The 70,736-nt window shown below is 45.9% G+C and overlaps 4 protein-coding genes across 4 annotated transcripts; 2 read left to right on the top strand and 2 right to left on the bottom strand.

Annotated features, from left to right (window-relative positions):
• Positions 1–26,388: 26,388 nt before the first annotated feature.
• Positions 26,389–27,354, bottom strand: LOC130477651 (olfactory receptor 10Q1-like). Its single transcript, XM_056849677.1, has one exon. It carries the CDS (start codon positions 27,352–27,354, stop codon positions 26,389–26,391), a length of 966 nt encoding a protein of 321 aa, XP_056705655.1.
• A 10,029-nt stretch (positions 27,355–37,383) lies between these two features.
• Positions 37,384–39,260, bottom strand: LOC130477641 (1-phosphatidylinositol phosphodiesterase-like). Its single transcript, XM_056849665.1, has 2 exons — positions 39,241–39,260; positions 37,384–38,247 (listed from the first exon to the last, which is right to left on the bottom strand). The coding sequence occupies exon 2, from the start codon at positions 38,230–38,232 to the stop codon at positions 37,384–37,386; it is 849 nt and encodes a 282-aa protein (XP_056705643.1). The 5' UTR covers positions 38,233–38,247; positions 39,241–39,260.
• Positions 39,261–44,581: 5,321 nt separating this feature from the next.
• LOC130483904 (oxidoreductase HTATIP2-like) lies at positions 44,582–50,921 on the top strand. Its single transcript, XM_056856816.1, has 5 exons — positions 44,582–44,782; positions 45,608–45,715; positions 47,643–47,780; positions 49,111–49,172; positions 50,705–50,921. Exons 1-5 carry the CDS (start codon positions 44,582–44,584, stop codon positions 50,919–50,921), a joined length of 726 nt encoding a protein of 241 aa, XP_056712794.1.
• Positions 50,922–62,934: 12,013 nt separating this feature from the next.
• LOC130483915 (oxidoreductase HTATIP2-like) lies at positions 62,935–69,149 on the top strand. Its single transcript, XM_056856828.1, has 5 exons — positions 62,935–63,144; positions 63,892–63,999; positions 67,052–67,189; positions 67,943–68,004; positions 68,913–69,149. Exons 1-5 carry the CDS (start codon positions 62,944–62,946, stop codon positions 69,127–69,129), a joined length of 726 nt encoding a protein of 241 aa, XP_056712806.1. The 5' UTR covers positions 62,935–62,943; the 3' UTR covers positions 69,130–69,149.
• The last annotated feature ends 1,587 nt before the right edge of the window (positions 69,150–70,736 follow it).

The raw sequence follows: 70,736 nt of genomic DNA, 5'->3' as shown, positions 1-70,736 counted from the left end.
ACTCTCCACAATCGTTCTGCGATTCCTGCGCCAGGAAAGTCCATGATCACCACACCCCACCGCCCTGCTTTCCCAGCCTGGGCACTCAGATGTTCATAACAGCGTTGGTTGATGTCTTTGGCCAGTTCCTCAGGGTTGGTGAAGAGCCCGTTGCCAGAGCAAAAGGTAAGGTGCAGTGCAGCATGGCTAGCAGTGTTTGCCATGTCCCAAGTGCTCCAAAAATTGATCCCACTTATACTATGAAGAAAGAACATGCCAGGAGTCGCCAACATTCAGTGCCTCGTAGGGCACCCCCAAGACCTCATTCTCCAGCTCCTACAAGATGACAATCTTCCCCCGCGTCTCACCCACTGGGCCCCAGTGTCTGCAGGGGGATAGGTCCTGGAGGCACCCCAATTGGGAGCAGCTGGCACAAGAACCGGACTTTGGACCAGGACCCTGCACCCATTGCCTTGTAGAGCACAGTCCCCTGAGTGTGGGGGTGTATGATATGTGGTGGTCCAGACTTTTTTGGGGGGTGCAGAAGGCAGAGAACTGTTCCAGTTCCTTATTCAAAACTTCTTCGCAATACAGGTTTCTGGGTGGGGGGACCAAAAAGGAGGCAGTGGTGCCAGAACCGGTGTTTGGACCAGGCACCACTGTATATCTTCTTGTAGGGGACAGGAATGTGGGGATGTGTAATCTGGGGTGGTCCTAAGATTGTTTTGGGGTGCAGCTGGGCTCCATTGGCTGTATGTGCATAAGTCCTAGAGGCACCCCACTTGGGAGCAGCTGGCACAAGAACCGGACTTTGGACAGGACCCAGCATGCGCCATCTCGAAGACCATAGTCCATTGAGTGTGGGGGTGTATGATACGTGGTGGTTCAATCCATATTTTGGGCTGCAGAGAACCAGTTCCTTATTCAAAACGTCTTTGCAATACTGGTTCCGGGGGGGTGGACCCAAAAAGAAGCCAGTGGTGCCAGAACCAGTATTTGGATCGGGCACCGCTGTATGTCTTCTTAGACGGGACAGTCTCTGAAGTGTGGGGATGTGTAATTTGGGGTGGTCCAAAGATTATTTTGGGGTGCAGTGTCTGTCTGTGTATTGTTTGTGGGGAACCCCACTTGGGAGCAGATGGCACAAGAACCGGACTTTGGGCCTGGACCCAGCATGCGCCATCTCGAAGGGCACAGTCCCCTAAATGTGGGGGAGTATGATATGTGGTGGTCCAATCCATATTTTGGGGTGCAGAGCTTTTGAATTGTCCTCAAAAACATTCAGGAACTAGGGATTGTGAATAAGGAACTGGGAATAGGTAACCAACTTCAGCCTCCTCCCGGTTCACCAGATTAGCCTCCACTGCTCGTATGAAGTAGTGGGGAATCAAACCCGGTTATCCAGATCAGACTCCACCACTCCAAACCACCGCTTTTAATCATTCGCCCATGCTGGTGTAGTTGATTGGGGGGGGGAATGTTTTCCTTTCAACCCAAATTAATCCTACTGCCAGAACTCGTTGGGCTTCGAAGTCGCGACCACAAAGAAGTGTGTAGCAGGCTGGACTGGGGAGGAATTAGGGATGCCTCCATAGAACTCCTTGTCAGGTAAAAATGTTTGTAAATTGGGGTTGCCAGCTGTCCTCACTAGGATTTGTCCAGCAGCGGGGAGGCGATAGATATCTGCTATCTTCATCCTGTCTATTGCGTCACAGGATTTGGAAAACAGAAATGGTTTTGCCGGTTTTGCAGGTATCAGAAAGCATTCAGTTGGCAGATAACTAAAGTATCGAGTGTCACAAAGGAGGGCAACCACTAAAAGGGCCCTTATTTGAGTTACCATTCAAAGAAGGTCAGATCTCTGCCTCAAATTCTTGCCACACATTGAACATTTCTGAGGTTCCTCCCCTGCGTGGATTCCTCAATGCAGAAGGAGAGAGGAGCTGGTCTTGAATCTCCTTCCACCCACAGAACCCATCCTTGCTCTCTTCCCTGTGGGATCTATTGGAGGTTTCGATCATGGCTAAATCTGTTTCCACCGTCCCAGCATTCTTACCTTTTCTTCCCACGTAGGGTAAGGCAGGGGAGTCAAACAGGCGGCCCACGTAGGGTAAGGCAGGGGAGTCAAACAGGTGGCCCACGTAGGGTAAGGCAGGGGAGTCAAACAGGCGGCCCACGGGCTGGTTCCACCCCCCAGAGGCCTTTTCTCCGGCCCCCACTCCTCCTCCCTTTATAAGTTTGTAAATTAAAATGTGAAAAATGTGATATTATGAATTATGAATTAATTATGACTTATGAAGACTAGGCGAGCGTGAGCCGAACCTAATGGATGAGCGTCATTTTTTATATTTATATATGGACTGTAACTATGTTTTTAATTTAGCATTAGTTTTTAATGCTTCCCATATGAACTTGTGAGTATGTTTGACAAATATTTATTGATCTATATAGCTATTATTCTTTTATTATGTAAAAGTTTTTATTGTTGGTCTTGGACCATATTAAAAAAAATCTGAATCCCACTTGCTCACCCCTCCTCATCTTTCCAGCCCACTCACCAACCTCACCCTGTTTTTCCTGGGTGTAGCACCTCGCAGCGCCCACTCGCTAACCCCTCCTCATCTTTCCTGGGTGCCTTGGCTGGAGGGAGCCACCTTGTCAGCTCAGATCTGGACGAGGATGGTAGGCTGGTGAGCCCGCTACCAGCTCGTCAGCCAAGGCGGCCACCACCACCCCATCCAGATCTGGGCTGGCAAGTCAACTGTGGGCTCACCAGCCAAGGAAGCCCCCCCCCCCCGCACAGGTTAAAATGTAAAAAAAATAATGCAAGGGACTACAGATCCTAACTTTATAGAAGACACAGATATTTGATAGTATTTATTTATTTATTTGGTACACATACTCAGCCAGACCAAGTAACATTTATGTTATATCCGGCCCTCCTAACACATGTGTTCAAGGTTTCTGTGTAGATGCAAGCTCTTAACAAGAATTTACGTTACTTCAGCCCCTTCTATCTGACGTTGTTTTTGAGATTTGAAATACATACTGACTTAATCTCTATCCACACACTGAGCATTCTCCCCTGTGTGGGATCTTAGATGATTTTGAAGAGCACCACTCCGGCTGAATCTCTTTCCACACTCTGAGCATACAAATGGCTTCTTTCCTATGTGGGTTCTTAGATGTTTGTGAAGATTGCCATTGCAACAGAATCTCTTTCCACACTCCGAGCATTCAAAAGTCTTCTCCCCTGTATGGGTTTTTAGATGCAGTTGAAGATGGCCACTGAGACTGAATCTCTTTCCACACTCTGAGCACTCAAAAGGCTTCTCCCCTGTGTGGGTTCCTAGATGCCGTTGAAGATCGCCACTCTGACTGAATCTCTATCCACACTCTGAGCACTCAAAAGGCTTCTCCCCTGTATGGGTTCCTAGATGATGTTGAACAGAGCCACTCTGACTGAATCTCTTTCCACACTCTGAGCACTCAAAAGGCTTCTCCCCTGTGAGGGTTCCTAGATGCTGTTGAACAGAGCCACTCTGACTGAATCTCTTTCCACACTCTGAGCATACAAATGGCTTCTTTCCTGTGTGGGTTCTTAGATGTTTGTGAAGATTGCCATTGCAACAGAATCTCTTTCCACACTCTGAGCACTCAAAAGGCTTCTCCCCTGTGAGGGTTCCTAGATGCTGTTGAACAGAGCCACTCTGACTGAATCTCTTTCCACACTCTGAGCACTCAAAAGGCTTCTCCCCTGTGTGGGTTCCTAGATGCCGTTGAAGATCGCCACTCTGACTGAATCTCTATCCACACTCTGAGCACTCAAAAGGCTTCTCCCCTGTGTGGGTTCTTAGATGCCGTTGAAGATGGCCACTCTGACTGAATCTCTTTCCACACTCTGAGCATTCAAAAGGCTTCTCCCCTGTATGGCATCTTAGATGCCGTTGAAGATGGCCACTGCAACTGAATCTCTTTCCACACTCTGAGCATTCAAAAGGCTTCTCCCCTATGTGGGTTCTTAGATGCTGTTGAAGAGAGCCACTGCAACTGAATCTCTTTCCACACTCTGAGCACTCAAAAGGCTTCTCCCCTGTGTGGGTTCTTAGATGCCGTTGAAGATCGCCACTCTGACTGAATCTCTTTCCACACTCTGAGCACTCAAAAGGCTTCTCCCCTGTGTGGGTTCTTAGATGCCGTTGAAGATCGCCACTCTGACTGAATCTCTTTCCACACTCTGAGCATTCAAAAGGATTCTCCCCTGTGTGGGTTCTTAGATGCTGTTGAAGAGAGCCTCTCTGACAGAATCTCTTTCCACACTCTGAGCATTCAAAAGGCTTCTCCTCTGTGTGGGTTCTTAGATGCCGTTGAAGATGGGAACTGCAACTGAATCTCTTTCCACACTCTGAACACTCAAATGGCTTCTCCCCAGTGTGGGTTCTTAGATGCTCTTGAAGAGAGCCACTGCGACTGAATCTCTTTCCACACTCTGAGCATTCAAAAGGCTTCTCCCCAGTGTGGGTTCTTAGATGCTGTTGAAGATCGCCACTCTGACTGAATCTCTTTCCACACTCTGAGCATTCAAAAGGCTTCTCCCCTGTGTGGGATCTTAGATGCCGTTGAAGATTGCCACTCTGATTGAATCTCTTTCCACACTCTGAGCACTCAAAAGGCTTTTCCCCTGTATGAGTTCTTAGATGCCATTGAAGACTGATATTTAGTCTAAATCTCTTTCCACACTCTGAGCACTCAAAAGGCTTCTCCCCTGTGTGGGTTCCTAGATGCCGTTGAAGATCGCCACTCTGACTGAATCTCTTTTCACACTCTGAGCACTCAAAAGGCTTCTCCCCTGTGTGGGTTCTTAGATGATCTTGAAGAGAGCCACTCTGACTGAATCTCTTTCCACACTCTGAGCACTCAAAAGGCTTCACCCCTGTGTGGGTTCTTAGATGCCGTTGAAGATGGCCACTGCAACTGAATCTCTTTCCACACTCTGAGCACTCAAAAGGCTTCTCCCCTGTATGGGTTCCTAGATGCTGTTGAAGAGAGCCACTCTGACTGAATCTCTTTCCACACTCTGAGCATTCATAAGGCTTCTCCCCTGTGTGGGTTCTTAGATGATCTTGAAGAGAGCCACTGCGACTGAATCTCTTTCCACACTCTGAGCATTCAAAAGGCTTCTCCCCTGTGTGGGTTCTTAGATGCTGTTGAAGATTGCCACTCTGACTGAATCTCTTTCCACACTCCGAGCACTCAAAAGGCTTCTCCCCTGTGTGGGTTCTTAGATGCCGTTGAAGATGGCCACTGCAACTGAATCTCTTTCCACACTCTGAGCATTCAAAAGGCTTCTCCCCTGTGTGGGTTCTTAGATGCTCTTGAAGATTGCCACTGCGACTGAATCTCTTTCCACACTCTGAGCACTCAAAAGGCTTCTCCCCTGTGTGGGTTCTTAGATGCAGTTGAAGATGGCCACTGCGACTGAATCTCTTTCCACACTCTGAGCACTCAAATGCATTCTCCCCTGTGTGGGTTCTTAGATGCCGTTGAAGATCGCCACTCTGACTGAATCTCTTTCCACACTCTGAACATTGAAAAGGTCTCTGCCTTGTGTGTATTTTTTGGTGCACAAGGAGCTGTGATCTGTATTTGAAGTACTTTCCACACTGTAAGCATTTACATGCCCTTAATATACTATGCTTTGGGAAGACTGCCTTACTTTTCCTTCCATGAGAGAACATCCTTCCATTCTCTGAGCAGAGAAATAGCTGCTCACCTGAATGAATCCTTTGATGTTGAAAAAGGTCTGACTTCTGCAAGAAGCTCTTGCCTTCGGAGCAGCTAGGAGGTTTCTCTCCTGCATGTATTCTTTGATGTCTAAGGAGCTCCACTTTGCAAAGAAAGCCCTTTCCACATCCATGGGTCTCCTTTCCTCTGTGCATATGCAAATGGATATCATATTGGGTTTGATCTGAAAAGTTCATGCCACACTCCAAACACTTACATGCTTCATCCACCATGGGTATTAGTTCACAGAACTCCCTCCCTTGGGCAGGAATGGATTTATCCCTCTTCTCGACCATGGGACTTCCTTTCTGCTTCTTACGTCTGCCTTGATTCTTGACATTTCCTTGCAAAGTTTCATTTTTGACTTGATCTGGCAATAACTGATGCGGTTCTTCATCGCCCTCATTCCACTGATCATCCCCTGTGGAATAAAAAGAGAGGCCATTAGCAGATACTTCCGGTGGTGCTGCTGGGGTGAGTGCCACGTTTCCCCAGGTGCTCCTGGGGGAAATCCAAGTTTGCGTTAATTTTGGGGTGTTTCATTGCACCCCAACCCAACCCTTGCAAGTGGGTTGGATAGCAGGAACTCCCTGCAGCCCTTTATGCAGTTTGACCTCCTAAATACTCCGAGGGAGCTTTTTTAAGTCCCCCGGAGTTTTGGATGCCGGTCCTGCGGGCACCGAGGTAATAAAATCGCCAGAACGCAACTTCGACATAAGACTGTACCCTCCACCACCTTATAATCAACATAAGGACTACTTTAAGATAAGAACCTCACCTCTAGATGTCCAAGTGAGTACATAAGAATCCCTCGTTTCTTACTGGTGTTACCGAATAACCGGGGGGTAGATGAAGATATTCCCAGTACCCTTGCTCCTCCCTTAATCGAATCGGACAAATTTGACTTATAAAATCCATCAGGAAAAGCGGCAGGAGCCTTATCAAGTCGATCAGCTTAAACCAAAACAATGAGTTAGAAGGACGGCTATGTGACGGACTAAAACTTTTACCAATGAGAAGTACTTTCAAAGGAAGGGGAGGGAGAATTACCTTCTGATATTCCGGTGGAAAAAGGACTGCCTGCCACGTTGCATACCAAGGGCAGACTCTCTATACCACCCTATCCCTCTCTATCATTCGACCTACAACAACAGGAAGCAAGTCGTAGGACCGGATACACATCGCACTCGAGTAACAAAGAAATAGTTCCTGAAGGAAACAACCATCGAGAAGAGGCGGTAGAAGGTCCGCGGCGAAATTGACTTCCGGAATACTTCCTGGTTGTGCCGACCTAGAGCGTCCGGAAAACTCGTTGGTACTCCAAAACTTTAAGAAGCTATTTTAAAGCAAAAACTGGACCTTTTTAACCCGAAATAACTGTTAAGCTGATCGTTGGAGTATACTTTACTAACCACAAGCTAGAGGGCCCTGTCTGAGGACATGTATTTTACCAGCCTAATGTCAATGTAAATGTCTGGAACTCGCCCTCGATCTGGCTCATTGCATAGCCCTGCCTACACAAAATTAAAAGAAACTGCACAAACCTTAACCATGGATAAGAAACTACAAGAAATGTTAGCCAAACAAACAGAGGCAACAAACAAGCAGTTTGAACAGATGTCAACACAGATGGCTCAGCTGACTTTTATGATGACAAATCTTGGCCAAGCATCTCAAGCTATTAACCAGAAACTGGATGTGGTAGCAGAAGACCTTAAAAATGTAAAGACTCAAATGAATACTATGAAGACCGACATGCAAGCAATGGACTCATCAATCAAGAAAGTAATGGAAGAACATAAGGATACAAAGAAAAAACTAAAAAGCCAAGAAAAACAGATTGAAACAATACAAACTAATCAGATTGCAGCCAAAGATCAAATAGCCATGATGGAGATGAAAGTCAGAGAAACCAACCTTCGTCTGCGCAATTTACCAGATATGATGGGAGATAACAAAGAGACTTTAATTCCAAATTTGGCCTATTTATTTCAAATAGAAGAACAAGTGTTAGACCAAGCTATTAACAGAGTCTACAGAATACCATTACCTGCAAGAATGAAAAGATCAAAGCCAAGAGATCTCATGATTGTCTTTTATGATACAAGGATTAAGGACAGGATCATGAAGATCCATTACGACAACCCGGTTTCAGCAGGAGATATCCCTTTGATACTTTTAAAGGACATACCAAGGCATTTACTCTCGCAGAGGAGTAATTACAAAGACTTTGTATCTGTTCTGAAAGCTAATGGTATCAAATATCGTTGGATAATGCTACAAGGCTTGGCCTTCACCTACAAAGAAATCAAAATGACAATTACATCTTCAGCGGATGTGGGGAAATTTCTGAGGAAATACAGGAAAGAACTTAAAGGACTAACTTTGGAACAAAAAGAAGAGGAAGAAGAAGAAGAAGAGGAATCACAGGGAGCAGAGGGAGGTGCTGAATTATAGACTTAATATTTTGCTTCAATAATTACTACAACATGGCAAAAGTAATTTCTTGGAATGTGAATGGCCTGAATGAAAAAAATAAACGGGCTAGAATTTTTAAATATCTACAGAAATATAAATACTCCCTAATCTGTTTGCAAGAAACTCACATAGCAATAAAACATAAAAAATAATTGGATAGGCAAGTGCTTGGACAAGCATTTGTCTCTTCGGCCAAAACAAAAACAAAAGGAATAGTGATATATGCTCATTCCAGCCTTAATCCTGAATTACTGTACAAAGATGACGAAGGAAGAATTGTAATTATTAAAACAAAAATATTGGGGCAAAAGACAATCGTGGTAGGAATATATGCACCCAATGAAGGGAAAGCAAAGTTTTATGGACAATTACATGAACTGATTTCCCAATATGCAAATAACCAGATCCTCCTGATGGGAGATTTCAATGGTGTTACCCTCCCAACTTTGGACAAAAAATCAAAAGCAAAAGACGAAAATGAAGGATGTTTGCCTAAAACCTTCTTCACCATGGCTTCGGAATTGGAAGTACAAGACATCTGGAGAACAATGAATACAACAGCTAAAGAATATACCTTTTATTCAGCAAGACTTGACTCACACTCCAGGATAGACATGATATGGACTAGTAAATCTATTTTTATGCAACTACGCAAAATTTAAATTGTACCAAGAACTTTTTCTGATCACAACCCAGTTACATTTGACTGGAACAACAAACAAGCATACAGATGGCGATTAAATGATAAACTTTTAGAGGATAATAAGATCCAAAAAGAATTACAGGATTTAATTAAAGATTTCTTTGAAATTAATCTTAACGGGGAAACTTCGTTAAATACAGTTTGGTAATCATATAATCAGGTCCTCCTTAATTTGTATTTGGATGAGATATAAACACATCCTTGAACCAGTAACACCGATGTGGATATCACCCCAGGAAATGTTGACATTACGCCCACTTAGACCGGATAAATTTGTCACCTATCAGGAGTTAACTAGCTGGGAAGGGGAAAAAATGCTCACTAAAAAAAAAGACTTTCAGTTACTTAAAGAAGATTTACAATGGCTTCAATATTACCAAATCAAATCAGTCTTTGCACAAGATATGAAAAATTGATTTTCTAAAGAAAAATCATCTTTTCACAGGATCTTATTAGACAATAATACTCAACTGATTTCTAAAATGTATAATCTTCTTTTAACAATATATTGTGAGCAGGAAACAATTAAACCAACAATGATCAATTGGGCTCAAACTGTGGGACATGATATCGCTTTAAATAAATGGGAAAGACTATGGTCGAAAGACCTGAAAGGAATAAATGCACAGTCAATCAGAGAAAATATCTATAAAATGATGTATAGATGGCATTTAACACCAAAGAAGATCGCAAGGATTTACAAAGTGACATCCCCTAAATGTTGGAAATGTAATAAAGAAACTGGTTCTTTTTACCATATGTGGTGGACTTGTGATAAAGCTAAGAATTTTTGGGATATGATTTATAATGAATTAAGATTAATAGTACAAAAAAATATACCCAAAACACCAGAAATGATGCTATTAAGTATGATACCTGATGACTTGTTAATACAAAGGACTTTTCTGATTTATGCAACAACAGCTGCAAGACTGCTTTATGTAGCAAAATGGAAAGGGGCAGATACTCCTGGGAAAAAAGACTGGATTATGAAAATGTTTGAACTGGTGGAAATGGCAAAACTTACAGCTACTTTAAACCAAAAAGACAATGTACGATTCATATTGTGAATATGAATTAGGACTGGGGAAAATGGAAGAGTACCTTTCAATCTGATCTAGATGATAATATTAACATAACATTAAGAAGCATAATTAATTATATTAACAGAATATTGTAATTGAAATTTAATTGAGATATAAGAATAATTAAGATCAGATCATATAACGATGGGATAGAATATTAAGAGACGGACAGAGGTGATGGGGAAGTCCAAAAATTTTCCTTTATTTTTTTTTCTGTATTATATACTTAAGTAATTATAACAACATTAGCCACGACATAGATCTCCATACTATTTTTATTGTTGTTTGTTAAAATGGAAAATTTGTATTATAAAAACCAATAAAAAATTTTTTTTAAAAAAAGAGAGGCCATTAGCAGACACACAAGGAGGTCTGACATTCCGTTGAAGTTCCATCCATGCTCAAAACATTGCAGTGGCTTTTCCCCGCTGTACATTGAAGCGTACACTAATAGACACTTGAAAAGGACATGAAAGCCTGCTGCATCATAAAGGCTGGGTTTGCAGCCTAACAATTTATACAGCTCCTCACCTGAGTGAATTCTTTGATGTGAAGTAAGGGCTGCTTTCCAACTGAAGGTCTTTCCGTACTCTGTGCACGCATATTGTTTTTCTCCTGAGGGAATTTGCGTCTTGGAAACATCACTCGTGTTCTTACTGAAAGTCTTTCCAAAGGCCACATTTTCATTTTCCCTGGAGCGGATTCTCTGGTTAGCACGGAGACCTTCATTCCTTCTTGTTTTGGTTGACCTTTCTTTGTGGACTGGAATTTCATGGAAGCCCCCTCCTCTTTGGGACGGAATGGGGTTATCCCTCCTCTTGTCTGGGCAGCTTCCCTCCTGTCTCTGTGGCCCACCTCCAAAGTTTCTTTTGGAGTCTTCATTCTTGGCTTCTTCCAAGCGGAACCCCTGGAGTCCCCCAAGCACCTCCTCGACATGTGCTGTTGGAAGAAAGAAAAGAGGTCCCATCAGCACCTACGCAAAAAGCCAAGCCACCCATCAGACACTGCTCACTAAGGGGTCTGCATTTCCTGTATCAGACCTCCTTCCTCTCGCAACGGAGCCACTGGTCACACCTTCTGCCTAGGCCGGCCCCCTCCAGATCAGCAGTTATTATATTCTGCCTATCCCTCCCCTCCCCATATGTACTTTAAAGGGAAAAAGTGGAAAAGAATCGTTCCCCCACCAGTCACTTTTGACTTGTCATGCAACTCTTTTGATTCTCTGCTATTCGTGATTAAATAGAAGAGAAGAAGGTTTTTACACCCCACTTTTCTCTACCCTGAAGAGTCCCAAAGCGGCTTTCAAATCACATTCCCTCCCCCTCCCCACAATAGGCACCTTGTAAGGTTGATGGGGCTCAGAGAGTTCTGAGAGAAATGTGACTGGACCAAGGCCACCCAGCAGGCTTCAGGTGGAGGAGTGGGGAATTGAACCCAGTTCTCCAGATTAGAGTCCTCTGCTCTCAACAATGACACCACACTGGCTCTCCACAATAAGTGACCGTGATATCCAGTCCTGCAACTGCACAGAGGGTTTCTTTCTAGTTGTGCTGAAAGCCTTGAAGAGCTGGTTTTAAGCCTCTGCTTGCGGGCGGGGGGGGGGGGAGAACCTAGGACTTCACCTAGTGAACTCTCTTGAGAGCCTCTTGAGAAACTCTCCAGTCTTTGTTCACATCCAAGGCCAATCTCTGTCTCCTCTGTAGTCTCTCTTACAATCCTGGCTCCTTTGGAACACACAGAAAGAAAGTGATCGTTCTTACGTGAGGAAGGAAAGAAACCCAGAGAAAGGGATTTTTTTTCTGGAAGAATTGGTCAAGATTAAAGCCCACAATTCCAACCAGTGTAAGGGTGTGTGTGTGAATCCATTCCAGATCACAGTCAGAGGTGATGACTGTAACCCCATCTGGGGGACAAGTGTGTAGTAATGGTTGGCAACTGAGCAATTGGGCGGTGACCCCTTCCAGCATTTTCCTGAGGGCCTCTCAGTCCAGCCTTGACCTCAGGACAGGACACCCTCTCTGGCTTGAGTGATGGCCACAACATTGGCCTCTGTTGCCTTTGGCCAGCTATGTGGCTTGGGTCAATCTACCCACCCATGCTGAATATCACTTTCACTGCCATGCCACCACTCGAGGCTCCCAGCAGGAAACAAGTGGCTGGGCTGGCCTCAAAACGATACATTGCTGTTCAAGAATTCAGTTCATGCATCATCCCAATGGCAGCCATTTGCACGTGCAGCACCTACGAAAAGAGCCTTACCCAGAGAGGCCACGCTCCCATAGTTCTCCAGCATGACTTCCTTGCAAAGAGCTCTTTGGCCCGGATCCAGCAGGGCCCACTCTGCCTCGGTGAAATGCACAGCCACCTCCTCAAAGGAAAACGGAGACTGAAAGAAAAAGCAGATTCCCTCCTCAAAGATCAAGCCAGGCAGAGACGGCACCCTGGAAGGGGGCATTCTGGGAGGGTGCAGGATGGAGAGCTTGGCATGGGTAAAGGGATTGGCATTCAGGGCATCTTTCACTTGGAAACCAGAGCAGCAACTGCAGGAGCAACCCCACCCCACTCCCGACAAAGGAAAGAAGACACAGGTGTCCCCCGGTCAGGTCCCCTACCTGGACCAGAGGTGAAGCAGCCGCTTCCACACCTCCGCAAAGACGATGGCTCAGTAGCATCTCTCCCCTGCCTATGAGGGGGACAAGAGAGGAAGGAAGAACATTAGTCTAGAGTTCCCATCTTTCCTTTTTTGAGATGCCTGGAGTCCCTCAAATGGAAGGAAGGAGAGAGATGGATATTTTAATTCATGTGAATAAAAATGCAATTGCTTTCCATGAATCTGTCTAATCCCCCTTCAAGTGAGTGACCATCACTACCTCCTGTGGTACAGTGTCCCACAAGCTCACTCTGTGTTGCGTGCAGACCCACTTCCTTTTTCTGCCCCAAAGCTTCACTATGTGCCTCAATCCCCTCCAGCCACAAAGTACCTTTACCATGTGAGACGGCATCTTGGGTACACTCCTGGGCCTCATCCTGCTGCCCTTCCTCCAACAGAGCTCCTTCTGCCTCAGAAAACTTCACTTCCATCTTCAGGGATGGTCCCCACATCTGAAAAAACAGCAAGGGAGACAGGGAAGAATCGTCACCCCCGCATCGACCAACAGAGCTGCTTCAAGCACAGGGGCCAGAATCAGGGTTGGTTGTTTTCCCATCCAAGGGAATTCTCTAGAGGTATCCATATCTACCAGAGAAGCTCTATGATAAAATCCTTGCTTGAAAGAGGTGAAGGAAACCCCCTCACCTGCTCTGCCTGCCTCTTCTCCTCTGCCTGACTCAGGAGGAAACCTTCGGCCAGGGCCACCGCCTGGGAACTGGTCTCCGGCCCACATCCTCTGACCCAGCACTGCATTTCCGGGGGCAGGATGGTCAGGAACTGCTCCAGGATCACCAGGTCCAGCATCTGCTTCTTGGAGTGCCTCTCCGGCTTCAGCCAGTGCTTGCAAAGCCCATGAAGCTGGCTGCAAACCGCTCGGGGCCCATCGGTTTCACGGTAAAGGAACTGCCGGAAATATTGGCCTTGGACATCTGCTGTCCTCGTTTCCTGAGCCAGGATCTCCGGCACAGCTCTTTCCCAGCATTCAACACCACTCTCCACTTGGACAGGATGGGGACTTTCCCTTGATCTCTTGCCAATTCCAGGTCCTTCTGGGTCCTGCTGTTCCATCTCCTTCCCCATCCCTTGGGTGGCGTCTGACTGTGGAAAGATGCCCTTACTCTCGCGGCTATGAAGAGGGCGAGAAAAAGAAATCAAAATGGCAGGAAGAGACCATTATAGCAGCCTAGTCTCAATGTCACCAGATCAGCCATGTGAAGGTAAGGGTCCATTTTTCCAGCTATGCTGAGTTCGAAGAAAGCCTTTTTTTTGCAACTCCATTAACTCACTTCTGTAGCAGTAATGTGGGGCTGAGAGAGGTCACCCAGAAGCCTTCCTGTGGAGGAGAGAGGAATCAACCCCAGTTCTCTCCAGGGTAGATTCCACCACTCCTAACCACTGCACCATGCTGTGGCAGGTCCCACACTGATGATATCTGGTCTCCAATGGCAAGTCTTTGGTTCTGGTCCAGGTGGAGTGATTTGAACCTGACCAACGTACAGCCCCTGATGCCTCCTTCTGCTTGCCAGCACCTTAACAAGACGGGCCAAGTCCACTGTGCCAGAGGCAGCAGATCCATCCAGGAGGAGCAACAAGGAGGAGGCCTGACGTTTGACTCCTTTCAGACAGAGGTCATCCACTCAACCCAACAGGGCCATCTACCTCCCGTAGCCCCGTCTGAAAACAGACTGAAAAGGGTCTGGAGCAAAGCGGTTCTCCAAGAAGACCTGGAGTCGGTCGGCTACTCCTCTCTCTAGCAGTTGGCCTAGGAAGGGCAGCTCAGAGACCAGGCAATTATGGGTTCCACTATTTTTCTGTCTGTGTAAAAAGGGCCATCAAGTCACAAACTGCGTATGGTGACCCAGAAATATGGTTTTCGAGGCAAGGGATCAGCCGAGACGGTTTGCCATTGCCTGCCTCTGCCTGGGGAACCCGGGCTTCCTGGGTGGTCTCTCATCCCAGTAAACCTCTCAGGATCACTCTTGCAGTGACAAATGCACATCAGTTGCTCTTCTAGTGCTGCCAGACACGTAAGAGCACCAGGTATGGGTGCAAGTGATGACCTCCCTAGCCAGCCCAGTTCCATCTTGTTATGTGGCAAAACACAGAGGTCAGGAAGTAAACATTGACATGCATTTGTTTTATAACAAAACCACATACAGGAATTCAACTCACTTGCACTTTTGTTCCTCAATATGCAACAGATGAAAAATTAGTGAAGGTAAAACATAGAAAGAAGCATTCATGGCCTTTAAGCCAGGGATTGATTTGTTTCCGTCCGTCTATAAATAAGGCTCCTGAGATCTGATGAGATCCTGGGCCATCCAGGTCAGGGCTCCCTTTTCTGCAGGGGGGGGGGATTTTCTTAGTAGCAGAGGGGGCTACATTTGGCAACGATTGGAAACTAATTTCCCCCTCGAAAAGGCTCGTGAGAGCTGCATTTCTCTCTGCCAAGATGGGAAAGCTGATCCCACTCATCCCACCCCCTGCAATTGCTTACTTGTGAGTAGACCGTCCCAGGATCCCTCTGCAAATGCATCTCTGCAGCCCCTCGTGGTCTCCTTTGCAATTCGGTAGCAAAGCCTCCCCCCCCGCCCTTCCTCCTCCTCCTCCTCCTCCTCCTCGCTCGGCCGCTCCAGCAAACAGCTCGGCCGGTTTAACCCCTTCGGTGCTGCAGAGGGGTGGCCCAAAGGGCTCCCTGCTCTTTCCGCGACGCCCTGTGCAGCTCCGTGGGATTGCTCGGGAGTCACTCCGCACAGGGTGCAGCTGCTGGGGAATCCCCAGGCTGTTCAGACAACGGCGCAGCTGAGCCGGGAGGGGGAAAAATTGCAGCAAAGTCCAGCAAGATCACGCAAAGCGATGCGAAGCAGGGGTGTCACCGCACTTTGCATTCCCAGCGATGTATTAAGAGTTTGAAAATGTTATAGAAAACATCGCTTTAAAAGGGTTTTTGGATACCACGGCTTATGAGTGGTTGGAAGACGTCTTCACAGCTAAAGGGCCCAAACAAAGTGCGAACAGTATTTGTACTCTGAAGCAAGAACATGCCAGGAGTCGCCAACATTCAGTGCCTCGTAGGGCACCCCCAAGACCTCATTCTCCAGCTCCTACAAGATGACAATCTTCCCCCGCGCCTCACCCAATGGGCCCCAGTGTCTGCAGGGGCATAGGTCCTGGAGGCACCCCACTTGGGAGCAGCTGGCACAAGAACCGGACTTTGGAGCAGGACCCAGCATGCGCCATCTGTAATTTTTTTCCCCTCCCGGCTCAGCTGCGCCGTTGACTGAACAGCCTGGGGATTCCCCAGCAGCTGCACCCTGTGCGGAGTGACTCCCGAGCAATCCCACGGAGCTGCACAGGGCGTCGCGGAAAGAGCAGGGAGCCCTTTGGGCCACCCCTCTGCAGCACCGAAGGGGTTAAACCGGCCGAGCTGTTTGCTGGAGGAGGAGGAGGAGGGCGGGCGGGGGAGGCTTTGCTACCGAATTGCAAAGGAGACCTCGAGGGGCTGCAGAGATGCATTTGCAGAGGGATCCTGGGGCGGTCTACTCACAAGTAAGTCATTGCAGGTGGGGGGTGAGTGGGATCAGCTTTCCCATCTTGGCAGAGAGAAATGCAGCTCTCACGAGCCTTCTCGAGAGGGAAATTAGTTTCCAATCGTTTCCAAATGTAGCCCCTCTGCTACTAAGAAAATCCCCCCCCCCTGCAGAAAAGGGAGCCCTGACCTGGATGGCCCAGGATCTCATCAGATCTCAGGAGCCTTATTTATAGACGGACGGAAACAAATCAATCCCTGGCTTAAAGGCCATGAATGCTTTTTTCTATGTTTTACCTTCACTAATCTTTCATCTGTTGCATTTTTAGGAACAAAAGTGCAAGTGAGTTGAATTCCTGTATGTGGTTTTGTTATAAAGCAAATGCAGGTCAATGTTTACTTCCTGATCTCTGTGTTTTGCCACATAACAATATGGAACTGGGCTGGCTAGTGATGCCATCACTTGCACCCATACCTAGTGCTCTTGCGTGTCTGGCAGCACTAGAAGAGCAACTGATGTGCATTTGTCACTGCAAGAGTGATCCTGTGAGATTTACTGGGATGAGAGACCACCCAGAAAGCCCAGGTTCCCCAGGCAGAGGCAGGCAATGGCAAACCCTCTCGGCTGATCCCTTGCCTCGAAAACCCTACTGGGTCACCATATGCAGTGGCACTTTTTACACAGACAGAAAATGGCCCCTTACCTTCATACGGCTGATCTGGTGACATTAAAACTAGGCTGCTATAATGGTCTCTTCCTGCCATTTTGATTTCTTTTTCTCTCCCTCTTCATAGCCGCGAGAGTAAGGGCATCTTTCCACAGTCAGAGGCTACCCAAGGGAAGGGGAAGGAGATGGAACAGCAGGACCCAGAAGGACCTGGAACTGGCAAGAGATCAAGGGAAAGTCCCCATCCTGTCCAAGTGGAGAGTGGTGTTGAATGCTGGGAAAGAGCTGTGCCGGAGATCCTGGCTCAGGAAACGAGGACAGCAGATGTCCAAGGCCAATGTTTCCGGCAGTTCCTTTACCATGAAACCGATGGGCCCCGAGCGGTTTGCAGCCAGCTTCATGGGCTTTGCAAGCACTGGCTGAAGCCGGAGAGGCACTCCAAGAAGCAGATGCTGGACCTGGTGATCCTGGAGCAGTTCCTGACCATCCTGCCCCAGGAAATGCAGTGCTGGGTCAGAGGATGCGGGCCAGAGACTAGTTCCCAGGCGGTGGCCCTGGCCGAAGGTTTCCTCCTGAGTCAGGCAGAGGAGAAGAGGCAGGTGAGGTGGTTTCCTTCACCTCTTTCAAGCAAGGATTTTATCATAGGGCTTCTCTGGTAGATATGGATACCTCTAGAGAATTCCCTTGGATGGGAAAACAACCAACCCTGATTCTGGCCCCTGTTCTTGAAGAAGCTCTGTTGGTCGATGCAGGGGTGACGTTTCTTCCCTGTCTCCCTTGCTGTTTTTGCAGATGTGCGGACCATCCCTGAAGATGGAAGTGAAGTTTTCTGAAGCAGAAGGAGCTCTGTTGGAGGAAGGGCAGCAGGATGAGGCCCAGGAGTGTTCCCAAGATGCCGTTTCACATGGTAAAGGTACTTTGTGGCTGGATGGGATTGAGGCACATGGAGAAGCTGTGGGGCAGAAAAAGGAAGTGGGTCTGCACGCAACACAGAGTGAGCTTGTGGGACACTGTACCACAGGAGGTAGTGATGGTCACTCACTTGAAGGGGGATTAGACAGATTCATGGAAAGCAATTGCATTTTTATTCACATGAATTAAAATATCCATCTCTCTCCTTCCTTCCATTCGAGGGACTCCAGGCATCTCAAAAAAGGAAAGATGGGAACTCTAGACTAACGTTCTTCCTTCCTCTCTTGTCTCCCTCGTAGGCAGTGGAGAGATGCTATTGAGCCATCGTCTTTGCGGAGGTGTGGAAGCGGCTGCTTTACCTCTGGTCCAGGTAGGGGACCTGAGCGGGGGACACCTGTGTCTTCTTTCCTTTGTCGGGGATGGGGTGGGGTTGCTCCTGTAGTTACTGCTCTGGTGTCCAAGTGAGAGAGGTCCTGAACGCCACTCCCTTTACCCATGCCAAGCTCTCCATCCTGCACCCTCCCAGAATGCCCCTTCCAGGGTGCCGTCTCTGCCTGGCTTGATCTCTGACGAGCGAATCTGCTTTTTCTTTCAGTCCCCATTTTCCTTTGAGGAGGTGGCTGTGCATTTCACCGAGGCAGAGTGGGCCCTGCTGGATCCGGGCCAAAGAGCTCTTTGCAAGGAAGTCATGCTGGAGAACTATGGGAGCGTGGCCTCTCTGGGTAAGGCTCTTTTCGTAGGTGCTGCACGTGTAAATGGCTGCCATTGGGATGATGCATGAACTGAATTCTTGAACAGCAATGTATCGTTTGAGGCCAGCCCAGCCACTTGTTTTTTGCTGGGAGCGTCGAGGTGGTGGCATGGCAGCGAAAGCGATATTCAGCATGGGCGGGTAGAATACCCAAGCCACCTAGCTTGCCAAAGGCAACAGAGGCCAATGTTGTGGCTATCACTCAAGCCAGAGAGGGTGTCCTGGCCTGAGGTCAAGGCGGGATTGAAAGGCCCTCAGGAAAACTCTGGAAGGGGTCACCTCCCAATTGCTCAGTTGCCAACCATTACTACACACTTGTCCCCCAGTTGGGGTTACAGTCATCACCTCTGACTGTGATCTGGAATGGATTCAATCCCCCCCCCCTTACACTGGTTGGAATTGTGGGCTTTAATCTTGACCAAGCTTTCATTCTTCCAGGGAAAAAAAAAATCCCCTTTTCTGGGTTTCTTTCCTTCCTCACGTAAGAACGATCACTTTCTTTCTGTGTGTTCCAAAGGAGCCAGTATCGTAAGAGAGACTACGGAGGAGACCGAGATCGGCCTTGGATGTGAACAAAGACTGGAGAGTTTCTCAAGAGGCTCTCAAGAGAGTACTTCCTTCCCAGATGAGCTGGCTGCAAGTGAGTATCCCTCATGGTTATGTCAAGGGAATGAACAAGGAATCGTCCTTGAGGATTTCTGCTTCACTTCTCACCAACTTGTAATTTGGTAATTTGGTAAAATCATAAAGCCTGCTGGGAAAGGAGGGGAGGGAGGGAGGCCTTCTGGGGCCTGAAATCTGGGCGGCTCAGAAGCTATTTCCGGGGCTGAGCGCAGCTGCGGCTTTTGAGGGACATCTGTATCCTTAAATATTGAATATTCCAGGAAAAGGTTGGGGGCGTTACTTACGGACAGCCAAGTCATCCAGTGAAATGGAGTATTGATAGCACCCCAATACAACAAGTTAAACACTACAAATATTTAGGCATCACATTCAGTTATAGTCTGTCTTGGACAGGGCACAGACTTCTTTTTTCCAAGGGCAATCAGAACATTACCGCGGCTATTAAAATTTTCCACCTCAAAACATGTAGCCAAATACTCTATGGTATTCCAATTTGGATAAGGGCCTTTAACAGCAATGTGGAGAGCCTTCAGACGAATTTTATAAGACAAATATTAGGAATCCCAAAATGTGTCTCATATTCAGCCATCTCTCTGGAAATAGGCCACAATTTAATAGAGACAAAAGCCTGGATATTAAATACTGGATTAAAGTCCACATTAGAGCCAACTTGAAAGATCTAATGTTCCATCTTCTGAAGGATTCATATAGGGCCAGCTGGTTCTCGGCAATTTTAGCCAAACTTAATCAAATCGGAATTAACCTGGATGAATTATTAATGCTAGAGGAAAAAGCAGCTTTTTCTATAATCAAACAACGACTCTTAGATCACAAATATCAGAAAAAAGGCCTGCTCACTTGGCCAGTATGTTCCCCACTTAAAATGGGTTTGTCAATATTACCCGGAAAGACGCAGCAATACTTTAGTACACTTGAGGAACCTCTTCAATGGAGAGCATTTATGCTAGATCGACTCAATTCCTTCCCATCTAAGGTTTTATACGGGAGATTTACTAAGACTCCCTTTAACAAGAGGGAACGTCCATGTGGAACGGGCCAGCCAGACACCCTGCAACACATTATCTTAGATTGTCATGTACATGAAGAACCCCGTAAAAAAAATTATATTACCCTTAATCAACAGATGGCAACTTATAGAACATCCACTTGCCAATTCTTGCTGAACGACATTACAACTAATTTTACGGTGAAGGTGGCAGAGTTTTTGGCAGAAGTTCTTAAAGTTAAGATTCAAACTAAATTTTAAACTAGATATGTACTATCTGTTTATCTCTGACCTTGTGACCATCAATATTATGCCAATAAAGGTTATCTGATTCTAATTCTGACAGCCAAGCTGGAGGAGGCCAAAGGCCCTTTCCCATAGATATCAGGTGGATGCCTTTCAGCCTTACCTGCCCTTCCAACAACTGACACCTCTTCCAAAAGACTGTGGAGTTCACTTGGTGAAGTCCTGGGTTCTCCAAGCAAGCAGAGGCTTAAAACCAGCTCTTCAAGGCTTTCAGCACAACTAGAAAGAAACCCTCTGTGAAGTTTCAGGACTGGATATCATGGTCACTTCTTGTGGAGAGCCAGTGTGGTGTCATGGTTGAGAGCAGAGGACTCTAATCTGGAGAACTAGGTTCGATTCTCCACTCCTCCACCTGAAGCCTGCTGGGTGGCCTTGGTCCAGTCACATTTATCTCAGAACTCTCTGAGCCCCATGAACCTTACAAGGTGCCTATTGTGGGGAGGGGGAGGGAATGTGATTTGAAAGCCGCTTTGAGACTCTTCAGGGTAGATAAAAGTGGGGTGTAAAAAAGTCTTCTCTTCTATTTAATCACGCATAGCAGAGAATCAAAAGAGTTGCATGACAAGTCAAATGTGACTGGTGGGGGAACAATTCTTTTCCACTTTTTTCCTTTAAAGTACATATGGGGAGGGGAGGGAAAGGCAGAATATAATAACTGCTGATCTGGAGGGGTCCTGGCTGGGCAGAAGGTGTGACCAGTGGCTCAGTTGGGAGAGGAAGGAGGTCTGATAAAGGAAATGCAGACCCCTTAGTGAGCACTGTCTGAGGGGGGCTTGCCATCTTGCGTAGGTGCTGACGGGACCTCTTTTCTTTCTTCCAACAGCACACGTCGAGGAAATGCTTGGGGGACTCCAGGGGTTCTGCTTGGAAGAAGCCAAGAATGAAGACTCCAAAAGAAACTTTGGAGGGGGGCCACAGAGACAGGAGGGAAACTGCACTGACAAGAGGAGGGATAAGCCCATTCCGTCCCAAAGAGAAGGGGGCTTCCATGAAATTCCAGTCCACAAAGAAAGGTCAACCAAAACAAGAAGGAACGAAGGCCTCCGTGCTAACCAGAGAATCCGCTCCAGGGAAAATGAAAATGTGGCCTTTGGAAAGACTTTCAGTAAGAACACGAGTGATGTTTCCAAGACTCAAATTCCTTCAGGAGAAAAACAATATGCATGCACAGAGTGCGGAAAGACCTTCAGTCGGAAAGCAGCCCTTACTTCACATCAGAGAATTCACTCAGGTGAGGAGCTGTATAAATTGTTAGGCTGCAAACCCAGCCTTTATGATGCAGCAGGCTTTCATGTCCTTTTCATGTGTCTATTAGTGTACACTTCAATGTACAGCAGGGAAAAGCCACTGCAATGTTTTGAGCATGGATGGAACTTCAAGGGAATGTCAGACCTCCTTGTGTGTCTGCTAATGGGCCCTCTTTTTATTCCACAGGGGATGATCAGTGGAATGAGGGCGATGAAGAACCGCATCAGTTATTTCCAGATCAAGTCAAAAATGAAACTTTGCAAGGAAATGTCAAGAATCAAGGCAGACATAAGAAGCAGAAAGGAAGTCCCATGGTCAAGAAGAGGGATAAATCCATTCCTGGCCAAGGGAGGGAGTTCTGTGAACTAATCCCCATGGAGGAAGCATGTAAGTGTTTGGAGTGTGGCATGCACTTCTCAGATCAAACCCAATATGATATCCATTTGCATATACACAGAGGAAAGGAGACCCATGGATGTTTAGAGTGTGGAAAGAGCTTTCTTTGCAAAGCGAAGCTCCTTAAACATCAAAGAATACATGCAGGAGAGAAAGCTTCTAGCTGCTCAGATGGCAAGAGCTTCTTGCAGAAGTCAGACCTTTTTCAACACCAAAGGATTCATTCAGGTGAGCAGGTATTTCTCTGCTCAGAGAATGGAAGGATGTTCTCTCATGGAAGGAAGAGTAAGGCAGTCTTCCCAAAGCATAGTATAATGAGGGCACGTAAATGCTTACAGTGTGGAAAGTACTTCAAATACAGATCACAGCTCCTTGTGCACCAAAAAAATACACACAAGGCAGAGACCTTTTCAATGCTCAGAGTGTGGAAAGAGAATCAGTCGCAGTGGCAATCTTCAACGGCATCTAAGAACCCACACAGGGGAGAAGCCTTTTGAATGCTCAGAGTGTGGAAAGAGATTCAGTCAGAGTAGCTCTCTTCAACGGCATCTAAAATCCCATACAGGGGAGAAGCCTTTTGAATGCTTAGAGTGTGGAAAGAGATTCATTTGCGGTGGCAATCTTCAACGGCATCTAAGATCCCATACAGGGGAGAAGCCTTTTGAGTGCTCAGAGTGTGGAAAGAGATTCAGTCAGAGTGGCCATCTTCAACGGCATCTAAGAACCCACACAGGGGAGAAGCCTTTTGAATGCTCAGAGTGTGGAAAGAGATTTAGTCAAAATATCGTTCTTCAACAGCATCTAAGAACCCACACAGGGGAGAAGCCTTTTGAATGCTCAGAGTTTGGAAAGAGATTCAGTCGCAGTGGCTCTCTTCAAGAGCATCTAAGAACCCACACAGGGGAGAAGCCTTTTGAGTGCTCAGAGTGTGGAAAGAGATTCAGTCTAAATATCAATCTTCAACGGCATCTAAGAACCCATACAGGGGAGAAGCCTTTTGAATGCTCTGAGTGTGGAAAGAGATTCAGTTGCAATGGTGATCTTCACAAACATCTAAGAACCCACACAGGAAAGAAGCCATTTGTAAGCTCAGAGTGTGGAAAGAGATTCAGCCGGAGTGGTGCTCTTCAAAATCATCTAAGATCCCACACAGGGGAGAATGCTCACAGTGTGGATAGAGATTAAGTCAGCATGAATTTCAAATCTCAAAGACAACGTCAGATAGAAGGGCTGAAGTAATGTAAACTCTTGTTAAGAGCTTGCATCTACACAGAAACCTTACCCCAGGGGTGTCGAACTCATGTGTTAGGAGGGCGGAAATATAATATAAATGTTACTTGGTCGGGCCGAGTGTGTGTACCAAATAAATAAATAAATACTATCAAATGTCTGTGTCTTCTATAAAGTTAGGATCTGTAGTCCCTCTCATTATTATTTTTTTGCATTTTAACCTGGGGTGGGTGGCTTCCTTGGCTGGTGAGCCCACAGTTGACTTGCCAGCCCAGATCTGGATGGGGTGGTGGTGGCCGCCTTGGCTGAAGAGCTGGTAGTGGGCTCACCAGCCCAACATCCCCGTCCAGATCTGAGCTGGCCACCACGAGCCAAGGCACCCAGGAAAGTTGAGGAGGGGTGAGCGAGTGGGCACTGGGAGGTGCTACACTCTGGAAAAACAAGGTGAGGTGGGTGAGTGGGCTGGAAAGATGAGGAGGGGTGAGCAAGTGGGATTCATATTTATTTTAATACAGTCCAAGACCAACAATAAAAACTTTTACATAATAAAAGAATATCTATATACATCAATAAATATTTGTCAAACATAATCACAAGGTCATATGGGAAGCATTAAGAAATTAAGCTTAAATAAAACAGTTACAGTCCATATATAAATATAAAAAAAGACGCTCATCCATTAGGATGAGTGCCTACGCTCGCCTAGTCTTCATAACTCGCCATCCAACTTTGGCCATTTTAAAGGTTATCTCTGTGTCCTTATCTGAGAGCATGTTAGAAAGACGACTCGCTCGAATTCTCCCAGGGTAGCCTGATCTCGTCAGATCTCAGAAGCTAAGCAGGGTCAGCCCTGGTTAGTATTTGGATGGGAGAATACCAAGGAAGACCAGGGTTGCTGGGCAGAGGAAGGCCCTGGCAAACCACCTCTGTTGGTCTCTTGCCATGAAAACCCCAAAAGGGTCGCCATAAGTCGGCTGCGACTTGACGGCACTTTACACACACACAGCCAGCTATTACAAGAGAAATGTCTTCTCATATTATAAATTTTGCAGGAAAAAATGACACGTTCAAGGGTCTCTATGCTCCCATCAGAACAAGGGCATAAACGTTCACTATAGGGTATCTTTTTATATCTCCCTTCCTATATTGCCGAAGGAGGAGCATTACAATGTAACAAGGCAAAGGCCCTCCTATAGTCAGGGTTATCCAAGTGAATAAGATAAGGCATCGTGGCTACATTACTAAGGGTGCTTTGATTGTAACACGTTTCAAAGTCTATTTAGATCATGCTGTCTTTCTACATCCAGTACTCTTTGCCTTTTGACAAGTTGGAAGCGGGCTCACTAGCCCACCACCCCGTCCAGATCTGGGCTGGCAAGGTGTGCTGCCACCAGCCAAGGCACCCAGGAAAGATGAGGAGGGGTGAGCGAGTGAGAGCAGCGAGGCCCTGCTCCCAGAAAAGTCAGGGCTAGATGGGTGGGAAAGACGAGGAGTGGTGGGCAAATGGGCGCAGAAAGATGCTTCACCCGGGAAAGATGGGGCGAGGTGGGTGGTTGGGTGGGAAAGACAAGGGAGGGGTTAGTAAACTGAAGCAGGGCTGGACCGTACTCGCTGTGGCCGGGAAAGAAAGGGCATGGTCGGTGGGTGGGTGCAGCAAGGCTGGACGGGGCTCACTGCACCTGAAAAAGATGAGGAGGGGTGGGTGGAGTGGATAGACAGGAAAGATGAGGAGGGGTGGCTGGGTGCAGCGAGGCCGGACGGGTCTTCTTGTGCCTGGGAACGACAGGGCCAGGTCACTCAGCTCACGGAGAAAAGGCCTCGGGGGGGGGGGGGGGGCGGAACAGACCCATGGGCCTCCTGTTTGACTCCCCTGCCTTACCCTACGTGGGAAGGAAAGGTATCAATGCTGGGACGGTGGAAACAGATTTCGCCATGATCGAAACCTCCAATAGATCCCACAGGGAAGAGAGCAAGGATGGGTTCTGTGGGTGGAAGGAGATTCAAGACCAGCTCCTATCTCCTTCTGCATTGAGGGATCCACGCAGGGGAGGAACCTCAGAACTGTTCAATGTGTGGCAAGAATTTGAGGCAGAGATCTGACCTTCTTTGAATGGTAACTCAAATAAGGGCCCTTTCAGTGGTTGCCCTCCTTTGTGACACTCGATACTTTAGTTATCTGCCAACTGAACGCTTTCTGATACCTGCAAAACCGGCAAAAAACATTTCTGTTTTCCAAATCCTGTGACGCAATACAACCGGTGTTTGGACCGGGAACCACTGTATATCTTCTTGTAGGGGACAGGATTGTGGGGATGTGTAATCTGGGGTGGTCCAAAGATTGTATTGGGGTGCAGCTGGGCTCCAGTGTCTGTATGTGCATAGGTCCTGGAGGCACCCCACTTGGGAGCAGCTGGCACAAAAACCGGACTTTGGGCCAGAACACCATAGTGTGGGAGTGTATGATACGTGGTGGTCCAATCTATATTTTGGGGTGCAGAGAACCAGTTCCTTATTCAAAACTTCTTTACATTACAGGTTTTTTGGGGGGGGACCCAAACAGAAGCCAGTGGTGCCAGATCCGGTGTTTGGACCGGGCACCGCTGTATGTCTTCTTGGAGGGAACAGTCTCTGGAGTGTGGGGATGTGTAATGTGGGGTGGTCCAAAGATTATTTTGGGGTGCAGTGTCTGTCTGTGTATTGGTTGTGGGGCACCCCACTTGGGAACAGCTAGCACAAGAACCGGACTTTGGCCCAGGACCCAGCATGCGCCATCTCAGGGCACAGTCCCCTGAGTGTGGGGGTGTATGATATGTGGTGGTCCAATCCATATTTTGGGATGCAGAGCTGTTGAATTGTCCTCAAAAACATTCAGGAACTAGCGAATGTGAATAAGGAACTTGGAATAGGTAACCAACTTCAGTCTCCTTTGCCTTACAGTGTTCTTTTTAAAATCACTGGCCAAGGAACCCTTAAAAAAAAAAAAAGACCCCAAAATTGTTTTGCTAGCCCATTCTACTCACAGCTAAAGGGGGGGGGGGACTAGGCCTCAGTTGAACTTGATTTTGTTCCCATGGAAACAAATTTCCTTTCCCATATTCTCTTGAGTGGTCCTTTGACTTCCTTGTTCCTGAGACTGTAAATCATGGGGTACAGCATGGGTGTGACATTGGTGTAGATCAGAGAGACCACCTTGTCCTGATCCAGGGAGTAGCTGGACTTAGGACGTATATATATGAAGATGGCGCAGCCATAATGGAGCACGGCGACAGTCAGGTGAGCGGCGCAGGTGGAGAAGGCCTTCTTCCGGTCCTCAGCACATTTGATCCTGAAGATGGAATTGGCAATGAAGACATAGGAAACCAGAATGAGAAGGAATGGGATGAGCAAGATCATCATGCAGACGAGGAGCATGGCCAACTCGTTGGCATGCGTGTCACTACAGGCCAGGAAGAGCATGGGCGGGATGTCACAGAAGAAGTGATTGACCTTATGCGAGCCACAGAAGGGCATCCTGAAAATCAGGGTGGTGAGTCCCAGTGAGATTGTGAAGCCGCTGACGAAAGCCACCACCAGGAGCTGCACGCAGAAGCTCCGGCTCATGATGATAGCGTAGCGCAGCGGATTGCATATGGCCACGTACCTATCGTAGGCCATCACAGCCAAGAGGAAGCACTCCGCACCCCCCAGGGCGATGAAAAAATACATCTGCGTGGCATAGTCCATCAAGGAGACTCTTCTGCTCTTGGCCAGGAAGTTGGACAACATCTTGGGTACCATGACCAGGGTATAGCAGACTTCGATGGAAGACACGTTGTGCAAGAAGAAATACATGGGGGTTTGGAGGGCGGAGTCAATCAACGTTACAGCCACAATGGCCAAGTGCCCCGACAGGGTGATGAGGTGCATGAGAAGGAAGAGAGCAAACAGCGTGATCTGCAGACGTTCACTGGTGCTGAATCCCAGGATCACAAAATCAACATCTTGGCTGCTGTTATATGTCTCCATTCTACATTCCATAGTCATCCAGCATTGCTAGTGCATATCTATCCAGCTGCATATGAGGAAAGTAAGAGTAAAATAAGGCAATCCTACTAATATTAATACTACGTGTGTGTGTGTGTGTGTGTGTGTTAAGTGCCATTGAGTCGCTTCCGACTCATGGCGACCGTATGAATGAAAGTCCTCCAAAATGTCCTATCTTTGACAGCCTTGCTCAGATCTTGCAAATTCCCTGTATCTGTTTTTGTGCTGGTCATGGACCATAATAAAGTTTATTTGTTTGTTTGTTTGTTTATATAGCTGTTACAGAAGGAAAGAGAGGAGGGGTCCTTCTGCAAATTATATATAACAATAACCTAAATATCGCATCTATTTTTTCCAACTAACTAGGCAGACTATCTTTCAATATTTTCACTTCAATTCTACAAAATTTTAGCTCTATAAAACTAGTTAACCCATTTTTTATAATTTTGGCTTTACTAAAGACAAAAGACCTACGTATAATGGTCATAATCACTGTTTTCCCTTGTGTGTTTTTTTCCTCAGCCACCAGTTTCTATGTATCTATAAAACAATTTCCATTCATCACTAAACTGATCAAAAGTTTCCTTTTCAGTTGTATTCATCGTGTAAGTCATTTTGACCATTGTGGCGTATTCCATCATTTTATCTTTCCGCAATAAAGTTTTAATGTAATATAATACTACTAGTAGTCATAATAATACTAAAAAGTAAGCAAGAACGATGGAATTACACCAGTTATTTAGAGATACCATTTCTTGGCCGAGTTAAAAAAAGTAGGGCGATAAGGAAGCTGTGGTATTGATGTGGAACAGCTTCCTGAGAATCTTGGCCCTTGTTCATGTATTTACCTAGCCGCCAGCATTGACAAAGTCCATTTATGCATGGGAGGTTTCGCCTTGGATTTGCCACTCTTTAGATGCACATTTTCCCCATCCCAATTCTCAAAACTCGACAATAAGCCCCCATGCAGGGTTTTGAGAATTTTCTTATTTTTATACAGGACCACCAACAATGAAAGAAAGTTCCTTCAACTTCCAACCCTGCCGTGGCAAAAAGGGCTAGTGTTGCATAGCTGAAAGGAAGGAAGAAGAAGCGTTTGTTTTTATGTGCCGACTTTCTCTACCACTTAAGGGACACTCAAACTGGCTTACAATCATCTTCCTTTCCCCTCCCCACAACAGACACCCTATGAGATAGGTGAGGCTGAGAGAGAGTGACTAGCCCAAGGTCACCCAGTGTAGGAGTGGGGAAACAAATCCAGTTCACCAGATTAGCCCCCGCTGCTCATGTGGAGGAGTGGGGAATCAAATCCAGTTCTCCAGATCAGAGTCCACTGCTGCAAACCACTGCTCTTAACTACTACACCACGCTGGCTCTCTCAAAGGCTCACCTCTGAATTCATACAGAGTCTCTCCATTCAAAATTGAAGTGAATCCCTCCATGAACCAAGATGATCATTCCAGCTGGGTTAGTCTGTAGAAGCCAAATAAAACAGACATCCAGTGGCAGCTTAAGTATCTGCTTGCATGAATCAGAACTCAGTTCATCAGATGCGCTGGAGTGCATATCCATCAGGCTGATGCTTTTGCAATCACGACAAAAGAGTCGGAGAGATGTTAGAAGGAGAGGCCGGTTTAAAACAAGGTCTAATACAAAGAGTAACTGGTTCACTCAGAGTGGGACAGTGCCACACCTTCACAATAAAGTAGGGTTTTTAAGGTGCCACTGGACTGTTTATCATCATCATCATTCCTTTATTGGTATAAAAACACAATTCAAAAGGTTACAAAAGGAATGGAAATGTAAAAAAGGCCCTTTATGATATGGTTAAAAGGGGGTTACATTGAGAAATACTGTTAGTTAATAAAGGTCTCCTGTGCAAGCACCGGGTCAATCCTGACCCATGGGGTGACATCACATCCTGACGTTTACTAGGCATACTTTTTTTGTTTATGGGGTGGTTTGCCAGTGCCTTCCCCAGTCATCTTCCCTTTACCCCCAGCAAGCTTTACCAAAGCAGGGTATAAATATCTAAATAAATAAAGCGTCAGATGATGCGAATCCCTTCAAAACATACAAGTATCTGTGGTAGCCCTGCTGGCGATAATGCCTTTGGGGGTTTGGTTTAGCCTTCCCTGGGTATGGGTTGGAACCAGAGGAGGAATTCCGAATTATGGAGCCCAACCTTCTCACCCCTTCCCTTCTGCTGCAGTCCATTGCACAAGGGGGTGATTGGCAAAAAAAAAAAAACCATTTGTGGACATGCAGCGCTGGATTCAACCCTGTATTTTTGAAATGCAAAATAAAAATAAAAAAATAAAACACCCTTGTGAAACAAACTTGTGTTGGGACATCCCATAGGCAGGGATCGCCCCACAATTCTGCCTCCAAATCTCTGAAAAGCAATTGCCGTGTATAACTTGTGGTTCTTCCTTTTACAAAAACACTGCCTTGAAAAAGAATCTTCTCTAACTCTTCCTTGATAACCGACAAATGCACTTTGAGAAACACCTGAGTAAGGGCTACCCACTGTTTGTATTATAAATAATTGTTTCGTTGTTCCGAATAATGGCAACCTTACTACTGTGAGCAATGGGAGAGTTCTGACTTCTTTGAGTTCTTCCTATATGGCCAGTGAGGAAAAGAACGCACAGGTGTTCCTCCCTCCCCGTCCCGACCACTGTTTCTTGGCCATCGAAATCTTCCTGTCACATTTCTATCCCACCTTTGTTTCAAGTTCTCTGGGTGGGACACCTGGCCCTCCTCTCCTCGGTTTGAACCTTGCAACAACCTAGCGAGGTAGGGTAGGTTCTGTGTGTGTGTGTGTGTGTGTGTGTGTGTGAGAGAGAGAGAGAGAGAGAAAGGAACATACACAGAGAGATGGAGTAACAAGCCCAAAGGTCACCCAGGGAGCTTCACGTCTGTGGTTGGATTTGAAACCAACCCTCCCTGTTCTGACACTTATCATTACACCCCAATAGCTGTTGAACACGTTCACAAGCTCTTAGATGACTTTCACAGCCTTGCAGCACATGAATGGCCCTTACTTTCATCCGCTTGACAAAGTGAATACCAAGCTTACATTTCTCCAAACGTCCCTTCTCTGTTTGCTCTTCTAATAAAGACCGGAAGGGGATCTACAGCAACATACGCTATGAGATGATATAAGGCATAAGCATTATATATAGAAATTGGCATCTAGTCAATACTATCCCGGGTTGTGAACAATTACCCAGAATAGGTTTAAGGAAGACTAAGACCTTAAAAGATCAACTTATACGTTCTGATATTAGAAATATTCAAAATCCTCAATTGAGTACTATAGGACACTTTGCATGTGGGCATTGTATTAATTGCTCTCTATCTTTACCTGTAAAAGAATTCACCTGTACTCAAACAGGTTTTCGGTTTACTTTGAAATCCTTTACTAATTGTTCTTCAAAGCAGGTAATCTCATCTATGTGGGTAAGACCATTAGATCTCTTAAATATAGGATCAGGGAACATCGCTCCCGTATTCATAATCTGAATTTATAGGCCCCTATGGTCTCACATTTTGTGGAGAAAGGACATAAAGACACAGATCTACATTTTTTTGCCATTTGGCAATTGCACAAAGATATGCATACTGATGTAGAGAGAGTGTTGTGCCAGCAGGAGGCACGTTTTATCCATATGTTCAATTCGGTTCAGCCATTTGGCCTAAATTCCTCCTTGCACCTCACCTGTTTTATGTAAATAATGAATAAGTAGGTTTTGCACATAACAGGTTGTAATTCTAAAGGGAGAGAAAGTAGTGGTAGCCATAGGGAATTACAACACCGAGTACTATTCTTTTGCAAGAGTAGGAGAACGTAAGAGTTATCCTTGATTTACTTGCACTATGAATGTGTATAACAGGCAGTAATTCCAAGGGAATAGATCATATAGAGTACTTACCTTTTGTAAAAGAATTGACTGTAAGATTTATCCCTTGATGTACCTGCAGAATGAAATGATATTATATGTATGAAATTATATAACAGGTTGTAATTCAAAGGGAGTGAATTATAGTTGTTAACCTTGAAAAATCACAATTAAGATGGAATTATCCTTTGTTGTACCTGTGAAATGGAATGATATCGCCTGTATGATTTTATACAATGTAAAAGAGAAATGGCCTGACATTATAAGTGATATGGAGACATCTTTGTAAATGAGTGCTATAGGTAGCTATAGGGAATTACAATACCAATAGAGTACTATTCTTGTGCAAGTGTCGTAGAATGTAAGAATTATCCTTTGATTTACCTGCACTATGAATGTGTACAACAGGCAGTAATTCAAAGGGAATAGATCATAGAAAGTACTTACCTTTAGTAAAAGAGTTGACTGTAAGATTTATCCCTTGATGTACCCGTAGATTGAAATGATATTACATGTATGAAATTACATAACAGGTTGTAATTCAAAGGGGAGTGAATTATAGTTGTTAACCTTGACAAATCACATAAGATGGAATTATCTCTTGTACCTGTGAAATGAAATATCACCTGTATGAATTTATACAATGTAAAAGAGAAGTAGCCTGACATAAGTGATATGGAGACATCTTTGTAAATGAGTGCTAGATATTATAGGACATATCCATGGTTATAATTGTGAATCCCATGGGGTAGGTCATAGTTTAGGGCTGTAGTGAATGCTAAGTACAACAGAATACTTACCTTTTACAAGGAAGTTGAATGCATACACCTGTCGTTTGCTGTGTGATCTTTAAAATAGAATCGTTAAGCTTAGGAATCTAAGGTGCCTATAAGGCTCATGAGCATGGAACTTTGAATTGCAAAATTGTGATCGGGTAAGAGGATATTAATATTGGTAAAATAATACTTGCATATAATTACATTATATTTTTAATAATTGATAAATGTAAGGAGCATTATATTATCTATACCATTATGTATTTTTAGATGAAATTGTAATTATCTGAAGAAGCAGAAATCCAACGAAACAAGGCATAACCGGTTGCTTGTCATATTATCATTGCATTAACCTGCATATATTCACTACGGTGGATACTGAGTATGGATTGTTAAAAAGCTGTGCAAAAGAGGAATCCTATTGGTCAGCTTGTCAGCTGACTTTTAGAAGACATATTGCAAGACGACACTGTGCAGCAAGACATCTGTAATTTCTCTTTGCGGACTTGGATTGCAGGACATTGTGGACAATTTATCTTGTCTAAGGTGGTTTAGTATTGTAAATCGTGTTATGAAAACTTTGTGAACTGGTATTTAAAGAGATACTAAGCATGGGAAAAATATAAAAATAACAAAAGAATTGGAAATGGCTGTGTGTTGGGATATTTTTCCTTAACAGGAGATTTGCCAGCCTCTATATACAACACACTTACTTAATTGTTATGACATGATATAAGGCATAAGTCAAGTGCCAGTGTAGCGTAGTGGTTACAGGATTAGACTGCCAGTTTGCCGGATGCCCTTCAACCAGTCACACATTTTCTCAGACGAACCTACCTCACAGGGTGGTTGTGAAGATAAAAAACTCAGAAGGGAAGAATGTTGTATACCACTTTGAGTCCCTATTGGGGGGACACTGAGCATAAATGAAGTACATAAATAAATGAATAACTCCCTTCATGTATAAACGTGGCCTCAGTCGATAGAGCTGAGTAATAGGTGTATATCTCAACTGCTCCAGTTAGAAAGAAGCATTTCCCTCTTTGTCCTACAAATTATTATGAAAGCTGAAAACATTGTCATTTCTTACCTGCTAGGGGTCCAGTTTATTTTGTCACTTCCCCCCCCTCAGAAAAGCTGTGTCGTTTTGTTGATCCAAGGCAGCAGTTACAAAATGTTCTTCTGCTACAACATAGTTACATACGAAGTAAGGTTGTGAGGCTTTAAAAGGATGCTATTTCTCCCCTTCCTGCGATCTCGACATCCATCCCTGCAAGGATGTGCTGCAGATCCCAGCATGGTGAAATTAGGCTAATCAGTGAGGTCTTTCAACGGTGTTTTGGTCCTCAAGGAGAGCATCTCTAAGCGTGTTGCCAGAAGGGAAACTGCAATTTGAGCTAAGTGGACCAAGACCGAGAAAAAAAATGACACTATGAAGCATTAGAAGGATGTGGTAATGGAATATTCAACACCAATCTTGGGGAAATAGCTCCTCTGTGTGTGGGGGTGGGTGGGTGAGTGGCGTGTGTGTGTGTGTAAAAAGACCCAGTTCTCAGCTTTGTGTTGATACTAACACAAAAATATGTTTAAATACTTCCGATATTTATTTAGGTTTTTGAAGGCTATTACTGAACTGGAGGACATATTTTTACCCAAAAAATGGCACTATGAAGGGTGTGGTAGTGTGGTCGTGGAATATTAGAAGGGTGTGGTAGTGGAATATTTAACACCACGTTTGGGCGAATAGTTTGTGTGTGTGTGTGTGTAAAAGGACCCAATTCCACAGCTTTGTGTTGACGCTAACACAAAAAAATATTTTTAAACACTTCCGATATTTATTTAGGTTTTTGAAGGCTATTACTGAACTGCAAGACATATTTTTACAGAAGTGAAAAGGGTCTTGGGACCGCAATCAATCCCAAGCAGACTAAGCTGCATTGGTAGATGTACAGAATCCAAGTCACTGGAAATTACTGGAAGTTAATCACTGGAAGTCACTGGGCATCTGCATTTCTCTCTCTCATCAGACTTTATCTGGAGCCCTCCACCTGAGGACCACACTTGAAGAGGGATGTGGACAAACTGGAATGTGCTTAGAAGGGAATCACAAAGATCAAGAAATCAAGTCCTTTGAGGGATATTGGAAAGAACTAGTTATGTTTAGCCTGGAAATGCCTGGGGGGCTGACATATGGAAGAGGGAAAAGGTTTGTTCTCTGCTGCTTCAGAGAGCAAGCCTAGATCTAATGGGCTTAAGTTACAAGCGGCTATATTTAAGCTGGACATAAGGAGAAACTGCCTAATGGTAGGAACAGTAGGAAACCATTTACCTGGGGCTCTCCCTTGTTGAAAGCCTTCAAGCAGAGTCTGGTCATCCATTTGGGAGGGGCTGTGGCTCAGTGGTAGAGCATGTGTTTGGCATGTAGAAGGTCCCAAGTTCAATCTCTGACATCTCCAGTTAATAAGGTTGCTAGGTCTGGGTTGGGAAATATCTGGAGATTTTGAGGGTGGAGCTTGAGGAGGGCAGAGTTTGGAGAGGGGGGGGACTTCAACGCCATAGAGTCCAATTGCCAAAGTGGCCAGGTGAACAGATCACTATTGACTGGAGATCAGTTGTAATATCAGGAAATCTCTAGCCACCGCCTGGAGGCTGGCAACCCTACCAGTTAAGGATCAGGTTACAAATTGCTCCTCTGCAAATGTTATTTATTTAGTCATTTGTACGTGCAAATTAATTTATGTTGGAAAAACCACACGCCCCCTTAAATTAAGAATTGGGGAGCACAGATCCAGAATAAAAAATCAAGTATTAGAAGCGCCCCTAGTGGAGCATTGGTTGAAGTGCAAACATACAGATAGTGACTTTCAGTTCTTTGCGGTTTGGCAAGCAACACCTAAGAAGTTCCAGAGATCTAACATAGAACGAATTTTAAGTCAGCAGGAAGCACGCTTTGTGCAACTCTTTGACTGCATATCCCCTAAGGGGTTAAATATGGCCAATGATCTTACCTCCTTCTTGTAAATTAACACCTGCACCTGGGATCGATCCTAATGAGTAATGCAGTAAGCATTTAAGTATACTGCCTGTATGGAATTAATTGACTGGAAACAAGAAAGGATTCTTGTCGGGTTGACACCACACAAGTCACTGTGTATGAAAATTCATTTATGATTGTAAGTATAATTATAATTATATTATATATGTGTAAAATAATTACTATTACAATGCTTAGAATGTTAATTTATAGTTCTATTTAAATAATTTATCAACAGACCAGCATTCTGATATTACAGACAAATGCTGAGGATACAAGGGACGTTCTGAGAGAGGATCCAGACGTCATAAATATATGTCCTTCAGGGTAGCTGAAGAAATATTGAAACAGGCAAAGATACCGGAATCCTGTTCTACCCAACTGGACTCAAGGACATTTATGGACAATATATGCATAATTCATGAAAGAAAGACACCACAAGTCAATTGCTAATTTCTGTTGAATTTGATTTTTTATGAATTTTGCCTTGTATATATAATACTGTACATTTAATTTTGTTGATTGAAAAGGCACTATGAAGCAATAGTGCAATCTGAGGAAATTATATTTATAAATAATGATATAAGTGAATCATTAGCCTACATCTGTGATTTTTGAATACTACCAATTTACAGTTGAATTTACATTTTTTTGAATACCGCCTGGAGGCTGGCAACCCTACCAGTTAAGGATCAGGTTATAGGTGACATAAAAGAGTTCAGCCTAAGACCCTGGAGAACCACGGCCTGAGTAGCCAGTAATGACTCTGATGGACCAATGGGCCTGATTCTTATAAGGGAGCTTCATGGATATGCTCCAGTTGTTGATTTTCTGCACTGAGCAGACGTTTGGACTAAAGGACCTATGAGGCTCTTCCTAACTCTAGGACTCAAATACGAATCTGCCCTTAATTTTGTTTTAAAGTCATGAATGGAAAGACAGCTATATGATAGCAAGGAGGGAGGGGCTGTGGCTCAGTGGCAGAGCATCTGCTTAGCACGCAGAAGGTCCCAGTTTCAGTCCCCAGCACCTCCAGTTAAAGGGACTAGGTGATGTGAATAGACCTTTGCCTGAGACCCTGGAGAGCAGCTGCCGGTCTGAGTAGACAAGACTGACTTTGATGGTCTGATTCAGTAGAAGGCAGCTTCATGTGTTCATGTGTTTAAGGAGACTCTCACCCCTCCAACGCCCCAAAATTACATGTTGGCTAGGTATACATTGCTAACTTTTAACCAGGCCTCGGGTGAACTGTTGCACAAAAGCTAAAACAATGAGGCATATATTGGTTGGTTTCCAAGACATGGACAAATATGGGGATTAAAATATTGCATCCAATTTCATTCCAGTGGCCAACCCCTGAGCAAGGTGGTCCTTTGGTCAAACCCACCACTGAGCATTAAAGTAACAGAGTATTATTATTTTTTTACAACACTATATAATCACCGCCCACGGTCACATATTTGTAACTGAGACCTCCGCAGCAGAGGCTCGGCTTCCAGACAGGGTTGAATGATAGATGACAGTAGATTCAAACCACTACCAAGATGTACCAGGTAGAGTCCAGACTAGGGCTGTGCAAAAAAAAGGTAAATTTCGGGTTTGGGTTTATTGGGCTTGATTTTTTCAGTAAACCCAGAATGAGACGTGGTAAAGGGATATTTTGGCTTTATTTCCGGGTTAACTAAAATTTTTTTAAGTACATTATAGTCTATGGGGATTTTTTTGAAGCTCCTGTGGGGACATTTTTGGAGGTAGAGTTCCCAAATTTTCAGGGTAGCTTCAAGGGACACTCCTTGCATAAACACCCAGGTTTGGTGAAGATTGAGTCAGGGGGTCCAATTTTATGGGGCCTGGAAGAGGTCCCCCCTCCTCCATAGAGAAGTATGGTAAAGTTTACAGTGATTCTCTATGGAGGAGGGGGTGACCCCTTCCGGACCCCATAAAATCGGACCCCCTGACCCAATCTTAACCAAACATTGGGGGTTCATGCAAGGAAAGTCCCTTGAAGGTACCCAAAACAATTGGGAACTCTACCTCCAAAACTGCCTCCCCCAGGGCTCATTTTTTTAAAAATCCCATAGGGAAAAGCCTGGGGAAAGCAGAAAAAAGCCAAATATCTATTTGGCTGATTTGACAATCGGCTACCCGGTTTTCGGTTTTATTCCCAAGTTTTGGTACCTGGTAAAACCAAAATCCGAATATTGCCCAAATGGCTAATTTTGGGTTCATTTTAGGTTTGGGTTTATCGATATGCACAACCCTAGTCCAGCCTTCTCTCCTATGGTTCATTGTTGCATCACAAATTCTGAGCAGTCGTGTCATCATTCCCCGTTTCTAAGTTACTCTCCACAATCGTTCTGATAATTCCTGCACCAGGAAAATCCATGATCACCACACCCCACCGCCCCGCTTTCCCAGCCTGGGCACTCAGATGTTCATAACAGCGTTGGTTGATGTCTTTGGCCAGTTCCTCAGGGTTGGTGAAAAGCCCGTTGCCAGAGCAAAAGGTAAGGTGCAGCGTAGCATGGCTAGCAGCGTCTGCCGTCTCCAAGTGCTCCAAAACTTGATCCCACTTGTACTCTGAAGAGAGAACATGCCAGGAGTCGCCAACATTCAGTGCCTCATAGGGCACCCCCAGAACCTCATTCTCCAGCTCCTCCAAGATGACAATCTTCCCCCGCACCTCACCCAAGGAAGGAATGGCTTCTTCCACCCAAACTTGTCCTTGGCCTTCTTCATCCAGGTAGCGTCGCAAGCGGGGGCCAAAATCGGCATCGGGAAGAATTGGCAGTTCCTCTTTGACCCTCATGAGAACTGTCTCCCGTGGGTGCTGCTTCAGGAAGCTCAAGGTAGCTTTTAAGACACTGGAAAAGTCTGCCTCCTGGTAAGTATTGACGTGATAAATTAGGAAATGACCATCTTCTAGTTTACAGCGGATATCCAGGAAGCGTACGCCGGCCTCTAGCTGAGCCGCAAGTGGCCAGCTCTGGCAGCGGATCTTTGAGCCACCATAGAGGCTCATGGTATCGTGGGTGCCAGGGATTGAGATTCTGGAAATGGAAAGGTGGTCAGGTAAGTCTGACATCCAGTCAGGGAGGGAAGCAGCAGGCTGAGGGGTGTTATCGAATGAATCAGTCTGGTCCATGCTTGGTAGAGTCACCTGGAAAGGATAGGGAGTGACATAAGTAGGGAAGGTAGTTTGGGGAAACTATGGCAGCCAGCTGCAACACCTGAGCTGTGCTCCTGTTTGATCTTCCTGTCTCTGCTCAAAAAGGTTTGGGCGTGGCAAGCTGAAGGGCAACAGCCAAAGGGCTCTTGGCCAGTGGCTAGGCTTTCCATGTGCCCACTTATGGAAGGCAAACTCCCAGCAATTTTGGCCAATGCACACCAATGCACACCTGGTCAGCAGCTGGATACAGTTCAGCAAAATAGGGGGGCAGCAATCATCGTCCCCATGTGATGACTAGGATTGCCAACCTCCAGTGAACACTTCTTATTCTTTATGCTCCTACATATGAAGCCAGCTGGGTGATCTTGGGCTAGTCACACTCTCTCTGCCCCACCTACCTCCCAGGGTGTCTGTTGCAGGGAGGGTAAGGGAAGGTGATTGTAAGCCGGTTTGATTCTCCCTTAAGAAGAAGAAGAGTTGGTTTTTATATGCTGACTTTCTCTACCACTTAAGGGAGAATCAAACCGGCTTACAATCACCTTCCCTTCCCCTCCCCACAACAGACACCCTCAGAGGTAGGTGAGGCCAAGAGAGCTCTAACAGAGCTGTAACTTGCCCAAGATCACCAAGCTGGCTTTGTGTGTAGGAGTCGGGAAACAAATCAGTTCACCAGATTAGCCTTCGCCGCTCATGTGGAGTGGGGAATCCAACCCGATTCTCCAGATTAGAGTCCACCGCTCCAAACCACCACTCTTAATCACTACACCACGCTGGCTTTCTGTACAAGGTTCCTGACTTCCTATCCTATGGTCCAGCTTCATTTCGGAATACAATTTCTTCCCCTGGAGATCTGCTGCTTTCCTTTGGGCCTTTGCAAGGCTCTTAATAGTTTTCAGCTGCTGCACAAAACGCATGACATCTGACGTACCACCCGTCCCGGATTCCTTCAGCATTTAGCCTTCTTACCAAATCCCACATACTGACCTTGAAACCTGGTTGCTTTCTTGCCTCCGTCTCGCTTCAGCCGGACTTCACCGTTTGGTCTTAATTGCCAGTGTTTCGGAGAATAATTAGTAGTTCACCAGCATGTGGGTGTCGGTTTTGCACAACGCACAGGAATGACCGGTTCTGCTGCCTGGTTGTGCCAAAGGATGCCCCAGCTGTGTTATATGTGCCAATTGTGTATGTCTTTATCACCTTTGAACATCATGCCAAGCCGATCTCTCTTTTAGCCCCAGTCCCAACCCCACTGAATGCACAACTCAGCATGCACTAGCTTGCCAAATGCTACCTTTAATTAAGCTCGATCATGGATGCTGCTTTAGGTTTGCCAATTAAAGCATTTTTTAAGTTCTCCCCCAACCTGTTAGTTTGCATGCATGAAAGTCAGGAACATGTTCCTAATTATGCTTATATAAGTTTTTTGAGAAGACAAGAGTCACTGGAGAAGGCAGTCATGCTAGGAAAAGCTGAGGGCAGCAGGAAAAGAGGAAGACCCAACAAGAGATGGATTGACTCAATAAAGGAAGCCACAGCCCTCCATTTGCAAGAGCTGAGCAAGGCTGTTCAAGGTAGGATGTTTTGGAGGACACTGATTCATAGGGTCGCCATGAGTCAGAAACGACTTGACAGCTCTTAACACACACACACACACACACGTTTTTTTAATCAATTCATTGTCATGGTAGAAGGCCAACAACCATCTCAGCCCAACATTTTGTGCGTGGAACATTCCCATTTTTTCCCCACACAAGCGAGTTGGGAGGGGCTGTGGCTCAGTGGTAAAGCATCTGCTTGGCATGCAGAAGGTCCCAGGTTCAATCCCCGGCATCTCCTGTTCAAGGGACTAGGCAAGTAGGTGATGTGAAAGACCCCTGCCTGAGACCCTGGAGAGGTGCTGCCGGTCTAAGTAGACAATACTTACTTGGATGGACCGATGGTCTGAATCAGTATAAGGCAGCCTCATGTGTTCATGTGTTCAACAGCTTTTAAAAAACACTTCAAGCTCTTCTTCCTGTATGGCAGTACCTGATTGGTCATTATTAGCAATTTGACCATTTTTATCTTCTCCTGGTACTAGGGTTCAAACTGAAGAAGGATGTTGGTTGTAGGGGACACCTGGCACCTCTCTACAAAAAGTAACCATGAATTTAGCCCAGACATTTCAGACCCCTGTGAATCTTCATGCAAGGCTCTCAGATAGTAGTTTTCTTGTCTCATTCCATCTCTCCCCCCACCCCAATGCCCTCACAGAATGGCTTGCCCCCAAGTGAGAAGAACTGAAAAATCTCGGGGAGTCTTTCTGGGCCAAGAAGCAAGCATCTTTCATCCTGGGCGCCTTGGGTGAGACTGGGAAGGAACTGCCGGCTAAAATCCTGAGGCAGCAACAGCTCTCCAAGGCAATGCTCATTGGCCGGAGAAAGCTGGATTCAGAAGGGCCATTCTACAGCAACGTGGTAAGAGAGTAGAGCCCAGTTTCCGGGAGCTTGAGTAACCATGCAGCTGGAGATTTTGCTAACCATGCCTTTGGTTCACATTCACACAGCGAAACCAGTCGCACCCTGTGCAAAGGCCCTTCCACCAATCCACAGATCTGGATGGGAATTGGCTTTGTGAAAATGTGTTCTTTGCAGATTGGTTATTCGTGGGTGTAGACTGATGTGCGCTTAATCCGATGGAACGATGCTGCACAGACCAGTGTGATTGATATTAGGCAGGAGACTTATCCTTGACTGGCATTTCTCCCCCTTTTAATCAGATGTATGTAGGAATAGGAGGTTGTTAACTAGGGTTGCCAGCTCTGGGTTAGGAAATACCTGGAGATTTCGGGAGAGGAGTCTGAAGAAGGTGGAATTTGGAGATGGAAGGGACTTCAATGCCATAATGTCCAATTGCCAAAGTGGCCATTTTCTCCAGGGGAACTGATCTCTGGAGATTATGTGTAATTCTGGAAGATTTCCAGGCTCCACGTGGAGGTTAGCATCATAAACACACACACACACATAAAGTTGCCTTGCCAGGAGTGTTGTTTTGATGCCCTACTTTTTAACTTGTGGCTGAGGAGCATTACAATGTGTAATAATGTTCCAAGCTTGGTGGCCAATAGTGGATCAAAGGTAGGGTTGCCTATTCCAGGTTGGGAAATACCTGGAGATGTTGGGGGTGGAGCCTGAGGAGGGCAGGGTTGGGGAGGGGAAGGACTTCAGTGGGGTATAATGCCATAGCATCTACCTTCCAAAGCAGCCATTTTCACCAGGTGAACTGATCTCTATCTCCTGGAGGTCAATTGTAATAGCAGGAGATCTCCAGCCACTACCTGAAGGTTGGCAACCCTAATCAAAGGTTAAGAAGCACTGTGGATGAATAATGTATTTCTTATCCTAGGTGGACTAAGTCAGATTGTGAGAGATGGATGGATGGATGGATGGATGGATGGATGGATGGATGAACACATGAAGCTGCCTTATACTGAATCAGTCCCTTGGTCCATCAAAGTCAGTATTATCTATTCAGACCAACAGTGGCTCTCCAGGTTCTGAGGCAGAGGTCTTTCATATAACCTACTTGCCTAGTTCCTTTAACTAGAGATGCTGGGGGTTGAACCTGGGACCTTCTGCATGCCAAGCAGATGCTCTACCACTGAACCTTGGCCCCTGGGTGGATGAATGTTCTGTGTAAATTGCCACATTCAGCCTACACAGATAAACCAGTAGCCATCCTGTCCATACCTGCCTAACTGCTTTGCTCCTCCCAGCTAACTCAAATGAATTGGTAACAGCAGCCGATGTGTATTCTCTCTCGAAAAACGAGAGGGGAGAACAATATTTGGTAACAGCAGCTGACTTTTTTCCTTTGGAAGAAGGCGAGTGGAAAGTAAGAAATAGGAACAGCAACCAGCGTGTTTTCTTTGGAAGAAGGAGAGGGGCGAGCAAGATTTGGTAACAGTGGCTGTTGTATTGTCTTTGGAAAGAGTAAAAGGGGAGACCAGAATCATTCGCTGGCTGTAGTGCAGTTATGGGAAGTGGGATTTCCTTTTCTGAAATAAACTCTTTTAGATATAGCCATCGATCCCTCTTATTCTCTTGATTTTCTCTTAAAAGAGGGATTTCTCTTTGATTTCTCTTTGATTCCTCTACCTCTTTTCCTGCCCCCCCTCCTATGTTCAAATTTCTCTTTGATCGAAACTGAATTGATTAGCAACTGACTCCAAATTCCAAAAGAAAGGAAAAGAAACAGAGGCCTTTTATGCACAGGTCGTTTCCATCATGATCACGCACACACCCGACTACTTCGGGGCTTCGTTTTCACTCTCTCGCCATGTTTTCCCCACGTTTTCTGGATGGGGAGAGTGACTGCTAAAGGTAGGAAAAGATATGCATAATGAAAGCTAATAAACAACCCATGCATAAAAGGCTAGAGTGTTGGATTTCAGGGGAGCAATTGGCTAAATTGGATAAAGAGGAATTAAAAGGTTCTTAACAACCCTAGCTGATTGTTGCTCTCTCCGTTTTTATTCCAGTTTTTCCCATGTTTTGTGTTCTGAAAAAACATCAGGAAAACTGTTTTAAAAAATTGGGAGAGCAACTGCAGATGATATTGTGTGTAAGGATCAAATCCGATGCAGTTAAAAAGCTGAGCTGCACCCAAAACCGTGTGTGGAAATAGGGTTGCTCGGTCCTTCTTTGCCACTGGTGGGAGGTTTTGGGGGCAGAGCCTGAGGAGGGCGGGGTTTGGAGAGGGGAGGGACTTCAATGCCATAGAGTCCAATTGCCAAAGCGGCCATTTTCTCCAGGCGAACTGATCTCTATCGGCTGGAGATCAGTTGTAATAGCGGGAGATCGCCAGCTAGTGCCTGGAGGTTGGCGACCCTAGTGGAAAAGCCTGTACCTGACTGCAATGTTTTGGGAAAGAACAAATCCTATGGAGGTTGGAAAGCCCAGATCTTCCCAGACCCACCCACATTGGTGCCACTTTCCCTGCTGTAGTCCTCCACAGCAGCCATTTTCCTTACTACCACTGGGTATTCACTATGTCACACTTAGTTAGTTCTGTAAGATGGATTTTTGTTACTTTATAAATGATAGGCACCTTTCCGAAACAACATGGAGACAATGCCTGTAGCCTTGCCATACACCTGTCATGTCCTGTCTGTCTCCCCACTCTTTTTCCTCAGGTCGTGAGGACCTGTTTTCATTGAGAGGGTTGGTTATATATGGCCATTTATGCAGGGCTGTTTCCCCACTGACTGCTCTGGTGCCTCATTTTGACTATGCACGCCTTTGCTGACCATCAGATGTTGCCTCACACTCCCTGCACATTTCTGCACGCTTTGCCCGTGGTTTTTTCGGGTTCTGGCTAAAACGGCCTCCGGGAAACACGGGCAAAATGCGCGAAAACGTGCAGGGAGAGCGAGGCGACCTCTGACGGTCGGGAAAGGCATGCATAATCGAAAGGAAGCCCCGAAGCCGTCAGGGAGGTAGCCGCGAGGGAAACAGCCCTGCATAAATGGCCTATGTTGGCTTTGTTGTGGCACTGATAACCTGCAATACCCTCCGAAATTGGCTCTCGTGCCAATCTGCGGAGAGTTTTTCAATGGGGAATGTTAAAAATATGATGTTCCTCCCTCACTGTCCGAAGTGGAACAACCCATTGTACCATCTCAGCATCCGATTGTGCTGCATTAGACCAGTCCTAAGGGGAAGGCATTCCATACTTGGGGTGTGCCCTTGAGAATAAACCACCACGGGCGAAAACGCACGGTCGCTTTAGCCTCCTTTATTCCCCGTTTCAGCCGGGATTCAGCCAGGATCGAACGCCCGTTCGGCGAAAACGCATGCGTTCAATCCTGGCTGAATCCTGGCTGAAACGGGGAATAAAGGAGGCTAAAGCGACCGTGCGTTTTCGCCTGTGGTGGTACCTGGAGGTTGGCAACCCTAGTTAACGAAGTGGTAATAAAGGAAAGAGGGACTATGAGTGTGTAGAGTGCATTTTCCACAATAATTAATAACCTCAACCTCAACAAAGTGGTAATAAAAGAAAGAGGGACCATGAGTGTGTAGAGTGCATTTTCCACAATAATTAATAACCTCAACTAGCCTGTACGAACCTGGAATTTAAGAGGCAGAGCTTCCATGTCAGGGAGAAGGATGTTGGTTGTAGTTGACATCTAGCATTTCTCTGAAAAAATTAATCATGAATTTATCCCAAACATTTCAGACACCTGTGAATCTCCATGCCAGGCTCTCAGATAGTAGTTTTCTTGCCCACAAATGTCTTGTTCCATCTCTCTCTCCCACACACACACACACACACACACACACACAGAATGGCTGCCCCCAAGCGAGAAGAACTGAAGAATCTCCGGGACTCTTTCCGGGCCAAGAAGCAAGCATGTTTCATCTTGGGTGCCTCGGGTGAGACTGGGAAGGAACTGCTGGCTAAAATCCTGAGGCAGCAACTGTTCTCCAAGGTGACGCTCATCGGCCGGAGAAAGCTGGATTTGGAAGGGCCATTCTACAGCAACGTGGTAAGAGAGCAGAGCCCAGTTTCCGGGAGCTTGCTAACCGTGCCATTGGCTTGTATTCACACAGCAAAACTAGAATGCACCCTGTGCAAAGGCGTATCTGCACTTCCACCGATCCACAGGTCTGGATGGGAATTGGCTTTGTGAAAATGTGTGCGGTTTTTGCAGACTGGTTATTCGTTGGTGTAGACCAGTGGTTTCCAAAGTGGGCAGTACCACCACCTGGGGGGCGGTGGGATTACCTAGGGGGGCACTAAGAGGCAAGGGGACAGCAGGGGGCCCCTAGAGGAGGGCCCCCTTCAACTGTGTTGTTCACTAATTTACAATAGATCAAGCTGTGGCACCACGTTGGCAAATTTGGTGGATACTATCATAATTTCTTTCCAGACTTTGAAGAGCTGGTACCACTGGATCAAGTTTATCCATTATGTTGAATACATTTCAACTAAAAAGTTTTAAATTGATTTTGAATAGATGTGCACTTAATCGTTACTGTTTTGAAATTTTATTGTTAATATCTTCTTTAGTGAGTCATGCAAACCCCTGGTTTGCATAATGCTTTTTATTGGATAGGGTAGGGGGCATTGGGGTTAAGTTTGTGGAACCAAGGGGGCGATGTCCCGAAATGTTTGGGGACCATTGGTGTAGACCGATGTGCGGTTAATCTGAAGGAACAATGCTGCACAGACCAGTGTGATTGATATTAGGCAGGAAACTTATCCTTGACTGGCTATTTTTTCCCCTTGTGTGCATGCCCTGTCCCCTCATCCTCTAAGATTTTTAATGATTTCTTTCCTTTTCTGGCTTACCTTGTGCCCTACCTCCCAGAGGCAAGAAGTTGTTGACTTTGCGAAACTGGACGAGTCTGCTGCTGCCTTCCAAGGCCATGACGTTGGATTCTGCTGCCTGGGAACGACCAGGGCCAAAGATGGAGTGGTGAGGGACTTGGCCAAACCGGGGAATAGGACAGTTCATGATATGTGGAATCTCTCACAAAAGCTCTGTCCCTGCAACACTGGAGCATGTCCTTCTCAGGTGTAGGTACTATAAGGAGGACAGGGAGAAGATTCTTGGCCCTCTTTTAAGGAAGAGCACTGGTTATCCTGAATCCATTTGTGTTAACTTCCTTCTTAATAGCCTTACCAGGTCCCGTTGGTCAATTGGCAGGAGGTTTTCTGGGGATTGCGGTGCTCGATGCGCCCGCGCACCCACATCACTTCTGGATTACTCGGAAGTGATGGGGACTCTCAATCTCGGCTGAAACTCTATGGAAACCATAGAGTTCCGGCTGAATTTGTTAGAGCGTCCACGTCGCTTCAGGGTAAACCCTGAATCGACATAGGCGCATCACACGTGCATGCATGCACGGGGTGCCCGCCGGCCCTCAGCTGGTCGGCGGGCAGCACGGTCGATTGGCGGTAGTTTACCTGCCGCCACCTGGCTCTTGGCAACTCTACTTCTTAAGGATGAATTTTCTCAGGTAACAAAGTTAGGAGCCAAGTTTTGTAGAATAGTGTTTAATTATAGGAAATCTAAATAGAAATGGAAAGTTGTAGAGGGGATTGATTGTTTACATTTATATTGTTGATCAGTTTTTAAAGAGTAATATTTTGTACAGTGTTTTAATCAAAAATGTATTGCCTTATACTGCCGGTTTAGGTACGCCATGTAACTGCAAACATTTTATGCTTGGTCTAAGGACTGTAATAATAATGATATGTGGAAGGAGCAAAGGGACTGGGGGAGCCAGGAAATGCAGGGAATATGGACACCTTAGGGGAATGGGCTAGGGTGGACATAAGGATTGCTTTCCTTCCCACAAGGTCTGAGGGCTCTTCCGCATGCTCAATTTACTCCTGAAATTCTTGGCAGTCAATCCACAAGTATGGGAATTGATTTGGGCATGGTCCTTCCACATGTCCACTCTCCCTCTGCATCTTCAGTCGTGGAGTCAGTTTATTGTCTTCCGCACATGCTTTAAAAAATCAGAATTTTCAAGGGAGGGGGCTGTTGTCAACATCAGTGTTACTGCTGCCGTCAGCGTGCAAAATCCCTTTTTATTTTTTGTGCATGCTTCTATCAATATATCGATATAATCACTACATTATTTTGAAAGGTACTAAAATATCATTATATCGATATACAATTCTCTGCATTTCCTGCTTTAATTTTCTGCCCACCAATTAACCAGGCTGCCTGCGCGCCCCTCAGCTGGTCGGCGGGAAGAAGCAGGCCAGCTGAAAGGGGCAGCAATCTACGTGCAGCATGTTTCTGTTGTGATGACGTCACTTCCGGGTTTACCCTGGAAGCGCCGGCATCATGATAGGGACGCCCTAGCACTCCCCCCCCAAAACTCTATGGTTTCCATAGAGTTTTTGGAGGAATGTGCTGGAGAGTCCCGCACGATGCTGGTGCTTCCGGGGTAAACCGAAAGTGACAACATTGTGCCCCACGCACCATGCGCACATGGGTCGCCGCCCTCATCCCCACAAAGCTCCCGTCGGAGGCATGGAGGGACCTAGCAACCCTAGTCCTCAGGCCTTCATAAGGCCCCAAAGCTTTACCTAAAAGGAGGCCCAGCACAGAAGTCTCAATTAATTGTAGCACAGTAGGAATTCTGGGTCCTTCGAAAGGAACAGACCCTCTGAAAAACTGCAGTTCCCAGATGTTTTTGCAGTGGTGACCGAAACATTTCTGTGTGTAACGAAAACCTGAGAAACAGCCTTCTACTTCCTTCCCCTCCCCCAGACATCTTGATCATTATTATTAAACACAACAATAATTGTGATAGTATCATTAGTTATGCTGATTCTTTTTTAAAAAAAAAATCCAAATAAATTAATCCCTTTCTCTACTTCCTCAGGACGGACTGGCACGCGTCGACAGAGATTATGTTCACCATTCAGCAGAACTTGCAAAAGCTGGTGGATGTCGTCACTTTGTCTTACTGTCAAGCGCGTGTGCAAATGCTTCCAGCCCCTTCCTCCTCATGCGGCTTAAGGTGTGTCTGAGGGGGGACACTCTGAACAGTAGGTTCCAAGGTCCGCGGTGTCTGCCTTGCTTTCCCGTCTGTCCTTACTTACCCAAGTGGTAGACCATGGCGTCATGTACCAATGCTAGTAGTTCCTCCCATTTATATAACTGTCACACATTAGGGCTGCCAACTCTGCGTTGGAAATTCCTGGATATTTCAAAGTGGTGCATGGAGAGAACACAGGGATACCAGCCTCCAGGTGGGATAGGGGATCCCCCGGAATTACAGTTCACCTTGAGACTACAGAGATCAGTCCCCTTGGAGACCGTGGATGCTTTGGAGATTGGACTGTATGGCATTGTACCCACTGAGGTCCCTTTCCTCCCCAAGCTCCACCCCCACTCCCCAGGCTTTACCCCCCTGGAGCTGGCAACCCTATCCCATCCCCCACCGGTGCTAGGGTCGCCAACCTCCAGGTGGTGGCTGGAGATCCCCCACTATTACAACTGATCTCCAGCCGATAGAGATCAGTTCCCCTGGAGAAAATGGCAGCTTTGGCAATTGGACTCTATGGCAATGAAGTCCCTTACTTCCTCAAACCCCGCCCTCCTCAGGCCCTGCCTCCAGAATCTTCAGGTATTTCCCAGCCTGGAGCTGGCAACCCTAACCAGTGCCTAGGGGGGACCTGGCAACCCTAGAAGAGCAGGTTTTGGGAAGCAGAGGGACCTCAGCAGAGTGCAGTGCCATAAAGTCTATCCTATGAAGTGACCATTTTCTCCAGGGGAACAGATTCTGTCCTCTGAAGATCGGTTGTAATTTTGAGAGGTGTCCAGGCCTCACCTGGAAGTCGGCAAACCTATCACGTGGAATACTGGTAGAAACTATAGATATACCAGGTATTTTTTGTGTTCATGATTAAGTAGTAAAAAAGGAGTGAGGTCAATGTCATTGCTAAGATGTGGAGGGATGCTCGCTCACAGTTTGGAGTACCCACCCAGAAGGGGTCCTAACTGGTGGTGTTGTCTCACCTTCCAAACTTTAACCAATCACATCTTAGGTGCATTATGCCCTCGTATGTCACAATCACAACCCTAACATCCTCGGTAACCATTCTTTCATTCTGTGTAAACCCTCAGCTTCCTGTGCTCTGACTTGATATGTGTGATACCATGCATTTTTCTGGGAGTGAGCAGCACTCTAGACTGAGGGTATGCTTTTGGAGAACTTCAACTCCTGATGAATTTGTGGGTCAGCTCACTCTCCAGGGCCTATGCTTTTGAGTGTGGAACCAAATGGTAGTTGCAGTGGGTGTGTTTGAGAGCTGACTCCTTATGTTTTGTTTGATCTGTTCCTTCAGAGTGAAGCAGAGTCCCTGGTCAAAGCAGTTGGGTTTGACCGCTGCTCCATATTTAGACCAGGGTAAGTACCAAGAAGAGTGTCTGTCAACTGGAGATGGATGGGTGTGCCAAAATGATGAATACTGGATAAGGGAATGTCATGCCATTGAAGTTGGACCTGCAGTATCTGGTCCATATCACCCAGCAACCTTCAAGGCAGAGGGGGAATTTGAACATGGGTCTCCCAGTTCCGAGCCCAGTGCTCTAACCACTACACAACTGTGGCTTACCTTTTTGACATGCACTTATGTCTGAGGTGGCCAGATGGCAATAGTTATAATGAATGAAGACCCAGAGGGTTTACTAAACCTAGAATATGATGTGATTTTTATGTGTTCCCCCAAAAGGGTTCAATAATCCTTCTGCCCATCTAACTGCCTACCCTACCCCTTTTTCAAAACACTCAGGGTGGCATATGGGGAGTTAATGGCACAATCCTCACAACAAATTTGAGTGCCAGGGTGGAGTAGTGGTTAAAAGTGGTGGTTTGGGAGCAGAGGAGTCTGATCTGGAGAACCAGGTTTGATTCCCCACTCCTCCACGTGCGCGGTGGAAGCTAATCTGGTGAACTGGATATGCTTCCCCACACCTACACATGAAGCCAGCTGGGTGACCTTGGACTAGTCACACTCTCTCAGCCCCACCTACCTCACAGGGTGTCTGTTGTGGGGGAGGGGAAGGGAAGGTGATTGTAAGCTGGCTTGAGTCTCCCTTAAGAGGCTGAGAAAGTCAGCATATAGAAAGCAACTCTTCTTCTTCTCCTAAGGTAGGTTAGGATGAGAATGACTTTCCCAAGTGACTTCCATGACTAAGCAGGAAATTGAATCCTGATCTTGTTAGTCCAAGTTCAATATTTCATCCACTTGACATGGTACCTGAGCAACATGAATGCCATTACTCCTAGCCACAGTGGTATTTATTGCCCACATAGTTCTGGTGCCATGTAAAGTAGACCTGAGTCCTAATCATGAATGGTATGTCATTAGAAGCTAGAAGATGAACACATGAAGCTGCCTTATACTGAATCAGATCCTGGTCCATCAAAGTCAGTATTGCCTACTCAGACCGGCAGCGGCTCTCCAGGTTTTCAGGCAGAGGTCTTTCACGTCACCTACTTGCCTAGCCCCTTTAACTGGAGATGTCAGGGATTGAACCTGGAACCTTCTGCATGCCAAGCAGATGCTCTACCACTGAGCCATGGCCCCTCCCCATTAATGCGATTGCTCTTTCCACTGAAGTGGATGGACCCTTCTGATGCAATAATGCACCAAGACATGCCCCTTCTTGTGGTTTAAGAGTAGGCATTTAGATTCCATTGTAAAAACAATCTATTATCCAACATACTTCTGGGCCAGTCGGTCCTCATGAAACCATCTGCTCTTACTTTTGCCAGAAAATGGTGGCAAGGGCAATCATCGCTTGTCCATCTCGCCCATCTACATCCTCCCCTCTTGCATTGAGCTTCTCCACACTAGTTAGTCTCCTTAAGATCTAGTTACTCCATAACACTGGGAGGAACCTGTTTTTTGACCCACGTCTCCTCTCTTCCGACAGGCTGCTGCTGTGCGATCGTCAGGAGTCTCGCCCTGCTGAGTGGATAGCCAGGCAAGTTTTCGGAGCAGTAGCCTACATCTTCCCCACCTTTTACTCTGTCCCCACAGTGACTGTGGCCTGCGCAATGGTGAACAATGTAGTAATGCCTGGACCTGCTAACCAGAAGGTGGAAGTCCTGGAGAATGCAGACATACATGTCCTAGGAAACATTCAATAGTTGAGAGGCCTGTTCCTGGATGTAAATAGTCTTGCCTGCTTTTTCTCTTCCCCAGAGGATACCCCTCAAATAGTAAGGTCTTCCCTATTTCCTTGAAGCTGTTCTTCTGTGTTTCCATGCAAACCAGCAAACCATCCTATTTCCCATGGCTGCCATTTTGAATAATATTGGGAATTACCAAAGGACAAATGCTTGATTGGGTTGCTGTGTGTGTGTGTGTGTGTGTGTGTGTGTGTAAAGTGCCATCAAATCGCAGCCCACTTATGGCGACCCCTTATGGGGTTTTCATGGCAAGAGACTGACAGAGGTGGTTTGCCAGTGCCTTCCTCTGCATAGCAACCCTGGTATTCCTTGGTGGTCTTCCATCCAAATACTAACCAGGGCTGACCCTGCTTAGCTTCCGAGATCTGACGAGATCGGGCTGTACCATGCTGCCTTCCCTCCTGGGTTGCTATGTAGGGGGTCATAAAAATTTGTCCAGCATGGCATGGGAGATGGAATGTATATGCCATTTGTGGGGCAAAACCAAACCAGAAAGGGAAAGGGAAAAAAAAAAAACAGGTCACTAAAAGGTTGACAAAAAAACCTAACAACAGAATGAATACTAATGGGTTGCATACGATAAATAAAACTTTCATACATTACAAATAATTTAAAAAAATTGTTAAAACCAAACACATTTATGGTGTGTACTTTAACCATTTGCTCCACTGAGGAAGGCCTATTGGCTGAAACGTGTTTGGTTTAAATTATTTTTTTTTTACTATGTGTAATGTATTAAAATTTTGTTTATTTATTGAAATGTAATTCATTAATATTCAATCTGCTTTAGGATTTTTGTCAACCTTATTGATTATTTGCCACTTGTGGGACTCCGGCTCTTTTAGCTACCCCGCTAAGGTCAGAGGGGCAGGAGAGATGAGTGGGCAGTAGGAGGTACTCGGGGAGGGGGGCATTTATGGCATCTTGCCCATGGCCCTCAAAACCTGGACCATTTTGTGATGACTACACAACTGCTTTTCAAGATGCACTCTGGGAAGCCACAATGGGCTGCAAGTTCCCAATAAATATACCTGGGGGCAAAAATAGACCCTTATATACTCTGCACATGTGATGGTGTACACCCTTGTAGGGAAAACAATGTGTCAGAAGTCGGGATCATGTGGGCACAGGGCATTCTTGCCATACAAAAACATTCCATAGTGTATTAGCCAGCATGGTGTGGTGGTTAAGAGCAGTAGTTTGGAGCGGTGGACTTTAATCTGGAGAACCGGGTTTGATTCCCCACTCCTCCACATGAGTGGCGGACGCTAATCTGGTGAACTGGATTTGTTTCCCCACTCCTACACACGAAGCCAGCTGGGTGACCTTGGGCTAGTCACACTCTCTCAGCCCCACCTATCTCACAGGGTGTCTGTTGTGGGGAAGGGAAGGTGATTGTATGCCGGTTTGATTCTTCCTTAAGTGATAAAGTCGGCATATAAAAACCAACTCTTCTTCTACCTTAGTTGTGATACTCAGTTTGTAAGGGATCTTTGTCAAAAGAAGAACTTTTATAAGTGGTTCAAGAGGGAAATGTATTATGTTATTCGATAGCTAGGGTTGTCAGCTCCAGGTTGGGAATTACCTGGAGATTTTGGGGGTGGAGCCTGAGGAGGGTAGGGTTTAGAGAGGGGAGGGTCTTCAATGCCATAGAGTCCAATGGCCAACGCAGCCATTGGAGATCAGTTGTAATAGCGGGTGATCTCCAACCACCACCTGGAGGTTGGCACCCCTATCGAGAACTGTGATTGAAAATGAAATATGAACCTTGTATTTTTCATGATTTTAAAAAATTAGATCTAAAGCTTGAGTAGGAATCTGTGTGAGCTTGGAAATAACATATACCCAGACAATTATCTGATTTACGGTTTTCCTTTAAAATCAATGTCCACACTGTATCCTTGGTTTGTGAAACACTTTGTTAAAAGCCTTAGTTCATTGAAAGCTTCCGAAGCACCCAAACAGTATTGTGATCTGACTCCAAACGGTATGTCATTTCAGTGAGCCGATCGGTTGAATAAAGAGTTGTTTATTTTAAATGGTACCTTGTTTTGACTGTATTGATAATTCATTAAGCCTCCTCTGCAACCATCTATTTATTTATTTGGTGGGGGTGTACTGTGTTTTACCCTGCTTTCCAACCCTCCACCACTGGCTTTAAGGTTAAAAAATAATTAAAATACTATTTTAGCAAGGCTTCAATCCAAGCACAATGGAGTGGTGCCTGCCTGCTGCCTCATCTTCCTCTTGCTCTACTGGTAGCATTGCTTTTCTTTCATGATATGCTACAGATATAGGGGTATTCCTCAGAACAAAAGACTATGGGTGAAAACGCATGGTCGCTTTATCCTCCTTTAATCCCTGTTTCAGCCAGGATTCAACGCATGTGTTTCACCTAATGTGCGTTCAATCCTGGCTAAAACAGGGATTAAAGGAGAATAAAGCGACCGTGCGTTTTCGCCCTATGTAGCTGTCAGTTAAAAGAACCAGAATCAGTAGAACATATTCTCCTATATTGTCCCTCGTACTATAAACTGTGGTCGTTTATGCATGGTAGGTTTAGCCTCCTTCATTCCCGGTTTCAGCCAGGATCAAGTTTTTGAAAATGCACGTCACCACATTCCTTTTCGGCTCAACCCCGTTTCAACCTTAAACGAACTTGGCTTTTCCCATTCCTCTTCTTGCCGGAGTCAAACGGTCTTTCCTAGCTGAAACTGAAGTACCCCAAATAAAGGTATTTTACCCGTGGCACTATTAACTGCCCGTGTACATAAACAGGTGCAGGAATCCTTCCTTTTAGACGTGACACCCATGTAGATAAATGCGTGTCAAGAGCCTCTGTCTTTTCTTTCTTTTCACTCAGTCTGCACAAGCACTCACATACATTCCTTAATCTGCAACATTGCCAAACACAGCCGGTTTCCTGTACTTTGCTAGCGCGTTATCTATTACAAAGACCTTCGTGTCCCGGCACAAGACTTTGCTTTGCAGAATTACTTGTTGATCTCAGGTGCTAAGAATGACATCCATGGGAACAGCAGGATTGTATTGTATTGAAATCCATTGTTAGAAATGTATAAAGCTTGATGCTTGGAGAACGGCAAGTGTGATTCTCTCTCTTGCTTCTGGCTGGAGAGATTTTGATCCCAGCTTTGTACTGTTATACTATTAAATTGCATAGCCGTAAAGTAATTTCCTGATCCCCAGTGCGTTATCCTTGATCAGATCTACCTGGGGTAACGTTTTTTTAGGCACTACAAAACCAGAGCCAAAGAGCGTGCATAACACTTGCCTCGCATTGAGCTTTCCCCGCCCCCCTTTTCCAAACCCCTCTTCGGTTCTGTTTGTTGATAGCCATACAGGGGAAGCAGCAAAGATTGGCATCTATCACAGCCAATCACAAAGAGGCAGGGAGTTCCTGGGAGTTCTTTCTGAGAGTTTAAAAAAAATATTTAAAAAAATAATTTGATAATTTAAAAAAAAATAAGGTTTGGATTTTGCCCCCCTCCCCTCTTTCAAATGGCTCCATTTTTTGTTTTTTGTTCTTAAACTGCTTTTTTATGCTGCAGTTGGGTCTGGGGGGGAAGGAAATGTTCTCTCAAGAGGTGAGCCAATCACAGACCAGCAATGAAAGGGGTGGGACTTGATTTGAACTTGGGAGACTGCTTTCCTGTATCCATGCCCCCGATTTGCACACAGTTTATTCCCTGATCATTCAAGCCAATGCATACAGTTTCCCCCAACCCAGGTTGCTTTGATCCTGGCTGAAACGGGGAATAAAGAAGGGTAAAGTGAGCATGCATAATCGGCCAACATCTAGAACTAATTAACCCTCACCGTACGTCCCTGTGGTGCAGAGTGGTAAGCTGCAGTACTGCAGTCCAAGCTCTGCTGATGACCTGAGTTCGATCGCAACGGAAGTCGGTTTCAGGTAGCCGGCTCAAGGTTGACTCAGCCTTCCATCCTTCTGAGGTCGGTCAAATGAGGACCCAGCTTGCTGGGGGTAAAGGGAAGATGCCTGGGGAAGGCACTGGCAAACCACCCCGTAAGCAAAGTCTGCCTAGTAAACGTCGGGTTGTGACATCACCCCATGGGTCAGGAATGACCCGGTGCTTGCACAGGGGACCTTTACTTTTACCTTTACCTTATGTCCTTAAAAGATTTAGCATATGATGGTACCAAATTTTTATTAGCGGATAGGATCCCTGCTGTTTCCGAACAGGCGGCAGAGTTTCTGGCGATTGTTATTAAAAAATAAAAATAAGAGGGTAAGGAAATAAATAAACAATAAAACCAACGGAGGCAATACAGACACCGGGAAATAATACATAAAAGGGTATTGGTATTAGCTGTGCTATGCAATAGGTCCTGGTTCTCATTTGTCGTTCGGGGGAATGTATTATTACAGCATTTAAAACGGAAGAGTTTTAAATTGATGGTTAAGCTTTGGCTATATTGTTGTTTGTGTGGCACTTCTGAGCGAGTATGGAGTTGTATGTATTCCTGTTACTATTATTACTATTATCGTGCCAATAAGGGTGACTGAAATTGAACTGATATGCTACAGCAGGGTCACCGTATCAGTCACCAAAAGATCATGGCAAAACCAGCGCAGATAGAGAGCAGAAAAATCCCAGGTTTAGAAGATGCCTTGAAGAAGTTATCTCAGACCTGAATAAAAATATTTATTAAAAAAAAACTTGAACTGGCATGTGTGATTCCCCCCCTTTTACACTCAATTTATCCTAAGGTTAGCAATAGGGTTGCCGGCCTCGAGTTGGCAGCTGGAGATCTCCTGCTTTTACATTTGCTCTCCAGATGAAAGAGATCCGTTCACCTGGAAAAAGGCCCACTACGGCATTATACCCCAGGGAAGCCATTCCCCTTCCCAAACTCCACCCTCCTCAGGCTCTACCTCCCAAATCTCCAGGTATTTCCCAAACCGGAGCTGGCAACCCTAGTTACCAACCTCCAGGCAGGGCCTGGCGATCTGGTATTACAACTACTCTCCAGACAACAAATATCAGTTTCCCTGAAGAAAAACCCACTGCTTTGGACAGTGGACTCCATAGCATTATACCCTGATGAGTTCCCTCCCCATCCCAAACCCTGCCCTCCCCAGGCTCTACCCCCAAACCTCCAGGAATTTCCCAACCCAGAGTTGGCAATCCTGTATCTGATAGGGCCAGGCCAGATGCAGAGAACTCCCCCCACAAAAAACAACAACGATGGTTTATTCACTTCTGACATCCCAAATTGTGCAAAAAGAGTTTTTGTTTTAGCTTGTCAACCACCCACAGATATTTTCTCAACACCCAGTCCACCTACTTACACCCTACCTACTTATACCATGTCCCAATTATTATGCAAACACTTACAAGAGCCAACATAGCACTGTAACTAGAGGGTTGGGCCAAGAGGTTCAAATCCTTATTCAGCCATGAAGGCTGAATTCTCAGCCTATGTACCCGACATGGTTGTTATTCAGGAAAATATTGCAGGCATGGTCCATCTGGTATATCGCCCTAAAGAAAGGGCAGATTTATTTATTTTTTTAAAAAAGATATACCATTTCTTCAGCTGTATTAGGTTCAGTATTATGAATGCATAGGTTTCACACAAGGCTGGAGACAAAGTTCCAACGCCTGCTTTATTCAGTTAACAGGGAAGAGGGAACTAACTTAGCAGCAAAAGACTTATATACAGTTCCCAACCTGGAGCCGCCACCCCATCTGTGGTTGGATGGCCAAAGTCCACTGTCCAGTAGGAGAGGCAGACGACGGAGCCTGGAGCAAAGCCTCAAGCTCAACACAGTTCAGCAGTTCAACATAGTCCTTGAACCAACTAAATACATTACATTATGTCCTTTCCGGAGCTCAGCTTCATTTAAGGCAGTGGTTCCCAACGTGGGGCACACTCCCCACAGGGGTGCAATTTGATTTTTAAGGGGGGCAATTACAGAATGAGTTATCAACAGTGATTTTTTTTTGCATTTCTTATGGTTCTAGGGGCCTCATATGCAGTATATAAATATATATTGTGACATACACATTTTAAAAATTAAAACCAGAATGTACACGTTGGTCAGCTGGTGACAATGGAGAGGGGGAAAGCCCGCTAAGAATTATATATGGGGGGGGGGGTCAGGATTTTAGAGATGCTTAGGTGGGGCATGGCCAAACAAAGGTTGGGAAACACTGATTTAAGGCAACAGCATTTCTTGATCCGAATCTACATAGGTCTCACTCCCTATTAACAATTTCCCCATGTTATCTTCCTTTTCTGGCCCTGTCCACACCATCTACAGGGCGATTGAATCGCCGCTCTTTGGTCTCCAATGGAACTGAGACGAGGAAAAGCCCAGTCCAGGTCCCTCCCCTCCCCAAGCGCCGCCCTCCAAATCTCCAGGAATTTCCCAACCCAGAGCTGGCAACCTTACAAGCAGATATTCTACTAGTGAGCCACACCTTGCCCCCCAAGTATGGTCCAAATGTGCTACAGCCAGGGCCGGATTTAGGTTTGATGAGGCCCTAAGCTTTTTGTGTTGACTATATGCTATATGGTAATTTATGGACCTAATAGGTATCTAAAGCTATTTGCTGTATGTAGATTCTATTTACAGCCCAGATAACCTACAAGAACCAATCTATTTTATTTGTTTTTTATCTTATATTTTGAAAATGTACATCCAGTTTTTTCCCCCTTTAAATCTTTTGGGGGGGCCCCAAGAGAGTGGGGCCCTAAGCTATAGCTTGTTTGTGTGTGTGTGTGTGTGTGTGTGTGTGTGTGTGTGTGTGTTAAGTGCTGTCAAGTCGCTTCCGACTCATGGCAACCCTATGAATAAAAGTCCTCCAAAATGTCCTGTCTTTGACAGCCTTGCTCAGATCTTGCAGATTGAGGGCTGTGGCTTCCTTTATTGAGTCCATCCATCTCTTGTTGGGTCTTCCTCTTTTCCTGCTGCCCTCCACTTTTCCTAGCATGACCGTCTTTTCCGGTGAATAGCTTGTTTAGCTTATACGTAAATCCGGCAGCCTACAGCATAGGTTAGTCCCTTAATGCTAACAACGAATCTGTGCTGTGTTAACCACAGCTATACTAAAGAATCAGCACGCAGGCTCTGCTGTTCAACTTCAAACTATATATTGTTCAATGGTAAATCCCTAAGTTATGCAACACTGTCAAAACAAAATAAACATGAAAACATTTCCACAAAGTAATGCAAAGTGTTTTGTGATTGAATTTCATTTGGACTCTCTTTGTTATTTACAGTAGTCAAAAGGGGCAAGAGTCCAGCAGCACCTTAAAGACTAACAAAAATATTTTCTGGTAGAAAATATATATTTTGTTAGTCTTTAAGGTGCTACTGGACTCTTGCCCTTTTTGACTACTGCAAACAGACTAACACGGCTACCCGCTGTTTGCTATTTAGGTGTGAGTAACTGACTTGAATATTGAACAGTGCGAATTAACGCTTTGCATTGCCTTGTGGAAACGTTTTCATGTTTATTTTGCTTTGGCAGCGTTGCACAAATTAGGGCTTTACAATGGAACAGTATATAATTTGAAGTTGCAGAGCAGAGCCTGCGTGCTGATTCTTTAGTATAACTAAGGATCGGTTCGTCCAGCTGCGAAGGGCTGCTCTGGAGCAACCGGAATGCAACATCAGCTGATGCGCGGGGGCAGATCCTAACCTATTTATTCCAGCTAGCCACCTACGATGAATTCCTAAGGGAGCCACGCCTTGCAAGCAACGGGGAGAAACAGAAAGTCCGTGCATGCGCCCAGCTGCGTGACTCGCGGCGTTGGAGCAACAGGAGGGCTGGCAGGTTTGTCGTTTGGTTGCTGCAGAGGAGTCCGGGGCGGGGGGCGCCTTTCCAGCGCCGGCAGGGGCTGCCGGGGGTCAGGGCGGTCTATGGGGCTAAAGTGGGAAGGGAAGGGACGGAAGGGAGAGGAAAATCCCGGTCTATATTATTATTATTATTATTATTATTATTATTATTATTATTATTATTATTATTATTATTATTATTTATTAATAATAATAATATTGCAAAGGGTAGGCTGTCGTGCACCGCGTCGCGTTGCCTTCCCGACTTGCTAAGGGCAACGCCTCTCTTTGGGGTTGGGTTGCTGCAATGCAGGGAAGGGAGCGCTGCAGAAAAGAGCAGGTTTGCACAAACGTGTGTGTGTGTGTGTGTGTTAAGTGCCGTCAAGTCGCTTCCGACTCCTGGCGACCCTATGAATGAAAGTCCTCCGAAGTGTCCTGTCTTTGGCAGCCTTGCTCAGATCTTGCAAACTGAAGGCCGTGGCTTCCTTGATTGAGTCCGTCCCTCTCTTGTTGGGTCTTCCTCTTTTCCTTGCATGGCTGTCTGATTGCACAAATGGGGCGGGTGCTTTCCAGCTGGCGAGGGGACGGCTTTTCCAGCTCCTGCAGCGGGGAGGGCGGCGCAGAGCCAAAAAAAGGGGGTTGCTGCACTTTGCATTGCCAGCGATGTATTAAGAGTTTGAAAATGGTATAAAAAAAACATCGCTTTAAAAGGGTTTTTTGGATGCCACGGCTAATAAATGGTTGGAAGACGTCTTCACAGCTCAAGGGGCCAAACCAAGTGCGAACTGTATTTTTTATAACGTTTTCAAACTCTTAATACATCGCTGGGAATACATAGAAAGCGCGAACCGTATTTTTTATAACGTTTTCAAACTCTTAATACATCGCTGGGAATACAAGTGCGGTAACCCCCACTGTTGTAAAAAAACATCGCTGTAAAAGGGTTTTTTGGATGCCACGGCTAATAAATGGTTGGAAGACGTCTTCAAAGCTAAAGGGGCCAAACCAAGTGCGAACAGTCTTTTTTATAACGTTTTCAAACTCTTAATACATCGCTGGGAATGCATAGAAAGCGCGAACAGTATTTTTTATAACGTTTTCAAACTCTTAATGCATTGCTGCGACTACAAGTGCGGTAACAAGTGTGGCCTTGGGGTTCTGCAAAGACTTGACTGTGGGGATTACCGCACTTGTATCCCCACTGATGTATTAAGAGTTTGAAAATGTTATAAAAAATACTGTTCGCACTTGGTTTGGCCCCTTTAGCTGTGAAGACGTCTTCCAACCATTTATTAGCCGTGGCATCCAAAAACCCTTCTAAAGCGATGTTTTTTATAACATTTTCAAACTCTTAATACATCGCTGGGAATACGAAGTGCAGTAACCCCCTATATTTTTAATAAAGCAGAAGGCCCGAGGCTCTGCCAACAACCTTGCTTTCCGCCCGAGTTTTTCCTGAGTCAGCTCTCACGTGGAGGGAATCGTTTTGGGGAGGCTTATAGGGGGGAGTACTGAAAGGGGAGGCGTTGAGCCTCTCCCACTTCAAGTTCCCCTATAAGAATCCTCCAAATGAACTGGAACCCGCTTAGGGTTGCCACATCCCTCTTTGCCACCAGTGGGAAGGTTTTGGGGCGGAGTCTGAGGAGGGTGGGGTGAGGGGAGGGAGGGACTTCAATGCCATAGAGTCCAATGGCCAAAGCGGCCATTTTCTCCAGGTGAACGGATCCCTATCGGCTGCAGATCAGTTGTAATAGCAGGAGATCTCCAGCTAATACCTGGAGTTTAGTACAGGAAAATGCTGACACTGGCATAGCATAACAAAGGCTGTTACCGCACTAGGTATTCCCAGCGATGTATCAAGAGTTTGGAAACGTTATAAAAAACATCGCTTTAAAAGGGTTTTTGGATACTACGGCTAAAAAATGGTTGGAAGACGTCTTCACAGCTAAAGGGGCCAAACAAAGTGCCAACAGTATTTTTTATAACAGTTTCAAACTCTTAATACATCGGTGGGAATACATAGAAAGTGCGAACAGTATTTTTTTATAACATTTCCAAACTCTTATTACATCGCTGGGAATACCTAGTGCGGTAACAGCCAAAGTTGTAATGATGTGCTGCACACAACAAGTGAAAATATACGCAAAAAGTGACTGTGAAACTAAGTATGTACAATATAGTTTCTAGTGCCATATCAAGGTATCATAACATCCAAAGTTGGCTTCTTGAAACTGAAGAGTAAGATGGGATACGATTGTTTCGGAGTCTTCCTCAGTCCCACTTCTGTGTATAAAAATATATACATATATTGTCCCGTATTTTTCTATTAAAATTATAATTAACCATTTTCAAGATATCAAAAAGATTTTTCTACTTGCATATCACCAACAGTGTACACATTTGTTCAAATTCAGCTTATTAAGTTTTACACGAGAAGGTTCCTGCTACCTCCGGTCAGGACTCTGCCACCTTGTGAGCATCTCATTCCAGCGCTTGTCCAGACCAGGCCTTAATGGTTCACCCAGCGCCAGGCAAAACGTATTTATTTCCTCCGGTGTTTTGCTGGTTGTTTGTTTGATGGTTTGTTTTTAGCTGGCCAGTGGTTTGTTTTGAGGCTTCCTATTTTAATCGATCCTATTTTTCCTTCTCTTGACCTTCTGGTGGTTGCTTTCACTGTTTAGAAGCAATAACCGGTTTGGTTTTGGTTTGTTTATTGCTGCTTTTCGTCATTTACTTGTTTCTTCCTTCCTGTTTTTTAATGTTATTTGGAATGCCGCTGTGTCCCATGACACACTTTTGTTTGGCTTATTATTCTTTTTATTTTTGAATTGTGGGTATAGGATTTTTAATACTTGTATAATTCCGATTTTTCATTGATGTCTGATTAAGCCATCTTGAAAGCCTTAGGACACAGAACAGTGATCTCCAGTACAGTCCCCAGGGATCCCATGATGTTCATCATTGTTAGGGTTGCCAACCTCCAGGTGGTGTCTGGAGATCTCCTGCTATTACAGCTGTTCTCCAGGAGGCAGAGATCAGTTCCCCTGAAATAATAGCTGCTTTGGCAACTGGACTCTATGGCATTGAAGTCTCTCCCCTCCCCAAACCCTGCCCTCCTCAGGCTCCACCCCCAAAGACTCCAAGTATTTCCCAACCCAGAGCTAGCAACCCTAATCATTGTGTTTCCTGGCACCCTCTTGCTTCTTCTTCAATGCAATAGCTCCTCAAAAGCCAAGATTTTCTCCTGAGCTCCTCAAAAGCCAAGATTTTCTTTCTTTTTCTAGCAAGCACCTATTTGACAATGGCTACCTCCATCACTGGAGGATGCTTGGCTTGGAAGCTGTCCATATTTTGTTGAACCTCCCATTGTGTTGTGATTGGTCCCAGCCCAAGGCAGCTAACTTGTGATTGTCCCTGTCGCTTGTGGCAGCCATTTGGTTGTGGCGCTTACTACATGTTCTCAAGTTCCAGAAGTGCCCATGGGTTCATCAAGGTTTGGGGGCCTGGCGTAGAAGTTTGCCAAATGAAGTAGACAGGGAACAATATAACAGTAAAAAAAAAATTTTTTTTTAAACTTCTAAAATCATCACTAGAAAAATAAAAAACGACTTAGAGCTGGCTTTAAACAATTTTATAAAAGGGTTTTAAAATAGAAAATGATGTGCAGTAAAATCAGGGAGCATAATAACATCTTAAAATATTTTTAAATCATGCTGAGCTAATATTATAGCTTTAACAAAGTTATCTGAACAGGTCAGATAACTCATACGGAAGCCCCCTTTATAGATAGAAAGGGGTCTTCCGTATGAGTTATCTGACCTGTTCAATGCTTTTGGGAAGTATTATTTTTTCCCTGCTCTTCTCCCCCCACCCCCCGCTGTGGTGCATCTGGGGGTTTTCCCGGCTTTTCTTTCCGAACCTGCTTTGCTCTGTTGTTTTGGAAAGGGTCACATTAAACCTGGAAGGCCACCTCTGAATGTCTCTTGTCTAGAAAACCTATGGGGTTGCCATAGATTGACTGTGACTCTCTTCAAAAAAATAACTATGGATTTATCCCGAACATTTCAGACACCTGAGAAACTTCATGCCAGGCTCTCAGATAGTGGTTTTCTTACGTAACACAAGTTTTTTTTCCATCTCTTCCCGCACAGAATGGCTGTCCCCAAGCCAGAAGAACTGAAGAATCTCCGGGAGTCTTTCCAGGCCAAGAAGCAAGCATGTTTCATCTTGGGTGCCTCAGGTGAGACTGGGAAAGAACTGCTGGCTGAGGTCTTGAAGCAGCAACTATTCTCCAAGGTGACGCTCATTGGCCGGCGGAAGCTGGATTTGGAAGGGCCGCCCTACAGCAGCGTGGTAAGAGAGCTGCGCCATCAGTTGACGCTTGTGACGAGAGTTACACAAAAACCATTAAATGTGAACATCCATATTAATAATATCACATCAAACATTCCTATTCTGGGATCAGAAGAACAAAGATCAAAAGTGAGCCCCGCTTTGGGACTGAAAAATACTTACCTGGAATCCACACCTGAAAGAAGAAGAAAACCCTCAAATTGGTATCTGTTGGATAGTGAATTTTGGAAACCTTGAAATATTGTGACTTTGTGTCTTTATGCTTAAGAAATAGGACTTTTTGTATGTGTCAATGTTATTGTATAATAGTCTGTTGTTTAGCTATACTTCGTAGGGTTGATCTGTGTTAGATTTAGAGTAACTACATTTATACACAGAGGTGTCTATTTTGGCTTACAACCTCCAGGTACTAGCTGGAGATCTCCTGCTATTACAACTGATCTCCAGCCAATAGAAATCAGTTCCCTCGGAAGAAATGGCCACTTTGGCAGTTGGACTCTATGGCATTGAAGTCCCTCCCCTCTCCAAACCCCGCCCTCCTCAGGCTCCACCCCCAAAATCTCCAGGTATTTCCCAACCCGGAGCTGGCAACCCTACTTCTCAATCATTTGAGGGCAGGTCTCTCGGCCAGGCGTGTGCGTGCCCGGTCCCTTCTTTGTTATCTAAGCTTTTTAATGGTTTCTTTCATTAATGGTTTTAATGGTTTCTTTCTTTTCTGGCTTACCTTGTGCCCCCCACCCCTCCCAGAAACAAGAAGTTGTTGACTTTGAGAAACTGGATGAGTCTGCTGCCGTCTTCCAAGGCCACGACGTTGGATTCTGCTGCCTGGGAACGACCAGAGGCAAAGCTGGAGCGGTGAGGAACTCGGCCGAACCGGGGAATAGGACAGTTTGTGATATGTGGATGGAACAAAGAAGGTGGTGGGATTGGGGGAGCCAGGAATGCAAGGCATATGACAAATCCTAGAATAGGCCTTTTAAGGAGAATCAAACTGGCTTACAATTTCCTTCCCTTCCTCTCCCCACTACAGGCACCTTGAGAGGTAGGTGCAGGCTAAAAGCTCTAAGAGAACTGTGACTAGCCCAAGGTCATCCAGCTGGCTTCATGTGGAGGAGTGGGGAAACCCAAGTGGTTCACCAGATTAGAGCTGCTCATGTGGAGGAGTGGGGGATCGAACCTGGTTCTCCAGATTAGAGTCCATCGCTCTTAAGCACTACGCCATGCTAGCTCACTAGGTCTCACCAGTACAGTGGGTTTGGATCAGTGATCCACCTGTGCAAGGATCGTGGATCTTCCAGGCTTTCCCCTTTCTGAAGCAGCCCTTCCTGACCCTGGGAAACTCGGTTTCCTGAATCATGGGACACGTGTGGACGTGGGTCAGTGGGCTGTAGTGACTATGGAGCAAACTCCCTCCCTCCTTCTGTCAGTGGAGCTGTGCAGAACTCAAGAGATGGAAGAGGAAGAAAGGAACAGTTTTCCCCCCCTCCTCCTATTGTGGCTGTTACTCCACATGGGTCCCTTGACTCTGAAAACTCCATAGGGATCTCCTTTGAGGCGTTACTTCCCTTAACCGAGATGCAAACCTTTAGAATCCTAAAATGAAGGATCACAGACATCGGGAAACAATCTCTTCTTGCTAGTGCCGTAAGCTCTTGCTCGCCTTTACTCTATGGCCGTGTTGGCGAACCTATGGCACGCGTGCCACTTCCGGCACGCGTATCCCTCTCTGCCGGCACGTGAGGGTGGGCTCCAAAAGGCCTCCCTGGTCGTCTGTGCCCCTCCCTCTCTCAGCTGAGCTCCCCCCCACTGCGTGCGTGGGCTCATCAGCTTCCTGCCTCACACTCACGCTGCTGGCTTCTTGCTCTTCCCCCCCTCTTGCCCCGCAACAGCTGACAGGCGGCGGGAGGCCAGCAGCAACGAGGCGGGGCCTCCTCCTCCAGGCTCCAGCAGCAGCTCCTCCTCGCCGCCTTCCTCCTCCTCGTCCCCCTCAGGCGGCTCCCAACAGTCCAGCTCCAGGCTGCCGCCGCCATCCTCCTCCTCCTCAGGTGCCTCTCCCCAGCCGTTTTCGCCCGCCGCCGCTGCCTCCTTCTCAGGGCGCTCACGGAGGGCCAGGCGGCCCCTCAACAGCCGCGCGTCCGCCAGAGAAAGGCCTGCCATCTCCCGCCGTCCTCCCCCTCTCCCCCGCTCGCGCTCGTCCCTGACTCCTGCGGTAAGCTTGTGGGGTAGCCGGAGCCACCCTCAAGTCCTCTGGCTCGGGCGGGGCTGCGTGGCCTCTGCCTTCTCCCTCCCTGCCCCCTAAGGTCGCCCGCAGGCTGGCGGGGTCGCGAGAGTTGGCACGCTCGCCCTCGCCGCCCCCTCCTCCCCTGCCCCCTCCCAGCTGGGAGGTGACCGATGCTGCCGCGCTGGGCCCCAACATCTCAGCCGTCCAGCACCATCGCCTCCCCAGAGCAGCCGGTAAGGGGGGGAGAACTTCGGGTGTGCGCCCTGGAGCAAGTCCTGGGTTGGGCTTGAGGCCCGACCCAGGACACTTTCTTCCTTCCTTCCATCCTTCCTCCCTTTCATCCTTTCTTCCTCAGTTCCTTCCTTCTCTTTCCTTTCCCAGTTCCTTCCTTCCCCTTTCTTTCTTTCTCTCTCTCTCTCTCTTTCTTTCTTCGTCCCTCCCCCTTTCTTCCTTCCTTCCCCAGTTCCTTCATTCTCTTTCCTTTCCCAGTTCCTTCCTTCCCTCCCCTTTCTTTCTTTCTTTCTTTCTTTCTTTCTTTCTGTCTGTCTGTCTGTCTGTCTGTCTGTCTGTCTGTCTGTCTGTCTGTCTGTCTGTCTGTCTGTCTGTCTGTCTGTCTGTCTTTCTTTCCCTCTTTCTGTCTTTCTTTCTTTCTTCCCCTCTTTCTGTCTTTCTTTTTTCCCCTCTTTCTGTCTTTTTCTTTCTTTCTTTCCCTCTGTCTTTCTTCCCCTCTATCTTCCTTCCTTCCTGGAGAGATGCATGCCAAATACAAACAACTTTTTATTGAAAGGTAAAAGTTTGCATCATTGAAAGCTCTGTTATTGTGTTTTTCTTTTAACGCAAAATATGTGAATGTATGAGTTGTTTTTTCTAAACTAAAACCTCAGTATTCAGGTTAAATTGCCGTATTGGCACTTGGCGATAAATAAGTGGGTTTTGGGTTGCAGTTTGGGCACTCGGTCTCTAAAAGGTTCGCCATCACTGCTCTATGGTATCTCCATGACCCCGAGCTCTCTACCTGGTTACTTCCACACTCTGACCTCCCCCTCCCTCAGACGCCTTTTTATGCAGGCTCGCTTAAATATCCTTCCCACGGCCTGGACCAGGGGCAGATATGTTAAGATCCCCCACGCGAAAAGGCTATGTTCTTGTGCTCATGGCCAAGCCGAAACAGTGGCCCATGTTTTGCTACACTGTGAGCATGGCTCACCCTTTCACGAACAGATCATTGAACCCCTCTTGAAAGACAGCCCCAGCGGCACTGACAAGGAGCTAGTCAGATTTCTCTTAAGCAATAGTCATTCTCAGGTTAGTGCAGGGGTTGCCAGCTTCCTGGGACTTATTTTAAATTACTCTAATCCACGTTTGTGATTTTAAGTAAGAGTCCCACTTTAGTTTTAAAACCTTTTTATCTAAATATGTATATATTTATTTTATGCCAATAAAGCATATTGATATTGACTCTGGAAACCAAGTTTCCGATGTTGGAATAGACGGCCGCAGGAAGGGAAAATCATGGAAGATCTGTGACTATCAGCAGATTGCTGGATTCTGCCACTGGTTGTCACTATAGTTCAGTTTATTACTCAACGTGTGGTCTTAAATATGTTATGACCTACTGTGATCATTTGTGAGAAATTTCCCCCCCTAATCCAAATAGATAAAATGTCACTCTCTCCACCTGGCCAGGCTGGATTTGTGCGAGTCGACCTTGATTATGTTCAGCACTCGGCAGAATTGGCCAAAGCCGGCGGATGCCGCCACTTCATCTTACAGTCAACTAAGGGGGCAGATGCCTCCAGCTCATTCCTTTACCTTCGAGTTAAGGTATGTCTGAGGGGTGAGACTCTAGTCAGGGGGTTTCGAGGTCAAATAGCAGGCAGGAGGAACGTCTGGTTTCCATCTTGCTTTCCATTCTGTCCTTACGTACCCTAGTTCCTCCTGTTTGTAGAACTGCCACATGGAATATTAGCAGAAAGTATAGCAACCGGGCCAGCACCAGGTCTTCTTTGTGTTCAAGATTGAGTAATGAGAAAGGAGTGGGGTCAATCCATCTTCTGGGCACGGAGTATGGGTCACTGGGGGTGTGGGGGGAGGTAGTTGTGAATTTCCTGCATTCTGCCCGGGTTGGACTAGATGACCCTGGTGGTCCCTTCCAACTCTTATGATTCAGTGTCCTTGCCTAGATGTGGAGGGACTCACAGTTTGGAGGACCCACTCAGAAAGGTCTTAACTGGTGTTGTCATACCGTCAAAACTTTTACCAATCACGTATTTGGTTTATTATGCCCTTGTATACTACAGTGAGTATCCCCAATACCCCCTCCCAGGGCTGCCAGTGTCTCATCTTGCGTACACTGTCAACCTCCTCTGGTTTATATCATCATCTGCAGTACCCTCTCCTGAGGGTTATTGCTCTAGGCTACGGAGTATGCTTTTGGAGGACTTTGGCCCCTAATGAATCCGTAGGCCAGCTCACTTACCTATGGCCCATAATCTTTTAGTGTGGAACCAAATGGTATTTGCAGTGGATGTGTTTGAGAGCTCGCGCCTTACGTTTGGTTTGTTGTATCCTCCGCAGGGTGAAGCAGAGTCCAGGGTCAAAGCATGTGGGTTTGACCGCTGCTCCATTTTTAGACCAGCGTAAGTATTAACAAACTTGGAGTTGGATGGGCGGTGACCTTTCACGAGGGTCAGTAGTTGACCACTCATCCTTCTGGCATGTTCATCAATTGGCCCTCTTGCATGGGTCATCAAAGGTCATTGAGATCATCATGTTCATTGGAAATCTGTACTGTATGTGAAACTTTTCATCATACAGTAAAACAAGAGGACTGTATCTTGTGGGCTTGCTGAGTGTTCAGAACCAAAACACAGTGGGGTGGATGTGTGCATGTGGAAGTTTCATGCCAACATACCCTAAGGGAGCCTCTCCAGCTTGGTCTCCAGAAGCACATTATGTGGGTTCACTTACAGAAGGTGAATTTTCTTTTAAGCGAGTGATATTATACTCAAGTTTAGCAAAGTTGGAGTGGTAAGAGGTAGATGTTTTTACTTACCTGTGCATTTTTATGCCCTAACCTGGCTGTGTGTGTGTAAGTGCCGTCAAGTTTCTTCCGATTCATGGCGACCCTATGAATCAATGTCCTCCAAAATGTTTTATCCTTAACAGCCTTGATCAGATCTTGCAAATTGAGGGCTGTGGCTTCCTTTATAAAGTCAATCCATCTCTTGTTGGGTCTTCCTCTTTTCCTGCTGCCCTCAGCTTTTCCTGGCATGACTGTCTTCTCCAGTGACTCTTGTCTTCTCATCATGTGACCAAAGCACGACAGCCTCAGTTTAGTCATTCTGGCTTCTCGGGTCAGTTCAGGCTTGATTTGACCTATAATCCACTGATTTGGTTTTTTTGACAGTCCATGGTATCCGTAACATTCTCTCCCAACACCACATTTCAAAGTAATCTATTTTCTTCCTGGCTCGCCCCATCTTATCAGATCTCGGGAGTTAAGCTGGTTCTTGAACCAGATCTCCTCTCTTCTCCTCTCCTGTAGGGTGCTGCTGTGTGATCGTCGGGAGTCTCGTCCTGCCGAGTGGGTAACCAGGAAAGTCCTCGGAGCAGTAGCCTACGTCTGCCCCACCTTGTACTCCGTCCCCACGGTGACCGTGGCTCGGGCAATGGTGAACAACATAGTGATGCCAGCACCTGAAAACCAGAAGGTGGAAATTCTGGAGAATGCTGAGATACATGCCCTAGGAAACATTAAATAGTCGGGAGGCTTGTTCCTGGATGATATGATGGTGAAAGGCACCCTGTCAATCCCAATGCCCCAGTTTTGCCTAAACTTTCCTCTTCCCCAGAGGCTCCCCCTAAAAGAGCGAGGTCTCTTCTTTCCTTGAAGCCGCTCTTATTCATTTCTATGGTAACCCAGCTAACCACCATATTTCTGTGGCTGCAATTTTGAATAATATTGGGGAGTCACAAAAAGGACATGTGTTGCTTGGATTTCCATGTAGGGATCACGCACAGTTGCTAAGCACATCATGGGGACTGGGAGATGTGCCGTTTGCAGGGCTCCGGTTCTTTGGTCTAACCCACCGCAGGTCTGCAGTTTTGTAGGAATTTTCTGTTCCCATCATGCACTGGGTAAAACGAGACACCAAAGTGCCTGTTGCTTGTAGGTCAACTCTGGTCTTTCCCGCTTATTCAGGAATAAGCCCGACCCTAATCGCGGCTCGAATGCGTGCCTTGGGGAAAGGTAATCAGACACATAGCAGGTGGTGAAGATCCTTTCCCTGATCAAACTTCCGTACTGGAAAATGGAGTCTGGCAGAAAAGTGCCTGGGGGAAGGGGCTGGAAAAGGAGAGAGAAGAAGGGTGAGAAATGCTGATTTCCCCCTCCCAACCTATGTGCTTTAAAAGCATGCTGTTCACTCCTTCTCTTTAAATACCACTGACCACATTTAAAGATGCTTTTCTGCTGCAGTCATCTATAGCTGGGGTCTGAGACATTGAGCAAGCGTGTCTCTGTGAATTCCATGAGCGGAGCCTCCCGGCATTCCTTCTTCGCTAAAATTCAAGGGCGTGGCATCCCGATTCCGATCGAGACCTCAAGGGAAGGAGGGGTAAATCCTCAGTGCTGTTTTCTCAATCTGAAGCGGCCCTGGGGAGTGCCACTGTTTTGCCCCCACTAGAGAAACATAGGTGCCGATAAGGGTACCCCGGCGGGACAAATGGCAGCTCCCCCGGAGCCCTTTTGATCGGGAAAAGGGGACAGCAGGAAGGGTTAACACACACGCACCTCACACTGTGGTCCCGATCTAGACCTGCCCCCTTGTGCTAGGGATGTTTAGCGAAGGAGAAACGTTGAGAGTTCTGTTTATGAACCCTGTTAGGTGTTTTTTCTAGGATGTGGGAAATGTTTTGCTATCTTGAAAGCTTGGGATTGTCCAGATCTGATTTTACCTTTCATACCCGAGCTTCCGGAACCCTGCCTGTGTCCCCTTATACCAAAGTCACAGCTTTAACATCAATGTATGCAGCTGCCAAAAAGGACACTATTTTGAAAAGGGAAATTAATGAATGATGCTTTTGCGAAGTCTTTCCTTTGTTTTTTAGGATGCACAATTCCAATGTGAAATCTCTACATGGTTTTAAATACCTTGAAAGTAGCTTCGTTACCAGATTTTGTACTGTTGTTTGTCCAAAGGATGACTCCGCTTACGGATAGGCTGATAAGAGAAGAATTTGTGACGGTGCTGAATGTAAATGTTATCACTGCTCCAAAATATTCTGCTATGCACTGATGTTGCGAGGGGGGCTTCATGGAAGTCTACTTCATACCAGACCTTCTCCCTATACCTGGGCACTGATGACA

Source organism: Euleptes europaea, chromosome 1, assembly GCF_029931775.1.
Source record: "Euleptes europaea isolate rEulEur1 chromosome 1, rEulEur1.hap1, whole genome shotgun sequence".
Taxonomy (NCBI): domain Eukaryota; kingdom Metazoa; phylum Chordata; class Lepidosauria; order Squamata; family Sphaerodactylidae; genus Euleptes; species Euleptes europaea.
This window is presented reverse-complemented; position numbering and strand designations above follow the sequence as displayed.

Coding starts and splice junctions, on each gene's coding strand:
- LOC130477651 (XM_056849677.1), bottom strand. CDS start 27,354: ATGGAGACATATAACAGCAGCCAAGATGTTGATTTTGTGATCCTGGGA.
- LOC130477641 (XM_056849665.1), bottom strand. CDS start 38,232: ATGGACCAGACTGATTCATTCGATAACACCCCTCAGCCTGCTGCTTCC.
- LOC130483904 (XM_056856816.1), top strand. CDS start 44,582: ATGGCTGCCCCCAAGCGAGAAGAACTGAAGAATCTCCGGGACTCTTTC. Junction 44,783..45,607: donor GGCCATTCTACAGCAACGTG/GTAAGAGAGCAG, acceptor CCTACCTCCCAG/AGGCAAGAAGTTGTTGACTT. Junction 49,173..50,704: donor TGCTCCATATTTAGACCAGG/GTAAGTACCAAG, acceptor CTCTTCCGACAG/GCTGCTGCTGTGCGATCGTC.
- LOC130483915 (XM_056856828.1), top strand. CDS start 62,944: ATGGCTGTCCCCAAGCCAGAAGAACTGAAGAATCTCCGGGAGTCTTTC. Junction 63,145..63,891: donor GGCCGCCCTACAGCAGCGTG/GTAAGAGAGCTG, acceptor CACCCCTCCCAG/AAACAAGAAGTTGTTGACTT. Junction 67,190..67,942: donor TCCTTTACCTTCGAGTTAAG/GTATGTCTGAGG, acceptor TATCCTCCGCAG/GGTGAAGCAGAGTCCAGGGT.